The 72,089-nt window shown below is 37.4% G+C and overlaps 2 protein-coding genes across 15 annotated transcripts in view; one reads left to right on the top strand and one right to left on the bottom strand.

Moving 5' to 3' along the window:
- Positions 1-5,055: 5,055 nt before the first annotated feature.
- Positions 5,056-31,323, bottom strand: LOC136219096 (DNA mismatch repair protein MSH5). Of its 13 annotated transcripts, none has more exons than XM_066006331.1 (34): positions 31,014-31,317; positions 29,884-29,915; positions 28,979-29,073; positions 28,665-28,745; positions 28,522-28,594; positions 27,728-27,791; positions 26,867-27,021; positions 26,669-26,770; positions 26,577-26,604; positions 26,459-26,490; positions 26,317-26,374; positions 25,949-26,035; positions 25,387-25,443; positions 15,904-16,005; positions 15,754-15,798; positions 13,777-13,854; positions 13,257-13,307; positions 13,035-13,182; positions 12,364-12,437; positions 12,174-12,273; positions 11,825-11,921; positions 11,579-11,623; positions 11,406-11,470; positions 11,231-11,289; positions 10,240-10,316; positions 10,071-10,157; positions 9,721-9,782; positions 9,541-9,602; positions 8,913-8,966; positions 8,731-8,816; positions 6,080-6,111; positions 5,949-5,972; positions 5,446-5,561; positions 5,056-5,352 (listed from the first exon to the last, which is right to left on the bottom strand). In XM_066006331.1, the coding sequence occupies exons 1-34, from the start codon at positions 31,047-31,049 to the stop codon at positions 5,272-5,274; spliced, it is 2,445 nt and encodes an 814-aa protein (XP_065862403.1). In that variant the 5' UTR covers positions 31,050-31,317; the 3' UTR covers positions 5,056-5,271. The 13 variants fall into 13 exon arrangements, 12 of the variants coding, with proteins under 12 accessions (XP_065862403.1, XP_065862401.1, XP_065862406.1 ...); XM_066006329.1 differs by having other exon boundaries at positions 11,579-11,668; positions 31,014-31,315; XM_066006334.1 differs by having other exon boundaries at positions 11,579-11,668; positions 13,101-13,182; positions 31,014-31,313.
- Positions 31,324-63,766: 32,443 nt separating this feature from the next.
- LOC136219098 (2-dehydro-3-deoxyphosphooctonate aldolase 1) overlaps positions 63,767-72,089 on the top strand; it is a 14,768-nt gene continuing 6,445 nt past the window's right edge. For both annotated transcript variants that reach the window (XM_066006343.1, XM_066006341.1), the window contains exons 1-8: positions 63,767-63,919; positions 64,032-64,117; positions 64,215-64,312; positions 64,511-64,607; positions 65,052-65,117; positions 70,060-70,119; positions 70,277-70,351; positions 70,434-70,518. In XM_066006343.1, coding sequence (XP_065862415.1) covers positions 64,082-64,117; positions 64,215-64,312; positions 64,511-64,607; positions 65,052-65,117; positions 70,060-70,119; positions 70,277-70,351; positions 70,434-70,518 — 517 coding nt within the window. In that variant the 5' untranslated portion in view covers positions 63,767-63,919; positions 64,032-64,081. The remainder of the gene's footprint in view (positions 63,920-64,031; positions 64,118-64,214; positions 64,313-64,510; positions 64,608-65,051; positions 65,118-70,059; positions 70,120-70,276; positions 70,352-70,433; positions 70,519-72,089) is intronic.

Below are 72,089 nucleotides of genomic sequence, written 5' to 3' on the forward strand. Positions count from 1 at the left end.
GCCCTTGTGAAGAATCGGTAGAAATAGAACCAGTTGGCGGGCTTGAGGGATTCTGATGGGATGCTTCAGACGAAATGTCACGAGATGAGTAATATTATTCATTCCTATTTTACTAATTTGTTTGTGGCACCTACTCGTCAAGTTTTCGACGTTTTATCAAAAATGCCTCGGGTAGTGACTGAGCAAGCTAATTTGTCCTTAATTACTCTGTTCTATATTGAGGAGTTTCGAACTGCTATATTTTAGATGCAGGCTGATAAATCACTGGGATTTTTTCAACGATATTGGGATTTGATTGGGGAGGAGGTATTTTGTGCGTGTAAAAGGTGGTTGGATAGGAAAGAATTTCTGGCAGAGCTAGATGATACGATTATTGTATTAATCCCGAAATGTGATAACCCCAAATTGATGACAGAATTACGCCCTATTGCGTTGTGTAATGTGATTAGGGGTGCCAATATAGGTTCGCGGGTTATAAACATGTGGTGTCGACTTACTCAGGTGGCCCATTTATCCCAATCCTGACCCAACCCATTTAATAAATGGGTCGACTCGGCACGATTCGTTTAAGAAGCGAGTTGAACGTGTCAACCTGACTAACCCATTTAATTTTGCAACTCCATACTAAAAAAATATATTCAACTAAACAAAATGAAAAAAAAAACATGCATAATTGCATATGAAAAAATAAAATCCCAATACAAACTAACAAAACAAATTCAACAAGATAACATCAAAAGTCTAAAATCCAAAACTTACAAACAAAATAAAAAAATTTCAATTCCAAATAACAAATAAACTAAAACTAAAAGATTTAATTGAACTTAAACAACAACAGAATTAGTATCTTATTCATTAGTCTTTGATTCAATGCATTCCAACTGCAACTTCATGAATGTGTTGCGTAGCTATAGCCTACTACATTACACCATCATCAATCTAATTTTAATATAAAGAAAAGTTTAAAAACTTTTATAATAAGAAATAAAAATTTAGAGACCATAATTAACCTGGTTTAGATTGATAGCCTATTATTTATTATTTTATATACCAAAGGAATAAAGCATATTAAAAGCAACTACATGAGTTCTAGATTAAAGGAAAACATCACTATCCTAGAAAAAAGAACTACTAATAGTCTAGCAGAGTACAAAAGCCGTCGAATCTCATGGTCTCTCAAAATCAATACCTAATTTCCTAGAATTTCTTAGGCTCGCAGTTTCGGATAAATGAGTGTAACCGACTGAAGCTGAATCTCATGGACAAGAACAAGAGGCAAAGGACAATTTAAGTGGAAAATTAAATCAACAAAAGACTTACTTGTAGCTGGAAACTGAAGTGTTCACCGAATGTCAATGAAGAGAGACAGACAACACAAATTGTTAGGAAAAGAAAATTGGAAACCTAACGAGTTCTGTAATCTACTAATCTATATATATATATATATATATATATATATATATATATATATATATATATATGGATTAAAAACTAAAATTACTTTAATATCCATAAAACTTTTTTATATTTACATGATATATGGGTTAGATGGGTTATATGGGTTCGCGGGTTGGGTTGACACGACCCATAGACTCGTCTAAATTATACGGGTTACAACGAATTCGCGAGTCAACCCGCGACCCAACCCATTTATTTTATGGGTTAGGCGTGTCGACCCATTTATGACCCAAACCCATTTATCTCAACCCTAATTCGTTTAATTTTCGTGTTATGCGAATCGTGTTATCGTGTTGTGACCCATATTGACAGCCCTAAATGTGATGTATGTAATTGCTAAGGTACTAGCAAATAGGTTAAAATTATTTCTTCCCGAGGTTATCTCTGAATCACAATCGGCTTTTGCGTCTAGTCGATCCTTGATTGATAATGTGCAAATTGCCTTTGAATCTATTCATCATATGAACAGTAACACTAGGGTCCTAATTAGGGAGGTGGATTTAAAGCTTGATGTTAAGGTTTCCTACGAGCTGTGATGATTCGGATGGGGTTTCATGACACATGGATCGACTGGATTATGTTGTGTGTTACAACTATTTCATATCAGGTGACAAGCAGTGGTATAAGGCTTTATTTGATAACTCACTTAATCACTTAAATTAAAAGGCTAAACACTTATTTAATTTAAGTGCGTTTGATAACAGTTATTTCTCCACCACTTAAATTAGTAAATTAAGTTAAAAATCATTTATTTTGATAAGTAAAAATATTTAACTTAACATTTTAAGTTAAACAATACCAGCTAATATTTTTATAACAATTATCTCATTTAATATTTTCAGCACTTATAATATTCAACACTTAAAATTCAGTACTTATTTTTTCAGCACTGAATTTTTAGTTTTATCAAACATCACCTAAGTGTTGCGCCTATTAAGTCTGCCTGGGGCCTGCATCAGGGAAATCCTTTATCTCCATATTCATTCATTCTATGCTCGGAGATCTTATCCCGACTGATACTGCAAGCGGAGATGGGAAGGCTTTTGCACGACTGCCAAGTTAAGAGGGGTGCCCCGAGTGTGACTCATCTATTATTCGATGATGACAATTTTCTATTTTTCCGCGCCACGATTAACGAGTGCCAGGCTATTAGGGATATCCTTGCAAGATATGAGACTGCTTCGAGTCGAGCTATCAATCACAACAAATCGGATATTTTTTCAGTCAAAACGTCTCTGCTGAATTGAAATAGGAAATCTCCTCTTTGTTACAGGTCCATACTCCACTTGATATAGGACACTACTTAGGTCTACCATCATTAATTGGTAAATCCAAGAGAACGGTGTTTAGTTTCCTAAAAGAAAAACTAAGAAAGCAGCTTTACAGTTGGAGTTTCCGATTTTATCAACGGCTGAGAGAGATGTATAGATAAAATCAGTGTTTCATGTTATCCCGACTTTTTGTATGAGCATTTTCTTGATTCTGCGGTCTATTTGTGAAGAGCTTCAGAAGATGATGGACTCATTCTGTTGGGGTATAAAGGAGAATGGGAAATAGGATATCCATTGGGAGAGTTGGAAACGAATGAGTGTGAATAAAAATCAGGGATGTCTGGGTATCAGGAACTGCCCGAGTACAATTTTTCGCTCTTGGGAAAACAAGGATGGAACCTGATTTATAATCCTCATAGTTTGGTGAGAAGAATCTTCGAAGCTAAATATCATGCCAATGATGCTTTCCTTTCTTCTGAATTGGGCAATAACCTCAGCGTAATGTTTTCCTCTGGGAAGGTAAGCTTGAGACACTAATGTTTGCTGTTAGGCGGGCACAAGGTCTAATTGCGGAATGGATGAATGCACAACAAGCTGAGTCACGTATAGGTAAGCGCTGCCTCCTAGATTTCGCCAACAAACAGCTCATGGAAATGCAACATAGACGTTGCGCTTTTTCCGACTGCCGATAAATGTGGAATTGGAGCTGTCTTAAGAGATTCAACAAGTCGTTTCGTGGCCATCCACAGTTCCTTCGATGATGGGCATATTGAGGTGAAGATAGCAGAAGCTCTTGCTCTCCGACAAAGCCTATAGTGGGTAAACGCCTTAAATTATCACAACGTCTATTTCAAAACGAACACCAAAACAGTGTCTGACAATATCCATTCTTCGAGACCCTATATTTTTGATTTCGAGCATATCATTCAGGACTGTAAACTTATTTTGCTTTCTAGACCAGACTTCTTTGTGTCTCATGTGTTAAGGCTAGCGAATGGAGTTGCACACATAATTAGTCGTAACGCCCTTTCCTATTCTAGTTCTTATATGTCTTTTTTGCTTCCTACTTGGTTAGAGGATTTGATTTGTAAAAAAATTTGAACCTTTCTTGATTAATAGATGGTTTTTTCTCTAAAAAGACATGTTATCTCCGTTGCACATGTGTGTCATATTACCATTCATTAATAACAACGGATCACAAACATATATGTATATACGTGAAAAAAATAAAATAAAATTTATAACGTGTCTTGCATGTGTTGAATAAAAAAAATAAAATATAAATATTTTGTCGAAAGGTTAAAAATATTGATCTCCAAATCTATTATGAAATTACAAAATTTAAAAAAAAAACAAATAATCAACTGGTATACAACTAGTGTAGAATGAATGAACAAAATATGTTTTAATGATGTCTGAACTTATCCAACTTGATAATATTAGGAGTAAAATTATACTCGTTCAGTTTCATATTACATGTCTTTTTATAAAGTTGTACAGAAATTAAGGATATTGGAAAAAAGATATTGTTCCCCTTTATTTATTGATTCTAATTTTTGTTTATTCTATAATAAGTCTATTATTTTAATTAATTTTCGTAAACCCGCATTTTATAGCATAAAAAAAGATGACTTAACGTGTACTTATCATATAGAATGACATGTAATATGAAATAAAAAAGAAGGCTTAATACATCATTAGCTCCCTGAACTTGTCCAAAATAGTAGATTGGCCCCCTGAACTTTACAAGTGTCTTACCAGCTCCCTAAACTTGATTGTTTCGTATTACCAGCTCCCTAAACTTGTCCATAAAAATAGATTAGCTCCCTGAACTTTGCAAGTGTCTCACCAACTCCCCAAACTTGCTTATTCTGTAACAACTAAATATAAAAATCATAATACTAACTCTCAATCCCCATTCATTCAATCTCTCAAACCTGCAACACTTACTCTTATAATAGGTTGGAAGGTAGGAGAAGCGAAAAAATTACCTCTCGAATAGATGTTACGTATTTTTAGAATTTAGGTTTAATAAATTTTTGTATTTAGTTGTTACAGAATAAACAAGTTTATGGAGTTGGTGAAACACTTGCAAAGTTTAGGGAGTTAATCTACTTTTATGGACAAGTTTAGGGAGCTGGTGATACGAAATAAGCAAGTTTAGGGAGCTGGTGAGACATTTGCAAAATTCAGGGAGCCAATCTACTATTTTGGACAAGTTCAGGGAGCTGGTGATGTATTAGGCTAAAAAAGAATCTTTAAAAAGACATGTAATATGAAACGGAGGTAATACAATATTTGACGTTGGGATAAAATTATTCTTAGCTGTCAGCAAAAGATCTATTGCTTAATCAACAAAAACCAGAAAGATCAGCGATCTCAAAATGTTTTTTCCTTACAGAAAATGTTAGAAACTTTCAAGAGAATGATGAAGTTCAAAATAAAAGATACCTGTAGCGTGTAGAATACATATTACTTTTTAGAAGCACTGCACAAACGTACATATATAGGCAGGGGAACAAGAGCTTTAATGCACCGCAGATCAAGAAAGAAAGATATCTTGGAAGAAGAGGCTGAGATCGCCCTTATGAGCATCAAAGGCCAACATCTTGTCAACCGCATCCTGCAACCAAGTCCGTACATAATATATCTCAGAGCAAAATTATATTTTCGTCAATGTGAGTGAGTGTTAAAATTTGGGTTCTGAAACAAAAACCTTGAATTTCTCATCTTGGCCTGATATGTTCTCATTACATAGTCGCTCAACATTTTTGTTATTTCCAACAGTATCCAGTACATCTGCAGCTCTCTTAATAACTTCTTCAGGTACTCCTACATTATCATTAATTTGGTTTGTCAATCAGAAAATTGGAATTAAAACCAAAACCAGTCTCAAATGTCATATACAGTTACAAGCCTGTATAAATAAGGAAAACTATACGGGCTGACCGTCCATGTACAGCCACAACAAAAGAAGGTAGACAGTCCTGCCACCAAACTGAAGATTTTAATGTTTAAATTGTACTATATTTCCATTAATTATCTTCATGGAACAAAATTCATATATCAATTAGATAAATGCATCTAGATTTTAATTAATGTTTAAATTGTATTATTATTTCCACTAATTACATTCATGGAACAAAAATCAGATATCAGTACAGATAAATGCATCTAAACTCCATAATCCCCAAATAAAATAATGAGTCGATAATTTACCAGCAAGAAGTGCACAATTAAGTCCTGCAAGCCAAAAAAAATAACACGTGACTTGGCTAGGGAAAATTCCAAAGATATAACCCTGATATTATTCAGTATGTCAATATGTATATAGAAATGCACAGACTCACCATAACTGAGGAGAGTGTGTCCAGGAACTAACCTGCCAAGAAAACGCATATTTATTAGTAGCATAACCATTCAACAAAAGCAAAGTACTATCAGAATCAAAGTCAAGGCAGGTTAACCATCAACATTATTTGGATAATCAAAGGACCCACGATCTCCAATAATACAGTGCAAGTCAGCGACTAGAATTGATTTAGATTTTATCTGTCTACTAGAAATGTTAACATTAAAAACCACATGTTGCTGTCTACTGACACACTTAAATGTGGACAAAAAAAAAAATTGTATTTGAGTGTCCAGCATGCCAATTATAATATATGGCCTTCAACATCCAAGATTATGGAAAAGTCCGAATCGGAAATGGAATCAAAATATGATTTAGAATCGGATCAGATTGATTATAAGATATTTTAATTTCATAATCAAGAATAAATTTTAGGTGTCTTCTATGCTTACTTTGTTTTTGATAAAGTAAGTCTTACTTTGTGTATTTTCACCATTGGATTTGTTTTTTTTACCATTGGATGATGGAAATCATCCAATGTAAAAAAAAACAAAGTAAGGCTTACTTTGTCAAAAACAAAGTAAGCATAGCCTCTACCTAAATTTTATATTAGAATTTCATAATGAATAATACAAAAACAATAATAACATACAACAATAATAAAGCCTTCGTCCCGAAATGATTCGGGATCGGCTAACATGAACTATCGTACGAAACCGTGAAATCAAGTCGTGTCAGCGATATAAATTTTCTCCCTTCACTTCGTCCTATCCACTACCATATTTTCCTCAATCCTCAATAAACTCATATCACTCTCAATCACCCTCTTCTAAGTTTGCTTAAGTCTTCCCCTACCCCTCACCATTGCATCCATTTTCCACTCTCCAGTCCTCCTAACCGGCGCATCAAGCGCTCTTCGTCTTACATGGCCAAACCACCTTAGTCGGATTTCCCTCATTTTATTCTCAATAGATGTAACCCCTACTTTTGTTCTAATTATTTCATTACTCACCTGATCCTTTCTCGTATGACCACACATCCATCTCAACGCATCATCCGTCGCCGACATCTTATGAATGTGCCAATGTTTCACTGCCCAACACTCTGTACCATATAACAATGGAGGTTTAATTGCCGTGCAGTAGAATTTTCCCTTCAATATATTAGGCATGCGGAGGTCACAAAGGAAACCCATAGCATTCTTCCACTTCGACCAACCAGATTTAATCCTATGAGCAACATCTCCATCCACTTCTCCATCCGTTTGAATATTAAACCCTAAATAACGGAAACAATCCGAGCCCTGGATAACCCTCCCATCCAGGGTGATTGTCCCTGCCTCCCTACTCCTATCGCAGCTAAACTATTCCGTCTTACTTCGGCTCAACTTAAAGCCTCTAGATTCCAAAGTTTGTCTCCATAGTTCCAACTTCCACTCCACGCCTTCTTTCGTCTCATCAACCAACACAATATCATCTGCAAACAACATGCACCATGATATACTATCTTGAAGTGAACTCGTTAATTCATCCATAACGATGGCAAAAAGAAATGGGCTAAGTGCGGAACCTTGATGCACTTCAATCGTAACAGGGATCTCTTCAGTCTTCTCAACACTACTACGTACACTCATGCACCCTCCCTCATACATGTCCTTTATGATGTCAATATATTTCCACGAAATGTCTTTCCTTATTAAGGCCCACCAAACTACTTCCCTTGATCAATTATTTTTCCACGTTGAACCCTTGATCATTGATTCTGTTATAAATTTGGCCCTTATTTAAGATTTCCATCGAGTTTGGGCAACACGAGACGAGCCTTTGAGGGATTCGGCCTGTTGACATGGACATTTTCACTTCCGTGTGACAAATAAAAAAATAACTTTCTTGACTAATGGAGAGAACGTAAAAAGTAAAAAGAAATTACAGAAATTGATTCCACTAGGTTCTTTTAAGCCGAAAATCGATCTTGGAAGAACCTGCTAGAAATTGATTCTCGTATTAGGGGAGAAGATTGATTTGGTGATTCTAATGCTGAAAATCGCGAAATGGAAGAGGAGAAGATCGAGTTTGGAAGAACCTACTCAGAATTGATTTCTGTAATTTCTTTTTACTTTTTACTCTCTATCTATCCTAGTCAATAAACTCTTCATTTTATTTATCCACATCAATAGGCCGAATCGCCCTAACGATGCATGCCGTCCAAACTCAACGGAAAAGTTAAATAAGGACCGAATCCATAATAGAATCAATGACCAATGGCTCAATGTGGAAAAATAATTGATCAGGGACTTGATCCTTAAAACATGTAAAGTTCAGGGGCTTAATCATGTTTTTTGCCAAATTTAAATAAATAAATAATATATGAATAAAATGATAAAAAAATATATATATTATATAAATAATTAGATACTTTAAAAAATAATTGTAAGATATAAATTTAAATTAATTGACAAAATATAAAAATCTAGTAAAATAAGAGGGAAGGGAATGGGATGATTGATAATCAATGGGGAATATGATTCTCATTCCGTACTGCCATCAATCATTGTGATTCCGATTCTTGGTCACAATCACAAATAATGTAACCAAATGCCTATTATAACTGAATTTAAATCAATATGAATACAGGCTTGAGAAAATATACCGATATAGAAATACAATGTCCTCAAGATTGGTAGTGTCTTCATCAGGCCTCAACACACTCATGGAGTAAAATTTTACGCTCTCTGACTGAAATTGGTTCAGAACTTGACATATCAACTTTAAAAGTATTGAAATCTGTGGAAGCTAGACCAAATTGGATTGCATCTCTACAAGAAGGCATACCTTTGGCAAGCAACTCTCACTAAATAACTCGGTCAAATGAGTGCACACCAAAACCTGCATGCATAATCAAGAATGTTAAGCAGAAAGGTCACTGGACTCATCTATGCCTGTATTCCTAATATTATTCTCTGTTCTCCAATTTGCATTTGCAGAGATGACATTACACCATTGTTGATCAAAGTATGATCACACTTGGGTGCATTACTTCGTGAATGAACTCCAACATAAGTGGAGAACCAGAAGGATGGAACTGAGAGAAAAAAAAATCAGCCACTAGAAATAGAAATATTTAGCACAATGATACAGTGTTGTAATCACAAAGAAGCCTGGGAAACACTAGCATACAATAGAGAGGAAAAATACACAACCGACAAAGCAAGAGGAACATGGTCAGTTGAAATTCAGTCTTAGAAACTAATGCAATTAATTTCACAAACACCATGATATACTCTTATTAATGTGGCTGGAAGTCCTTCATATTATATAAAGGCAATGACCAACAAAAGAGAAGATAACAACGTAGCCATCATGTTTATCTATCATGTGCATTGATAAAATATAGGCTCATAAGAAAGCCTCACAAGTGTATGTGTGCTGTTACCGTATCAGTTAGAGAAGAATATCAAACCTTTGGAGGATCATCACATTCAACAAAGTGATTTACTGCACCACCAAGCAGGCCAACACCATCTGGATTCAAAAATTGTGATTAATAATTTATAATAGAATTAAAGCAAAAGGAAGAAACAGAGTAAATGCATGGATTTAGAATAACCAAGATGTGTGAAGCTATGTGGAAGAAACTAACCTTCTGTAAGTGTTCCTTTACCAAATTCATCTAGTAAACATAAAGATCGTGGAGTTGCCTGCCTGAAAATTTGTCAACCAAATCATACAGAAACATGAACTAGGGGATTCAAAGATGCTTTACGCACATTTAGTTTTTTTTTTTTTTTTGAAATATTACGCACATTTAGTTATTAAAGAATTTCACACAAATTTTTCAATGAAATTAAATGGATTTAGCAAGTAAAAGAGAAGATTCTCTATGATAGATTAAAAAAGGTCAATGTACATCTTGAGATATTTCTCATAAGCAAAAACCTCTTTAACTCAGGACTAGCAGGACCTTTTTAACACAGCTCTTTCAAAATATACCTTAGCATCATTCCTACTTGATGCAGATCAATCATAAATGTAGATTGTTCTGCAGTCATAAGTTTGCTTCCCATTGCACAGAATATTCTGTTACAACAGAACAAGAGTCAGCAACTATATATAAAAGTCCATCTTTGAAAGGTACGGGAAAAATGAAGGTATGGACAACCTATCAGTCAATCCCACAGTGGCAGCATCTGCTGGTACAAAACTTCCTATGTGGGAAAGGAAAACAATCAAAGCCACCTGGAAAACCAAAATTGAGAAAAAAAATTATAATGAAATGATACACCACAAGAACAGTATAAAACATCCATTTCTAGTTGAACCGATTTAAGAGAACTAGCAAAAGTATTGACAACACAGCCACAGGTTGAGTTCAACGTGCAGACAGAACTATTATATATTTTCATCTATTACTCCCTCCATCAGCGATTGATAGACCATTAACCATGTAGTGCATCCCAACTTATAGACATATTAAAATTTGCTATTCTTTTCTAATCTCCCTAATGTAACCCTTATTTATTATGTATTAGTAATAAAAAAAGGTACATCAAATTAGCATGAAATAATAAATATTCTACCAATCCAATACAAATTTCATCGGAAATTGTAATAATTTAATGCTCATCCACCCATATTAGCAAGTTCAATAAGGGTAATAGGAAAATTATGTGTAAACATCTGTCTTTCAACTATCTTAGCTATACTTTCTTAAACCACGTAAAGACTGAAAATTGCCTACCTTTTCAGAAAGGAGGGGGGTATTACAATGCAACGAAATTGAAATGGTAAACAGACATGTTCTTGGTTACATAACTTGGAACTGATTTATCTATGCTTACACTTTTAAGATATAGTAACATATTTAGCAGACAGATAGACACACCATATAACTATTAGGAGAGAGTTTGGTTTAATCATATGTTTCTGCATAATGAATAGAAGCCAGAATCTATCTTCTGCTTGTAACAGAATTTCTGAGATTAATATGTATCATTTAAAACATATTACAGCAACGAATTCAAAGGATTGGTTATCCACGTATGTCACCAATTTTTATATAGCATGACGCAAGCATGGCATACAACTGCCATTGTTTGCATAAGCATTACAACAAGCAAGCAGACTCAAACTAAATGGATATAATTACTTGCCTGTTTTATGTATATACTCTTCCCTGAATAATTAGGACCAGTGATGATGTGGATCCTTCCTGATGCAACACAACCTCAGAAGTTCAGCAAGATGGCCCACATGCCAAAGATAGCTATAGGCTTGATAACATGTTGTAAAGTGAGATTTGGTGAGCTTCAACCAGAATCAACTTACCATCATCAACAATCTTTGTATCATTAGGAATAAACGTGTCAACCGTCAGTTCCTGCAAAATGTGTCTGCAAAATGTTGAGACTATATATCAATAAAATCATTTGCCATACGCAACTCTGTCAAGGCATTCTTCCAACAAAAATTATAGCCCAAAATAAAATACACATATTCACCTTCCATTCTGTATGTTAAGCAATGTTTCTTCAGTCAAAATGGGCCTGACATAATTGTTCTGATGAGCAACTAGCGCCAATGACAAAAGGCTAAATAACAACATCCACATATTAATAGTCAATAATGTAAAAACAAATAACCAATAAGGAAAAGAAAGGAAGTCCGATAATCAATTCCATCATGCAAACTGCAAAGTAAGGGAGATGTGAGGGTGAGAAGATACAACTCGGTTAAAATCGTCTTACCAATCAAGTTCAGCCACAAATTTCACAGCTGTAAGCATAAATGCTGAAAATAGAAGAATATGTGACACCAAGTCTCGAATAATTGCCCTCTCCATATCTTCAAAAACAACATTCAAATTTACATTATTCTGAAACCAAACTCGCGTTTATTGTTCTTAGTTATCAGAAGAAAGTCTACCACAGGCTAGAGAGTTTACTACTCACTATGGATTTATAACTATAATAGTATCTAAACTTTCATATAATATCAGACACCATACCATTCACATTTCTTAGTCATACAACATTTCAAGCAATTAAGCTCTTTACTTGAGAAAGATTTAATAGAAGATTGTTTCAGATTAGATACCTAGAATCTTATGATAAATGTCTCCAAGAAGGTCATCCAATTCTCTTGTCTTTTCGTTACGATAAAAGAATCTTTTGGTATCTCCATCAGCATCAGAGAACTACAATTGAGATGATCTCTTCAATAATAGATGCAAAATTCACATTTACTGTAGAATTTCCAACAAAATTACAGGCAAGCATCAAATTACCACAAACTCAAATCCCTGAAGCTCATCCAACAAGGTTTCATCAAGGTTTTCTTCAAAAATGCATAGCAAATATCCTGCATAGGAACAAATAAAGAAACATGGATATTGGGAAAAGGAGAAAAAGAAACTATAGTAAAGATGGTGACATCATAAAACATACACTTATAGAGAAAAAGAAGAAAGTTAAATTGGACAAAGGGAACAACGCATTAACAAGAAAAGTACATCCTTGTTTTGAAATCAAAATTCTACCCATTTCTAGGGAGAAAAAAAAATAGAGATAGAGATGTATGTTTCTATTCATAGACGCACTATAGTAAGAGGCACATGGAACATATAAGTCATAACTCATCTTGACTCAGCAACACCACCTTCTAACCAAAATAGAAAAATAGAATTCACAAGTCACATTGCACGAAAAGCATTTTAAATACTAATACGTTAATACTAAATTAAAACAAAAATACATCTAATAAAAAAATGACCAAAACCTCTACTTGTATTTCTTTCACTTTTAGTATCCATTATGTTTGTAAGTTTGTTACATTGTCTTTCATATAAAGGAAAATCTCTTAAAGACTTGCAGTGGTAGTTTTGCTAATATTAAAAAACTGAGTCTGATAATCTGATTTAAAGAAAAAAAAAGTCCGCACAGAAGGGAAAAAAAAAACCTTCCAGGTAAGATCCTAAATTTACTGTCCCAAGTTCTTGAATTATATTAGCAGCATCACACAGACCTATTTGATGTATATATATGATACAAGGGGCAAGCTTTGCGTTACTCAATTGTGGAAGTTGTACAAGCTCCGCTGAGGAAACCTGCAAACAAAGGTCTTTCAGAACAGAGTTTCAGTTACAATATTTGGTGTATAATTAATTTACAAAGCAAGTACCTCTTGCAGAAAGTGTGGCAGACCCTCATAGATTTGCCGCAGTTCATCCAACTATATTGGATGGCAAGAAATGAAACATCACCCCCAAACTCAGATCTATGGTTTGAGAAAGTACCAGTAATAAATGAAAATCTAATGCAATGTGTCAGATAGTAATATGAATTGGGCTTTTTAACTATCAGACATGGTATCAGAGCCTCTTTGACCAAGTGATCAAGGGTTCGATTCTGGGAACCCCATTTGTTGAACTAATTGCAGGACATGGTAATACGGGCCTGTGTTGTACACGCTTCAAGCCCAGTGGCCATTCACGTGCGGGGTGCGTCAGATATTAATATGAATTGGGCCTTTAACTATCAGCTTAACCTTTTAGTTCAATTGGTTCCATAACACAATGAAATGAAATATGACGGTTTCAGGAAAAGTGAGATGAGGAGACCCCAAATCCTTACAGAAATGAAACCCAAAAATGAGAATAGAAACCCTGCATTTATGTTGAAAGAAAAAAATGACTTGCAACCTCATCACAGAAACCCTCTTTCACGATCGTTCCATAACCCTTATCTTTACTTCTATTCACATCAATAACACCGATCACCTACAAAAAAATAAAACATCAATTGTAAGGATATGAACTACAAGAAAAAACATGATTTAGATGGATTAAAATCATTAAAGATGAAATGGAATAAATCTGAATCGATGTGAGATCAAGACGAGAAAACAAAAGCTCTCACTATACTTTTTCCAATGTATTCTAAACAAAAATCGTTATTAAATCCCCCTCCATTATTCAATTCTATTTAACTAAGCCCTCAGAACTTTTAACTTAAGTTACACAGACCATTGAATTTCTATTTTATGACGCATTTTACGACTTCTCGGACAGGAAATTATCAGTGTTAGAAAGGTTTTTGAAGTTTCTTACGACTTGCATATGGTTTTCATTGACTTGGAGAAGGCATATGATAAGGTACCAAAGGAAGTACTTTGGTGAACCTTAATAAGGAAAGGCATTTCGCGGAAATATATTGACATCATAAAGGACATGTATGAAGGAACGTGCACGAGTATACGTACTAGTGTTGGGAAGACTGAAGAGTTCCCTATTACGATTGGAGTGCATCAAAGTTCCGCACGTAGCCCATTTCTTTTTGCCATCGTTATGGATGAACTAACGAGTTCACTTCAAGATGGTATATCATGGTGCATGTTGTTTGCAGATGATATTGTGTTGGTTGATGAGACGAAAGAAGGCGTGGAGAGGAAGTTGGAACTATGGAGACAAACTTTGGAATCTAGAGGCTTTAAGTTGAGCCGAAGTAAGACAGAATATTTGGAGTGTAAGCTTAGCGGCGATAGGAGTAGGGAGGCAGGGACAATCACCCTGGATGGGAGAGTTGTCCAGGCCTCGGATTGTTTCCGGTATTTAGGGTCTATTATCCAAACGAATGGAGAAGTAGATGGATATGTTCCTCATAGGATTAAATCTGGTTGGACGAAGTGGAAGAGTGCTACGGGTTTCCTTTGTGACCCCGGCATGCCTAATAGATTGAAGGGAAAATTCTACCGCACGACAATTAGACCAGCATTGTTGTATGGTACGAAGTGTTGGGCAGTGAAACACTGTCACATTCATAAGATGTCGGTGGCGGAATGCGTATGTTGAGATGGATATGTGGTCATACGAGAAAGGATCGGGTGAGTAATTAAATAATTAGGACAAAAGTAGGAGTTACATCTATTGAGAATAAAATGAGGGAAAACCGACTAAGGTGGTTTGGCCATGTAACACGAAGAGCGCTTGATGCGCCGGTTAGGAGAACTGAAGAGTGGCAAAGGGATGTAATGGTGAGGGGTAGGGGAAGACCTAAGCAAACTTGGAAAAAGGCTGATCGAGAGTGAAATGAGCTTATTGGGGATTGAGGAAAATATGGTAGTGGATAGGAGGGAGTGGAGGGAGAGAATTTATGTCGCCGACACGACTTGATTTCACGGTTTTATATGATGGTTCATGTTAGCCGACCTCGAATCATTTCGGGACCAAGGCTTTGTTGTTGTTGTTGTAGGCTCAATGTGCCCAAGTAAAAGTCTGACAGATAACTGTGAATTGGTAGAAATTTAAGGGTTCAATGTAACTTAGTATAACAATTCAAGGACTCAATAGAACACAATAGAGACTCAAGATCCTAATCAAACAAAATCAAATAGTTCAGGGGCTTAAAAATGGGTTTTCCATTTGTTTTATAAAAACGAAAAAGTAGAAATCAAAAGAATCAGAAGCACTAGAATTTTACTGCACGTTTGAACATCAATAGTCAAACAGCACTTTTTGTACCATGTACACTCAAGAACTCGTCAGACACTATTTTCTTCCAAAAATCAAGAGAATATAACTTTTATATAAAAAAAGGTGCAATTTTTGAAGTATTTTTATCCATTACACTCACTTAGGCATCGTTAAGTCTGGCATTATATTCAAGTAACAAAGACTAACCAATTCATAGACATAAGCCAGCTCTGTTGTAATGCATGAAGAAGCCTGATAAGAAAAATGAAGAATACTGTATTCCGAGAACACCAATGATAGATAAAAAAAAAATGCAAAGCTTTCAAAGAACAGCCAGGTTGAGAAACTACCCAGTACCAGCTCAATAATGTAGAGATTCAAGCACTTCGCCTGCTCCCGCATAGTTTCAGAAATGCCTACTTCAAATATTTTTTCCACATGCAAAAGTGAAGAAATGCTCTACAAAAGAAAAAAAAAGGACATGAATGCCACACCATGGTTAGAAAGCTAATAAATTTCCTTTTATGCCTGTTGCCTGAACATATTGGTAAATACCCTGTACCTTTGATGTGAAGAAGAAACCCCATGACCTAATAAATTCCGCACAACAATAGACCATATGATGTATGTGGGTATAATATTCATCAAGTATGCCTTTGGTCAACACTCAGGTTCAATTTTCTAATGCTTTTAGCTTTTGGAGGGGAAAGAACAGTTGTGCTTTCAGGAAGGGTTCTGGCATTATTGGTTATAGTTGTCAATCAAACTAGTATTAATATGCGATGTCATGGAACCGTCTCACCATGTGTTCTTAATTCCACCAATTAATGAGGTGGCCAGATTCGAACTCTCGACCACTTGGTCCAAAAGGATCTGATACCATGTCATAAAACCGTTTGAACTAAAAGCTTAAGCTAATAGTTAAGGCCCAATAATAGTTTTATATTGATGACATTGACAAATTTAGAGAGAGAATCTAGATACAGTTCTTAGAGAGAAGAAATTGTCATCTCATTGAAAGGTTTAACCTATTTATACAAAATGATTGCTAGCAAATTTGAACTGGATTGCTACTTTCTAGGAGCTAATTAAGAGGGCTAATTAAGGAGATCCCAACTACCACCTAATTACAGAAATAATTAATTTACAATAGTGATTACAGTTGTATCATTAATATTCAACTGTACACACTGATATCCCCCTCAAATTGATGCTAGCCGGTCCAAAAGCATCAATTTGTGAAGAAGAAATTGATGTCGTCTACTAGAAAGAGCCTTAGTAAATATATCCGCAGTTTGGTGCTCAGTAGAGATGTGCGGAAGAGAAATAACATATGAATTGTATGCCTCGCGAATAGAATGACAATTGACTTCAATATGCTTTGTGCGCTCATGAAAGACTGGGTTAGCTGTAATGTGAATATCACTTGTCTTATCGGCATGGAGAGGTGTAGAATCAGTTTGACAGAAGCCAATCTCAGCCAATAGTCCGCGAAGCCAAAGAATTTCCGAACAAGCAGATGACATAGCTCTATACTCAGACTCAGTGGAGGACTTAGATACACGATCTTGCTTTTTGCTCTTCCAAGAAATTAATGAAGGACTAAGAAACATGCACCAACCAGTAATGGATCGGCGAGTATTAGGACACCCGGCCCAATCAGCATCACTATAAGCAACAAGGCGAATTGGAGAGTTGGTTGGAAAGAACAAGCCTCGTGCAGAATTGCCAAGCAAATAACGAATGATTCGACGGACAGCAGCCAAATGAAGATGTCTAGGAGCTTAAATGAATTGGCTAACCTGTTGAAAAGCAAATGAAATATCTGGACGAGTAATAGTTAGATAGTTAAGGCTTCCTACAAGTCGTCGATACAAAGAAGGATCGGAAAGAAAATCACCCTCAGCACGACCATATTTAACATTCACAGGCGTATTAGAAAAACGACCATCCTGAACACACTTCAAGTCCTAAAAACTAGTGTACAGGGCCCAAGTCTTTCATATGAAATGCACCGTGAAGCCGCTCTTGAAGTTGAGAAATCAATTTGGAATCGCTCCCAGTAATACAACATAAACAATAAGCAAGACAATTCCCCGAGAAGTTCGGCACATAAACAAGGAGGAATCATATTGATTTTGAACAAAAGTGAAACTAAGAAGAGCATCACGAAATTTAGTGAACCAAGCTCGAGGGGCCTGTTTCAAACGATATAGAGACTTTTTCAACTTAAGAGGGAGTAGAAAATAACCCAGGTTGGTGGAGTCATGTAGACATCTTCTTGAAGATCTCCATGTAAAAAGGCATTTTTAACATCCATTTGTCGTAAAGGCCATCCTTTTGAAGCAGCAAGAGCAAGAACAAGTCGGACAGTTGTCATCTTTGCGACCGGAGCAAACGTCTCTTCATAATCTACTCCATATTTTTGCTTATTACCGAGAGCAACCAATCGTGCTTTATATTTGTCAAGTGAGCCATCAGAGTGGAGCTTAACAGAAAACACCCATCTAGAACCAATGGGCTTAATACCAGTAGGACAAGGAACTAGATCCCATGTATGATTCTCTTGAAGAGCCAGAAGTTCTTCTTGCATTGCATTAGCCCAACATGGTTGTGTAGCTGCCTGAGAATAAGAAGTTGGAACTGTAGTATGAGATAAAGTGGCAGAGTAACCATACCTAGTAGGAGGATGTCGGACACGAGTGCTTCGTCAAGGAACCATTGGGGTTGAAGGTGGATCAGGCTCGGGAAGGACATGTGAGGATGGAGGGGACTGTCTTCGCTGATAGACCATACCTGGTTTAAAACGATCAATGGACCGAGAGATGTCATCAAAGTGAGGAATAAGAACAAAGGGTGAAGGAGAAACATATTATTGAAAATAGTACTCATGTTCGAAGAAAATTACATTTCTAGAAACACGCATGCGATTGGCAGCAACATCATAGCATAGAAACCCTTTATGAGCAGTACTATCACCCATAAAAGCACACCGAACCGATTGAGCGGTAAGCTTGTGGCGCTCATGAGAAGGCAAGTGAACAAAACACACACAACCAAATGTACAAAGTGTAGGATAATTAGGTTGCATACCAAATAAGCGATAATAAGGAGAATCAAAATTCAACTGTGGAGAAGGAAGGCGATTAATTAAATAAACTGCAACAGACAAAGCTTCCACCCAAAATTTAGATGGAACTGAAGATTGCAAAAGCAATGTGCGAACCATATCTAACAAGTGACGGTTCTTTCGCTCGGCCACTCCATTTTGTTGAGGAGTGTTAGGACATGCCCGCTGAGATACAATACCTTTTTGTTGCAAAAAAACCTTGAAACTCATGTGACATATATTCCCCACCATTGTCATAGCGTAAAACTTTGATACATGTTGAAAATTGTGCCTCAACAAAGGCCACAAAAGCACGAAAGGAAGTTAGAACCTCAGCTTTGGAATGTAAAAAGTATATCCAAGTAAAGCGGCTATAATCATCGATGAATGTTACGAAGTAGTTATACTGCCCATATGAAAGTATATGAGTAATACCCCAAACATCACTATGTATAATGACTTTAGACTGATAACTGGTACAGGTTTATATGGGGTGACTTTATTCCTCCATCGCAATCGCTCATTTATTGGAAAGCGTTACACGGTAAGTTAGCGGCTGAGGATATGTTATGCCAACGCGGAATGATACTAGCGTTGAGATGCAGTCTATGCGGAGCTGCTGTAGAGACACAGGATCATCTGCTGATACAGTGTATTTCTGCGCGCCAAATTTGGAAATCACTGGAGGAGGCTTTTTTAACTTACCTGAGCACACCGCAAACAGTTGCTCAATTATTTCAATGGGCTAATGATTTACATTTCAGTTCGCAAGTCAAGCCATTATGGCAAAGTGCAGTGATTCATGCTATTTGGGCAATCTGGAAGGTAAGAAATAACTATATATTCAATGATGTATCGGTTGATATCTCATTCACTCTACGACTTATATGGAAAGGAGTGTGGGATGCAGATTTTTTCAAACATGGGGTAACGGGCTCAGCCAGGGATACACAGATTTTGTTACGGTTTGGCATTCAGGGAAGGGCTGCTCCTCCCTTAAGTTGTCAGATCGTAACTTGGGCATCTCCGCCACAGGGCTGGACAAAAGTAAATACAGACGGTTCCTAATCAACTACAGCATCTGGCGCAGGGGGGATTTTTAGGAAATCGAGAGGTTTTCCGAGAGGTTGCTGTGCACTGAAATTAGAGACATGTGATGCTATTTTTGCTGAAATAAAAGCAGTCATATACGCAATTAAAATGGCAGTGAGTCGATAGTGGTTTCCACTTTGGATAGAGTCGGATTCGTTGGTAACAGTGAATCTGCTAAAGAGTCGCAGCAAAGAGGTTCCATGGCAGCTTATGACTGATTGGCTTCATTGTTTAACTATAATTAATAACCAACTGGTGTGTGTATCTCACATTTTTAGAGAGGGTCACTCAATTGCTGACTGTCTTGCACGTAAAGAGGCTAGTTATACGGGGGAACAGTGGTGGGACAGCTATCCACCGTTTTGTTCAGAATATGTTTTTAATGACTTCAATAGAACTTGATATAGGCGATATTGCTAAGTTTGGTTTTGGACCTATAGTCCAATTTTTCATTTTTTATTTTTGCAATTTGTAATTCTTTTCACTTCATTTAATAAAATTTAGGGGTTTGGGGGTAGAGGCTGGTGCCAACCTAGTTGGGATGAGTCTTGCCTCTCAACCTTCTTGCTCTATGCCTTTACTTAAAAAAGTTGTAGCACGACTACCACAAACAGGAAAAGACAATGTCTTACTTTTTCCCAATTTACAAATAGAACAATCAAAAGACAATATATGACTAGAAGACTGAGTTGTATTTCCAAGAAACCCACGTTGCATCAAATTATTCAGTATCACATTATTCAGGTGGCCTAACCGTTTATGCCAAAATTCAGCCTTACTTTCAACAACATGAGAAACTAAAGATAAAGTGCTAGGAATAGAAAATTGCAATGGAAATAATCTGCCCACTTTAGGTCCCCTCGCGATTACCTTACCCGACACCTGATCTTGCACAAGACAACCATCATGAGAGAAATGCACGTTACAATTATTATCCACCATTTGACCGATTGAAATTAAATTAGTAGATAATTCAGGAGAAACAAACGCATTGCGAAAAGAAGGTCCAATATCACCAACAGCGGTAATGGGAAGATCATTGCCATTAGCAACTTGTATATTTTGTGTCCGAGTATATTTCCGAAGATTTTGTAAAAAATGGGAAGAGCTTGTCATGTGATTAGATGCGCCAAAATCAACAAGCCAACAAGAAAGAACATTTTTACCTTGCCCTTGAAAATTTAGAGCAGAAAATGCTGATAAAATCATTTGTTGGACCATCTCTGGAGTGACAGTAGATTGGTTAGCAGTGATGGAGGTATAGCTCCACGATCACCCGGAACAACAACTTGTAAACCTCTAATTCGACGGTTTTCTGGACGAGTGGAACAATCCTTTATAATATGCCCGGTCTGTTTACAATAATTGCAAAATTTCTTACTGCAATTACGAGCAATATGCTCATACTCCTTGCAACTGTAGCACTGCAGCTGTCCCTTTCCTCGATTCTTTCCTTGGGCAGCATAAGCACCAATAATAGCTTGTGTAGCCAATCTCTGTCCCTCACGTAATAATTCGCCAACACACAGATATAATGAGGGAACTAGGTTTCTATTTAGCAATCCAACCCGAGCAACTTCAAATTCAGGTCTCAATTTCATCAAGAACTGATCACGCATGAATGGATTGAAGACTAGCTAGAACCTCACTAGGAACCTTTGCATAAATAATTCCAGAATATTCGCTCCATAGGTTAAGAAATCCAGAATAATACTGCTCAATAGAAAGATTACCTTGACTGAAATTGTTAATCTCAAGTTCCAATTGAAAACGACGAACTGTGTTATCTTGATGATATATACAAGAAGATGGCCAACCAAAACAAATAACCCAAAAAATCGCAAAGAACCAGATTTCTGAATAACCCAAGAAAGAAAAACACGGTAAAGAAACCAAAAATTCAAAATAGCCTAAATGGCTCTGATACCATGACAAATTTAGAGAGAGAGAATCTAGATACAGTTCTTAGAGAGAAGAAATCTGTCATCTCATTGAAAGGTTTAACCTATTTATACAAAATGATTGCGAGCAAATTTGAACTCGATTGCTACTTTCTAGGAGCTAATTAAGAGGGCTAATTAAGGAGAGCCCAACTACCACCTAATTACAGAGATAATAAATTTACAACAGTAATTACAATTGTCTATCATTAATATACAGTTGTATCATTAATATTCAACTGTACATACCGGTAGACATGCTATACAGTGAGATCTGAAAACAGAGAGTCCATCAGTCTGTGGAAAAACCGGAAAAAAAAGCCTAAAAAGTGCAATGCTCATTTTTATTTAGTTTCTATTCTCCTTGAATAGAACTTGATTTAGCTAAAAAGAGGGTACAGTAAGACCATTATTAACTTGGATGAAGATTGTTGAAAATGACTTCGGAATTTGGATTATTTAATCTTAAGAGGATCTTGCAAGGTGCAGGAATGAACGAAAACGAATTCTCCACACAGCCAATACCAACTAGTAGGAACTAACGTTTGATTGTTGTTATTGGTATGTCTTCCTTCTCTTTCATGAGATAAGGAGTATCTCTTCTGAATGAAACTCATTTTCGTGGGAGTATGCTTTGACCCTCAAATAGGTTCTCGTAACAGGTCTATTCACAATAAAACCCACTTGATTCTTCTTGTTTTACCTGTTATTTGAGGGACCTATCTTTGAGACTCATGGTGATTTGTACAGGATCACCCTGACTCCCCTAATTCTGAATTTTGACTGAAAAATCATGATTGCTTTTTATTGAAAACGTTGTTGCCTCTTATAGGAGAAAAAAAAGACATTACAATAGGAAAAAGTCCTATTTAGGAAAGTAACTAATGAGGGTAACTGAAATAGAACACTACTTCTTTATCAAAAAAAAAAAAAAGAAACAGAACACTACTTCCTAAACAAACACATGTAAAAAAAACATTGAACACCATCGCCTTAAATAGTATTTAAAATAATGAAAAAAAAAAAAATTTACTTCCTCATAAGCTAACTCCTAAATATTAACAAGCTACTTCCATAAATAATAATAAAAAACAATGCTCCTAGCCTTATTTCCTTTTTTCCACAGCATTACCCTCCCCTTAGATAAGAGCCTGTCCGCACGATTGAACTCAGGCAGGAAATTCATCTCTGTCATCGTCCACTTTGTCCATCAAAAGGCAAAAGAGTTCATCACAATTAAAACATAGTCAATTATGTCCTTGTTCAAATATCTCATCCTTGGACGACTGCCCCATATATTGTTTCCGGCTCTTGGTGCCTGTCATGGAATCGTTTGAATTGAACTAAAAGCTTAAGCTGATAGTTAAAGATCCACACGTGAATGCGCACTGAACTTGAAGTCTGCACAACACAGACCTATATTACTATGTCCTGCAATTAAATCAACAAATGGAGCTGCCAGGAATCGAACCATAGACCACTTGGTCAACCTGGTTCTGATACCATGTCGTGGAACCTTTTGAACTAAAAGTTTAAGCTGATAGTTAAAGGTCCACTTCATATTAATATGTAACGGTGCCCATTTTGAGTTGTTTTCCGTGTGTTTTTTGTTCTTGGTTGGTTGGCAGCTGAAATTGGAGTAGTTAAGGGTGGTTCCAAAGCTACCCACATGCTACTAGAGGCCGCGCTATAACAACACTCCCCCTTTTTAGTTGCATTTTCCTTTCAAAAGCTTGAGCCAAATTCATAGCAGTAACTAAATTAGGAGGATGTGAAACTCCACATCCATCCTTAGAATCTCCATCAATCCTGTTGTGAACATATCAATTTGTTGGTCTATCCGAACAGAAGTAGCCTTAGCTAAAAGAGTCTGAAATCAGCATTAGTACTCTGTAACACCTGTTTGCTTTGAATTAATTCACAAAGGATCGTTAGTTAGTGGAGGGCCAAATAGTAGGATGCAGTAATTTTTGAATTGGCTCCAAGTGAGCCAAGTTCTTCTTGCTCCAATCGGTAAAACCCAAGTTGTGCCTCTTGTGCCATATGGGATTTGGCCAGCACCACCTTCTCTTTCTCTTCAGTTTGTTGGTTGATAGAGAATTGCTCACATCTGTATAACCCAGAAGATCCCTGTCCTATTATAGGAAGGAAAATCCAACCTGCTGAATTTCGGGATGAGTGTTGAGCCTTGCACAGGAGTTGATTGCCCTCTAGAGGATTTCATCAAAACAGGAGGCGACCATCATTATTCGACCTTCCTTCGTTTTTGTATCCTTCCTAGAGGAAGTGAATCATATGAGACTTCGGAATTCCTTGATTTCATCATTAATCTCTTTGTTGGATGCACCAAGATTGTGTGCTATATATCATTGTAATAAAACCAATTGAACTAAAAGCTCAAGTTAATAGTTAAAGGTCCACTTTATATTAATATCTAACACACACCCACATGCGAATACCCATTGGGCTTGAAGCGTGCACAATGCAGGCCCATATTACCATGTCCTCCAATTTAATCAACAAGTGGAGTTGCCAGGAATCAAACCTTTGACCACTTGATCAAAGAGACTCTGATACCATGTCATGAAACCAATTGAACTAAAAGCTCAAGCTAATAGTTAAAGGTCTATCTGACAATCATAAACCGTAGCCATCAACTGATCAATATCACCTATGACAAATGTATCTAATACCAATTTGTCATCGGCCGCGAATAGGATCTGATCTCGACACAGGTCTATTCATAGGAAAATCCTCTTGATTCTCTTGTTTTTACTGTTTTCAAGGGACCTATCTTTAAGACTCAATGATGATTTGTAAGAGATCACCCTATCTCTCCCTAATTCTGTTTTTAAATAAAAATTCACAATTGCTTTTTATTGAAAATGTTGTTGCCTCTTATAGGAGACATAAAGGCATTATAATAGGAAAAAGTCCTATTAGGAAAAGTAACTAATGAGGATTAATTGAAATAAAAACACTACTTCCTAAGTTGTATACGTTATTACCCCAAGTAGTTAAGACAAAGAAACTGGTACTTACTAAATAATAAAAAGCTACTTCCCCTACTATATAAAAAAAAACAAACAAAAAAAAACGATGCTTGCTGCCTTATTTCCTTTTTTCCAACTGATATTCCCTTAGGCACCGCTATGCATAGATAGAAATCACACTTGGAAAGGGTGGAGAGCTTTTACCTTCTCTTCTTTCCACGCAACACAACAGAGTATTTCTTCTCTAATTCTTCATTTTATGTTCAAAACATGCACTTCTCTTTTCTAATCTGCATATGGTCTTTTATAGGTCGTTTTTGCTTATATTTGAACCAATTTAAAGAAAATTTTCTGGGAAATGATGTATTGTTCTATCCTTTTTGTAAAACCATGTCAAGCTTGAAATATAAATTAAACAATGTGCAGCCAGGATAGTTATACTATATAATATGTGGATTACATCATATGAAAACTTGACCTTACCAATAACAAAAAACACCATTAATTAAAGAAAAATAACTGGAAACCATAAATTTCTGTAATTTAAGAAAGCCATTAATTAAAGAACAGAAACGTTGTTAGTGATGGATATCATCCTGTGACCATTAATATTCATAACATTAGGTTGCCAAATAAGGAACTATGATGCACCCGTCAACTAGGAAATATATTGAAAAATGAGATTAGCTTCAGTCAGTAAGATTACCTTCAAAAAGGATGTCCAATCGCCAGTTATACTCATGGAACTAGGTGAGTTGAATTTCTTCAAATAAAGAGAACTAATTAAAATTGCAGAAGATAAAATGGTGCAAGAAAATAGTTCACTAATGCAACCAATCTAATTATACAAAAAGGAGGGCCAACGAGAGCAATTATATATATCAATATGTGAGGTAAGCATCAGAATCAAGAACCGACTCATATTTCTCACCCAGAATAGACTGAATGGCAAAAAGATCCAAGGGGCTGAAACTTAAATGAACTAAAAATAAAGCTGATACACAGCGACTGGAGGAGAAAAGGGGAAAAGGCCAAGATAAAATCTATCAGATCGATCATTTTTAGCATGAAAGTAGGTTCCATACAGCTATTTCCAAATCGAATTGAGGAGAAGAAAGAAGTTTGTGAATGCGAGATTTTGTTTTCTATAAATCATTCATTTTTCCTGCAGAATTATAGCTTAGATCTAATCTAGAAATTGCAAAATTGGAAGAGAAAATCCATCCAAGCATAAGAATAGAAGGATGAAAAATTCGAAGTGATAGTACCTTGAGAAGACGCGGAATGTCTTTGATAGACTTCAGTGTTTCATGCAGAGAAACCATTAATTCTTCAGAACACAAAAAGAATGATATCTTACTGTCAATAAGGAATTTGAACTTTTTGTTCTAGTAGATTCACGATTCTTTGAAATAAAATAATATATTCCCCTGATGCTATCACTTCATCCAAAATATTCACAAGTAGGTACCATAATGTTGTGCATCTTATTTGTTCAACCAAACCAAGCATGATATATCATTTTATGCCGGGGTTAGCTTATTTTCCATTTCTTCGTTTGGTTTCTGTAGTCATATCAAGTTCTAATACAGGTAAAGAAGATGCATTCAGCTAAATATTAATAACTGAAGGATACAGCATTGAGACGGTCATTCAACCTTTCAAGATCCAGAATGGGCCTCAGGAACCAAGTTCTGAAGTGAGGAAAACCTGTTGGTCAAGCCCCAGTGATAAGAGGTAACGCCAAAATATATCAACACGTCCCAAAATTCATCTACCTCAAGAGGCGTTGACCCATTGGTGTCACACACTGTTAATGATGTTAAGTTAGTCCACTGCACAAAAGATAATAAAATACACTATAAAGTATGAACCAAAAAGTATACTTCCACAAACCTTATTCATCATGCCAAACACAGAGAACCTGCCATCAAGAAATCAGTAGAGTTCTTTTCTGGGTAAACCATGGAGAATACACTAAAATTTACCCTTCTTTTGATCTACCAATGCCCATGTGACTTGGATGTTTATCTATTTGGAAAATCTGCAATGCCTCGTGAGCTGCTGCATCAAGTTTAAGAAATTTGTTTCTGCTTCCAATGTAAGGGGACATTGTTTCCAAGGTTTTTATCCAAGAATCAATATGAAAATTATTGAAGAATTAAATTCCTTCGAGAAGATGATACAATGAAATTTCCATGATGGAGTCAATTGTTATTGATGCATTCCCACATTCTTTTTGCTCAAGCGTGTCAACAATCCTTTCATTCTCTAATATGGCAAGAAGACCTCCACTTGCTCGGACCTGAATTTCGCTTCCTATTTCCATCATGGAACTCAGCTGCCACAAGAAAAATAATCAATTAAGAGTGATGACGAACGACTTCAAACGACTGACTCCAAAACAGGACAGAGAAACATCCATATAATTAAAAGAACTCGAGTTGTACAGAACATCAACAAAAACTCCAGAGGCTTGAACAGAGCATCTAAACATGAAAGGGAAGAGCCATGTCGAATAAGTCTTCCAACCGAGGACAAAAAACTCTCTACTCAGGGGAAAAATTAAAAATATACAATCCTCAACGAGAAGACCCTACCTATTGTGGAAAAGAAATATTTTCCCCTCTAGAAGGCAGAAGGTCCAGTTGGTAGAAAAGATTGAGAAAGTCAAAGGGGGAAAATATTGATAAATTTTCCCCATAATTCTAGTAACGTCAATCAACTATGCAAACTACTCTCTCCATTCATTAGTATCAAAATCCAGTGTCCAAAGTGGATTTTTTACTACCATGTAAATAAATTACTTAAGATTTCACAACAAAAGGGGCAAAATCACCATATAAGTTGTGTATTGATATTGGAGAAAACTATGATGATAAAATACAATAGAAAAACTCTACAATATGGTATAGGCAAGACAAATAAATTATTGACTTATTGAGAATGCTTGGCGAACCTAACTTCGATTAGAAGGGAATATCTATCCTCCAAAATAATTTTAATTAAATACACAAAAACTGAAATATAACTAAATTTGCACTCACATAACAAACCCTCTCCTTAATGTTTAGCCCATCGTCCATTCCTGTTACTCGAAGGTATATCAGTCTGCAAATCCCAAATCAAAAGCTGGATGTGAGAAAGGATGGATTGAGAACTTGAGGGATAAATATAGTCAAATAGGAAATGCATCAAATGGGTAATATATTCACATTATACTGTCACCTAAAAAAATGAAATATGCAAACATTAAAAGTGTCAACCATTATAGTGCAGATTCAAGTAGCTGATTTTTAAAATGCATTGGAAGGGCCTTGTGGGGAGCTTTGATTTATTTTTCTTCCATGAGGTTTTGAAAGTTCAAAAGGATAAGAGCCCCGCGAGCAAAAGCTATTAACAGAACTGAATGGCAAAGGTGGACAACCAATATAGCAGTTGTAAAAACTTTACAGAATCATTTCTATGTGCAACAAAGAATTAGAACATAAAATTACTCTTGCACAAATTACTCTTACGACTTTGCGCAATGGGTCCCAAAAGACGATACTATGATGACAATTTGTTGTATAACCTCCCTCCAGACACACAAACATTGTAACTTGCAGCTGATGGAGATACATGGTGGAGTTTCTATCAAAACTGAAATATTTAACATGAGTGATTAAGCTAACACTGTGCCACTTAGATTGCTGGGTAGTGGGGCCTGAAATCACTCTTGTTATTATCAAAGTCGTTCTTGCTTCAATTTGGACTATTTTTGTGATCTTTTCCCCAAGTACTGGATGTTTTACACAGAAAGAAAATAAGTGCCCTGATCTATTAAACAGATCTTTCATACCTGTGCCATGCTTGTTCATAGCTGAATATTGAACTCTTCACCAGTTTGACTGTAGGAGCCTCAGTAATAGCGTCTGCATTACTTTAAGGAGTGAGCACAGATCAGAAATATGTCACATAAGTGGGAAACTGTGAGCAATATACCACTCCGTTGTAAAGCAGATATGAAAGATTCTTCACTTTTACTGCTTGTGTAGATGATCAGGGGCTTAGCTTGGTATTTTACTGTGTGACGCAGAAAAGATAAGAGAAGCTATGATCAAAATAATGACCAAACCCAGACGAAACTAAGAAACTAGAACATAACAGAGAATCAATAATGCAAAATGTAATTCTAGATGAAATTACTAAATCAAAAATTCATCCAGTCATCAAGAAACGCGATTCCAAACCAGAGAACTGCAGGAAGCTAGAAATGCACCCCTCCTAACAAAGAGACATGGAGATGGAGCACAGACCTAGATCAATCATGGGAAAATCCAAGCTGTCGTCTTCCCAAACTTCAAGCACATGAAGTTGGCGAATGCTGGAATCATAATAAGAAATTCCAATCCTGCAATTGAGTGTAGCTATTAGTTCCATCAATTTTTAGGGATGAAAAGAGAACATAAAATACCAAGAGCAACACCCAAGGGTACTTTTTCCTTTCCTCACTTATTCTATTTGTAACAGACCATGTAATACACTAGAATACATGGGATACCATGTAGATTAAGAGCCTACATGAATATATTTTACTTAAGAACAATACACACATATATAGAAGGTTCTCCTTCAATCAAGGAGACATAGTAAGCCCACAGCCGCCTCTAACAATGCTTTAGTTGACTTAGGCATGCTTTAGTTGACTTATTCTATAACACTATTCAATTGAAATATGTCTGTTCCTCCATTGTTTGTTAGATCAAACTATTTATCTGTTAGTTGTTCATGTTTTACTGCTCAGTAGTAAGAACTGTTTGTAAACCTTTGTTTATGTTGGGATTTATGTTGGGATCTTGTTTTTCCACCCTTAACAATATATCTCGCCATACTACAAGTTATAGATTTCTAAATATATGGACATCCCATACATGTATTGAATGTGAAAAATTTCAGGGACCCACAATGCAATAAGATCAATCATCCATGCAATAAATTATAAAATCATATTTTAGAACATCAATGAAATAGTATACAATTTTCTAGAAATTGAAACATTCACGCAACTTTATTAATACACTCATAGCTGACCATCAAGGTTACAAATTAAATACCTTGTTAGAACATTTGTAAAACCTTTATAATTCAAAGGCACTTAGTTAGAACATAAGTCTATTAACTTTAGAAGAAAGCAAGAGGTGTCTTGCAGGAAGATGCTTACCGATGGCCATGAAGAATGCATGCCATATAAACCTGCATTCACATCCAAACTAATGATTAACTACTAAACTTCTAAGAGATAGTAATGGAGTGTGCATTGTTAGAAATAGCTAACAATCTTAGTAAAAGCATACCAACGGACATGTAACCATACATAACTGAATATGATAAAGGCAACCACAACATTTCAAGAAATTAAAGCTGTGCCCATCAGTCCTCTACAAGAATCAGTTCAGTAGTAAAATAAATTGCAAGTACAGGCAGTATGAAAGAACATCTTTATTAGCTACCAAAAAATGAATAACACATATTTACAGTGAGTTAACAACAAAAAACAGCAACCACTACTGAATAGAAATTAGTTAAACGCACTATATACATTGCACAAAAAAAAAATGAGAGACTAAATTCAAATTATATTATTCATATATTGTCTTTTTTACTATTGATAACAAAAAAAAAGGGCGGCCCGGTCGCACTACGCGTCCCCGCTGAGCGAGGGTGGGGAGGGGTCCCACCACAATGGTGTACTGGGGGCAAGCCTTCCCCTGCCAATTTATTTGGCAAGAGGCCGCTCCTAAGACTCGAACCCGTGACCTCTTGGTCACACGACAACAACGTTTACCGTTGCGCCAAGGCTCGCCCTCTTACTATTGATAACAATCATAGCAAAATAGAAGGCAGAATAACCAATTATATTTCAAATAGATTAATATTCGCAATGATCGTGTTTTGGATTATCAAATTTAAGAAAATCTTGAACTCCTAACTTTTTTTAGATACTAGTAGCATTTATAAACCTTTATCAGTACATTGTTAACATAATTGAAGTAACTAAACAATTAAATTTCAGAAACAGTTTATTGTCCATAATGATCTTGCTTCTGAATCCATAGTTTCTCCTTTTTGCAATTTTTTTTTAGACGTGAAAACAGTAGAACGTGCAAAGAACTCCAAGAATTCATCAACAAACAGAAAACCAACCGAGAGATACTATTAAACTACTGCGAGCAGTTCCAATCTTATTTGTACTTTCTCCTCCCCCGGGAGCTCGGTTATAATTTCTTCGCAATATGACGGAAAATAAGAAACAAAAAAATGTGAAAGAAGAAGAAATCATCGTTAATCGACCTGAGTTTCGGCTTCAGTTTCGTCCATTTCCTCCATTTTTTGACTTCCACACGCCTGAGTTCTTACTTTGTGTACGGATGATGAAGGAGACCAGTAGGAGGAGGGAGGATCAACGCCTGAGTTCGTACTTAGTGTATCGATGATGAAGGTGCCCAGAGAGAGGAGGGAGGAATCAGCTGTCACCTTCGAGGACTGATTAAAAAATGGGCTTTATAAGAATATGATCCTTCTCTTTAAGCGGGAAGTCCACATAAAAAACAATGGCGTGGTTATGGATTTATAATGTTTAGCGATAAAATTTGAGTGTTGCTACATGTTACTTATTACCTCCGGCATTTTGACAATTTTTCCATTGATATGTGTTGTTAAACTTAGACACCTTTTCATGCCTTTAGCCACCAAAAAGGATAAAAATGCCTTTTAGATATTAGGGGCGGGAAAGAGCGCTCAATCATGTGGTGAGGCGTATGGTAGCATTCCTCCCCTTGTGATGAGGCGTACTAGCCATACGCTTCACCATGTGGTAGAGTTTTATTATATTATGAAATTATTATGTGGAAATTAAGGTGCATTCAGAGGTATTGTAGCCTAGCCTCTCGCGGCAAAAAAATAGACATCGATGAGACTATATATCGGTGGGAAAGTTCCAACAAACATTTCAATAGCCAAAGAAGTCCTTATGCAAATAAATTATAAATGATTCATTTTATTAAAGAAGGTCGTGGGATGAAGTTGTGGAAATTAAGTAGGTCGAGGGCCAATGAGAATTATAATGCTGAAACTATTATGACCCGGGGTCCAATTCGGTCCAGTTGAGTGGTCGGTGTGATGAGTGATTGGGAAAAAAGTTTAGGCTTGTGATCAGTTGAGAAATTTATTGGCAGATGTCATTCTAAAATAATGATACTTGGATCGAGGGAGTGCCATTTTATGCTTATTATGAATTTATCGAGGGGAAGCTTGAAATAATTTATAGGTGTTTTGTTCTTGTTTGTAATGAGCTATATGGAGGGGACGCCAAAACAACTAATGTACAAAAAGAATGCCTTTTGTGTGTGTGCATGTACTTGAGTTTCAAGCAAACTTGAGCGAAGTGGTGAATCTCAAGATAAATTAAATAATTGTGCTGTAGTGAATCAGTGGAAACAAACCGAGGATTAAAGAGCAATCAAGATGTGATCGAACTAAGAGGGCAAAGAGGCAACAAATATTCATTCAAACTCGTAGACAAACAACTTAAAGGAACATATATAGATTGTTTAGACATAAACCATGGCGAATTCAAGTGCAATCAAGTTGTCGAGTCAAATGAGAGTTGTGAACAAACAAAAGAGGCTTGTAGCAAGTTGGCAAGCAACGTTTGGCTAATTGGTGGACATGTTCAATCAAATGAATGGCATTCTACTAGTGTGCTGAAGTTTGTGGCAACAAAAATGATCCTATTAGAATACATTAAGTCGAGATCGATGGTCAGAGCATGATCCAAAGTGATCAAAGCGGAAGATATAGTGAGTTGAGGGAAGCAAGAGCTTGGAAAGGCAACTATATCTAAACGTTGGTTTAGACTCAAAGTAGGGACAACAATGATAGGTGCGGTGAGGTGAACATAAAATTGAAGAGATCTAATATAGTGAGATAATGCATACAAACACAACAAAATTTGTATGAGTAACAACATGATGCATAAAAAATTATAGCTAGAGGAATTTCATCAACATTTGTATTTTGACAAAATCAAAGTTCTTTAATATTTGAGCATTCGTGTAAATGATTGTACCTTTTCTCGTGAATATGGGTGGTGGTTCTTTATTATCTTCTTGATAATTTGTTTTGGTTGTGAAGATTAGTACGTTTACGTTTAAATTTATTAGGGCCTCAATATTCACATTTTATATTGTGGATACCATGATATTCCTTTGTTTTCTTTTGTGAGGTACAAACTTGAAAAGAAATGATGCGTCTAGGATGCAAGCTTGGAGATGGCGATCAAAGCATTGAAAATGTGATCAAGCAGAGTCACGAGAGTTATCAAGCAAAAAGAGGTTGTGGATTATTCAGTGGTAAGTTGATGTCATAGTTCTTCTTCAGTGGCCAAAACCTTTTAACCCCAATTATCGTGGATGGCAATTACCCTAGTGGGGAGGGGAAAATGGACTCGTATTGTATGCTGGATATATAGAAAGGCGAGCTAGATTATGATGTATAATAAATGAAGAATAAATAAAAGGCCATTAATAGACGAAGAAGACCTGTATGGAGATCCTTAATAATAGAAATTATTTTTTCACAAGTACAAAAAGTTTAACTTTGAAAATTTTCTTTTGGTATATAAGGAAGTGGATGTGAGATATTGAGTTAGAAGAAATTCTTTAAGGAAATTCAAGTTTAGAAGAGTTGTGATTAGAAGATCTGATTCAAAAGTATTTCAAGTTGTAGAGTGATGAGGCAACCTTAAGACGTTCCAAGTGGATGAAATCAGAATCAGATGAGTATTGTTGAAGCTGTAGCCATTTTTTGAGACGAGTAATATCGTGGAAACTGAGCGGGGTTCAAGAGCAAGCAGAGACCAGTTTGGGTGACAACAAGTAGAGTCACAAGTGCATAATCTCAATAGCGTCCAAGTTTTACATAAAGCTCTCTCTGAAGAAGGAAAATCTTGATCAACGAGTTCGCTGATCCTCTAAATATGGGAGAGTGTAAGGGGAGTTGGCATGTACGAAGACTCAACCACAAATATAGGCAAGGCTACTAAGAGGCATGGACAACTAGTCTTGTATTGAACATATCAACGGTTGTTGGGGGTGGATCCCAAGTTGGTATAAAAAAACATTATATTGATAAGGACATATAGGCGTCGAATCTCCGTCATCCCCTAGATCAGTGTGTTGAAACACCTTTCCACAAGATTTTGATTTGACAAAATCATTTAAGTTTAACCCATGATTAAGAGACAATTAAAGTTAAGTGCTTTGATTTAATTGTACTAATCAGTTTGTTCAATGTTGAGTTTAAATATATATATCAAAAAGAAAGACAGGATAAAAGACAGCATGATACTGCACAAGCTGAAGTAAAACACAACTCAGCATGACAGAAGGAAAATAATCTTCAAGAGAAACGTACGAAGATAAAACTGAGTGAAGACTGGAACTCAGCATCAAAGAAGAGAACTCTACTTCAGAACAAAGTCTTGTAGAACGAAGCTGACCTAGGAAGCTGAGTGAAAGAAGACTCAGCATGAACTTTGGTAAGCAAACAATGACAGTTTCTATCAGAGTAAAGCTGAGTGATAAAAAAGACAGCATGAATGATCCGTTAGCTAAAAGACAAATTCGACAACTGTCTGGACCAATAATAGTGGCTTTGAATTACGCAAAAGCCAAATTCCAAGATTCATGGGTCAACTGTTCGTTGCTAAAAGACAACTGCCGCAAGAAAACAAAGTCTGCAGGAAAAAGACAAATCTGACGTCAGAAGAATTCAGAGACAGGAGTGGCCTGCACATCTGAAGCTGACTAGAAGTTTGTCCCCTCAAAAGAGCCGTTTTGGACTCAACGGACAAATCAAAATTCAAATGATTTGTCCCTCACATTTTAACTATAAAAGGGACAGGGATTTCATTTGGAAGATTGCCGATTTTACAGAAAATTACAAGTGAGAAAGATACAAATTCAAAGCACTCAAAACAAAAGAGAAAGCTTACACCAAATCTTCCATTCTCTGTGTAAATGCTAGATTGATTGTTTGTAATCATTTAAAGTGTTATTTATCTTAAAAGGAACAAGTGTGTGATCAATTGTAATATTGAGAGTGTGCGTGCTGAGTACTTGGCATTTAGTACTTAGCAGTAGAGAAATCTAAGTGTTGGGTTGTAGCACTTAGTAGGAGTTGAGTAGACGAATAGAGGAAGGTACTCTTGCATATTCAACTACCTATAATCGGTTTGTGCTCTACCCTTAAAGAGCTCAGTATTGGATTCTAAAAGCCCGGAGGACTCTGGGGACTGGACGTAGGCAGAGAGGCCGAACCAGGATAAGTGATACTGAGTAATTTCTAACTTCTCAAATATATATATATATATATGTGCTTGTGTTGATTGTTATATTTACTCAGCATATAAACTGTTAGAAGCTGACACTGAGTAAATTGGAGTGCTGAGTTGGAAACTGGCCACGCAAGTGTCAATTCCCAACTCTCGAGTAAAACAGTCTTAGTCAGCATCTGACTAAAGCTGTCTTATGCTAAGTTCGGCCAAGCTGACCAAATCTGAGTTAATCAACTTATCGAAATAATTAAGTCAGCAAGATTAATTAGCGAAAAAGTTATATTAGTTCCTAACCCCCCCCCTTTGGAACTAATCACACGGGACCAACAAGTGGTATTCGAGCCTAAGCTCACTACTCTAAGATATAACTATCTTGAGCGGATCCCCATAAATGGCTGAGAACAACACTCGTTTCCTTCCAGGAAACCAAACAACACAGATACTCCCTGGGGGATTATTTATTAGTCGGCCTCCCCTATTCTTTGGATCCAACTATACATTCTGGAAGAATAGGATGAAAAACTTTATTCAAGCCACAAACATGAGTGCATGGCTTGCAATAGTTCAAGGCTTATACGTGCCATATAAAACTGTTAACAATGAGAAAGTTGTTAAGAGTGAAACTGAGTGGTCAGAAGATGACCTTAGAAAACTTCAAAATAATGCTTCGGCTATCAATATGCTTCACTGTGCTTTAGATGCTGCAAAATACAATAAAATATCAGGTTGTGAGTCAGCACAGGAGATATGGAAAAAGCTCGAGGTGACCTATGAAGGCACAAGCAAAGTCAAAGAGTCAAAGGTCAATTAACACATGAGATTGTATGAGCTGTTCGAAATGAACGACACCGAGGACATCTCCAGCATGAATGCTAGATTCACTAATATTATAAATGAGCTAAAAAGACTCGGCAAGAACTTCACCGAAGAAGAACAAGTGAAGAAAATCTTGAGAAGCTTACCAAAGAGCTGGCAAGCTAAGAAAACTGCAGTAGAAGAAGCTCAGGACCTGACTACATACAAGTATGACGAGCTAATCGGATCTCTGCTGACTCATGAGATCTCAATAAAAAACTTTGAAGCTAAAGAGAAAGAAAAGTCAGAAGACAAGAAACAAAAATCACTTGTCATGAAAGCTGACTCGACCGAAGCTGACTCATCAGACGATGAGGAAATGGCCATGTTTACACGAAAAATGAAGAAGCTGTTTAGGAAGAATGAAAAGAACAGCAGAAGGCCATTCAGAAAAATGACAGATACAAAGCCGAGTCCAGTGACAAATACAAGAAGGACAGCTCCAAGTCTGTCACATGTTTTGAGTGCCACCAAACTGGGCACATCAAGTCAAGCTGCCCAAACCTCAAAAGAGATAAGAAGGGAAACAAGAAAGCAATGGTAGCAACATGGAGTGACAGTGATGAGTCAACATCATCCGAAGCTGATGCAAATGAAACAGCAAACATATGCTTCATGGCCGATGATGCTGACCACTCTCAATCTGAGCAAGCTGACCTCTCTGATGAAACTGACCAGGAGGTACATAACAATGAGGTAACATCCTTACTTTTGCTTAGAAATAAGATGGTAAATGCCTTGAGTGATTTATATGCATTAACTAAAAAGTGCAATAAGAAAGTAAAGGCACTCAGCAGGCGGTGTGATGAGATTGAAGAGGTCAAGCTGAGTGACCTCCGATATCTTCTCCAAGACAACTCAATGTTGCATAGCAACATGGAAATTATGCAAAAGTTTATCTCGGAGGTCCAATCAGATTCAAAGAAACTGAGAAAGGACGTCACTACCTTACAGAGCCAAATAAGAGGCTCAAATAAAACTAAACCCCATGCTGAGTACTCAAGTACTAGTCAGCATAAACAGTTCACACAGTGTGACTGTTGCGGGAGAAAGGGACACACAAGAGAAGTGTGTTGGTACAATAAGCGGACTGTCCAATGTGACTTCTGCGGAAAGAGAGGACATACCACAAAGGTATGTTGGCATGCCCAGCACAATAATGCTGACCACCCTCAAAGGGTAATTCATTGTGACTTCTGTGGCAAAAGTGGCCACACTATCAAAGTATGCCATTACAAATTAAAATATGACTTTGCACCTGTTTATGCTAACAAACGAGGACCCAAAAAGAATTGGGTACCTAAAGATGAATAGTCTAAAATGCAGGTGAGCCTGAGATGCGTGGAGAAATCAAAATTGTGGTATATAGACAGCGCATGCTCGAGGCACATGACTGGTGATGAAACTCAGTTCATCACACTAGAGCTTAAACGAGGTGGAAGTGTAAGCTTTGGACACAATAAGAAGGGTAAGATAGTCGGGTCAGGTACTATTGGAGGTAACCCAACTATTGAGTCAGTCTCCTTAGTTAAAGGTCTCAAATACAATCTGCTGAGTGTAGCTCAGCTTTGCAAGAGCGGCAGAAAGGTTGTATTTGATGATACTAAGTGTCAAATACTCGAGGGAAAAACAAATGAATTGATTTTAACTGCCCCTCGTGTAGACAATGTATACATGCTGAGTTTAGAAAAACAGTTTTCTAAAAATATATGCTTAGTGTCTAAATAGGATAACTTCTGGCTATGGCATATAAGACTTGGTCATGTAAGCATGGATCTTCTTGCCAAATTAGCTAGAAAGCAACTAATTGAGGGATTACCCAAACTCAAATTTGAAAAAGATCAATTATGTAAAGCTTGTCAGCAAGGCAAACAAACTAAGAAGTCATTTCAAAGTAAAAATATTGTCTCAACCAATAGACTATTGGAATTACTACACTTGGATCTTTTCGGACCTATCCAGCCACTCAGCTTGGGGGGTAAGAAATTTTCCTTAGTTATTGTAGATGATTTCTCTCGGTACACTTGGATCATTTTGCTGAGTAGCAAGGATGAAACATTTGAGATGTTTACCACATTGATTAAACAGCTTGAAAATGACAAAGACCTAAGAGTAGATCATATTAGAAGCGACAATGGTGGAGAATTAAAAAACCAACAGTTTGATGAATTATGTGAAACTAGTGGTATTGACCACAATTTCTCTGCTCCTAGAACACCTCAACAAAATGGGGTCGTTGAAAGGAAGAACAGAACAATTGTCGAAATAGCTAGGACAATGCTGAGTGAAAATAGGCTTCCAAAGTACTTCTGGGGTGAAGCTGTCCACACAGCATGCTACATTCTAAATAGGGCTTTAGTTAGACCTATTCTTAAGAAAACCCCATATGAACTTTGGAAAGGACGAAAGCCCAACATTGGCTACTTTTGTGCCTTTGGGTGTAAATGTTATATACTCAACACAAAATATAATCTTGCAAAATTTGATGCCAAAGCTGACGAAGCAATCTTCTTAGGGTACTCAACTAACAGCAAAGCATATAGGATATATAATAAACGAACTCAGGTTGTAGAAGAGTTTGTCCATGTTGAGTTCGATGAAGCTGACCCTGCAGGAAAGTCAACTCAGCTCACTGAAGATGAACCAAGCTCAGCTTCCGCTGATCGAAATGGAGCCCCTGAGTCATCAATACAAGGGCTGACCAAATGTAAGCAAGAAATTGAAATAACCTTTGCTGACCATTCTACTCCTGCAGAGATTGTAGAAACACCTGTTCCTAACAACTCATCATTACCCAAAGAAATAAAAATTCCAAGAGGACATTCGGAGAAGTCCATTCTTGATGCTGCTGACAACAAACTGATGACAAGAGATCAGCTTAGGAAATATCTTAGCAATGTTGCCTTCGTCTCAGTGCATGAACCAAAGAATTTTGCCGATGCTGAGCACGATGAGTATTGGATCAATGCTATGCAAGAAGAGCTTGATCAATTCACAAGAAATGAGGTATGGGATTTAGTACCTAAACCTAGGAATCAAAAGACTATAGGAACTAAGTGGGTCTTTAGAAATAAATTAGATGAGCAAGGCAACGTAGTTAGAAATAAAGCCCGACTTGTAGCCCAAGGCTATAGTCAGCAAGAGGGCATCGACTATGGTGAAACCTTTGCACCTGTTGCCAGGTTAGAAGCTATATGAATACTGTGTGCCTATGCTAGTTTTATGAACTTTAAATTATATCAAATGGATGTTAAAAGTGCATTTCTTAATGGGTTTATAAACGAAGAAGTATATGTTAGTCAGCCTCCAGGGTTTGAAGATCCAAAATTTCCAAACCACGTCTATAAACTCAAAAAGGCCCTATACGGCCTAAAGCAAGCTCCAAGAGTTTGGTATGAGAGGTTGACCAACTTCCTGCTGACCAGGAATTATGTCAGAGGCAAAGCTGATATAATCTTGTTCATTGAGACCAACCTTATCACAGTCGAGGTATGAAAGGGAAGAAATAAATAAGTAAAGCGTACTTTTGGCCACGATTGCGACCACCCTTATCACAATCGAGGTATGGAAGGAACATTTAAATAAGAAAAATTAAGCGTGTTTAAAGTTTAAAGTAACGATTGCGTCCACCCATGGCATGGTCGGTACCTCTTAAGCGAACACAAATAAAATGCATATAAAGTTACGATCGAGACCACCCTTATCACGGGCGTAACTAAGCAAATAAATTAAACTTTATACTCATATATAATAATTCAAGTTTGGGAAAGGAAATTTGGTGCTTTGAAATGCCTTGAGATGAAAGACTCAATAACATGCGTGCTTACATCGTCCCGAATACTTCAATTTAAACATTGAAATACAAGACGAATGATATATCGTATTTATAATAAGTTAGTTTGATATTTTGCGTATAAATTTGCCATGCGAAGTTAGTCTTTTCGGCTTAACTAATTTAAAAAGTAAACATAAAGATATATGTTTTATTTTCATAAAGAGATTAGTTAAGGAATAAATTCAGTGAAATTTTGCTCGGGACTAGCAAAAGATTAAGTGTGGAGATTTGTTAAGCCCAAAATATACCTAAAATATCATTAATATTTACATCATTATTTTTACAAATTTATGTTGTTTATATCTGTTTAGATTACTTTTACTCTCAAATATCTTTCTTTCTTGCAAGGTACCTAAATATTTGGTAAAATCCAAATATGAACGAAAAAGGATCAAAAACAGAAGAAAAACCCTACAAAAGGAGTCAAAGACGACGTAAATCAAAAGCGCCAAGTCAAGGACACGAACGAGAGCAAAGAAGTGAAAAACACAGCATGCCGCGACAGCGAATCCCCCACCCGCGGCCGCGACACGCGTGGTTCAGCTACTTCCTCCCTTCGTCCAAAGCTCAACTTAATGCTCCCCCATTCACGGCCGAGGATTCCCATTCTCGGTAAGTGCAGAAATTCTGCCAAAGTGCATTTAACACATGTTGAAATCCAAGAAACGCGTTCGTTCAAGTGGATAAAGACGTCCTTTCACAACGGACACGACTCTTAACCAACGGATACAATTTTTCACAAAAGACACATCACTTCAATCTCAACCCTTTAACATCTATAAATAAAGAGTTGGTGTTGAGAAAAAGCGATGTAATGTTATGTAATATAGATATAGAATCAGAGCGTAGAACTAATGTCTAAGTTCTAAGCAAAAATAGTTCGAGAGTTAGAAATTAGATTCTGTACAAAACAAGATGAGGTACACATATTGTTTATAGTTTAATTACAACTCAGTAGCGTTTAGACATTATTCCAGTTTTAGTTTGCATTTTGGTAGTGGCCGATCGAATCCCTATTACGAAGTTACAGCGAGAAGATTGAGTAGAGTGTTCGCCCCTGAGCCTGACAACCTCTAAGGAAACCCAAGGAAAGGACTGATCAGCCGTTCACTTGCACGCCCTCGAAGAACTCGATGCTCCATGTTCTCTGTAAACTTGTATCAATTTATATTTCATCTAATAAAGTCCGTTCTATTCGATAAATCGTTATGCAGCACTTATGGTAACCAATCCACTAAAGTGATTGCTGGTGTTTTCATTAAAACGTAGTTAAATTCAAAATCATTACAAGGAAACTTTGTTGAACACTTAGGCAAATTATCATCTCGAAAGAGTTTTAATTTGATTAAGGGCAACTATCCCGAAAGGGTTTTGTCGCGTTCAAAGCCAATTAATTAGAGGTTCCGTCATTTATTTCATTATCATAATTGATACAAAGTTTAAGTTGTTTTCTTTGCTTAATGCAAATGAATACATTCATTAGTTTTTCTAAAAGTTCTAAATGTTCCTGTTTTGTAAAATTCATCCCTAAATCAGAAGATCTTTCTAACAATCGATATATTCTAATATAAAATCTTAATACAGCATTTTCAAATACTCAAAGTCCACAAACTCAATTAAACAATTTCCTAAATTCAATTAGACAAATTTCACTTTTCATTTACATTCAATAGTAAATCTAACAAGTTCGAAATTAACAGATTCAAAAATAAGTTTTTTGTTAAAAAACGTATCCATGTGGGATCGATATTTTTATTACTACAAGCGAAACCATGCACTTGCGGAAATCGCTTAACAACTAACTTCCTGCTGACCAGGAACTATGTCAGGGGAAAAGCTGACACAGCCTTGTTCATTAAGAAAAAGGGTAAACATACCCTACTTGCACAGATATATGTTGATGATATAATCTTTGGTGCTACTGACGAATCTTTGTGCAAAGAATTTAGCCAACAGATGCAAACTGAGTTCGAAATGTCCATGATGGGTGAACTCAACTTCTTTCTTGGACTCCAAATCAAGCAAGGTAAGAATGGCATATTTATAAGTCAGTCTAAGTACACCAAGGAAATGTTAAAGAAATTCAGCATGGAAGAGTGCAAACCAATATCAACCCCCATGGGTGCTGATACTGTCCTATGCAAGGATGAAAAGAGTAAGTCAGTTGATAGTAAACTCTATCGAGGTATGATAGGTTCATTACTCTATCTCACTGCTAGTAGACCAGATATTCAATACTCAGTATGCTATTGTGCTAGATATCAAGCTGACCCCAGGGAATCTCATCTAACTGCTGTAAAAAGAATTTTTAGATACTTGCAGAGCTCAGTTGATGCAGGTCTATGGTATCCAACCTCAAATGACTTCACACTCATTGGATATACTGATGCTGACTATGGACGAGATAAGCTAGAATGAAAAAGTACTTCAGGGGGATGTCATTTCCTCGGAAGCTGTCTAGTGTCTTGGTTTAGCAAGAAGCAATCATCCGTAGCTTTGTCTACAACTGAAGCTGAGTACGTGGCTGTAGGAAGCTGTGTTGCACAAGTCCTATGGATAAAACAATAGCTTGAGGATTACGGAGTCAAAACAAAGACGATAGAGATCAAATGCGACAACAAAAGTGCCATTGATCTATCTAAAAATCCTGTCCAACACAGCAGGATGAAGCATGTTAGCATAATGCATCACTTCATCAGAGATCACGTACTAAAAGATGAGATCAAGCTGACCTACGTGCCAACAAACGATCAGCTTGCAGATATCTTCACAAAACCCTTGGCACGAGAGCAATTCAACACACTAAGGGAAGAAATTGGTATGTCAAATCCACTCTAACTAAATTTTGCATTGAATAATTATGAGTGGAACTTTGAATGATTGTACGAATACCATGTTGAGTGAAATATTTATTCCCTACTAAGCTTAAAATGAAAAAGCCACCCTGCGTACGCATAGTAAGTATCGATACTAAGTAGGCGTAAAAGTTAAGTAAACATCCCATGCTGAGTAGATAAACAAATCACTCCATGCTGAGTAAAGACACACGCTGAGTACGTAACCTATGCTGAGTTAATAGGAGATAGAAAAATTGTCTTAACAAACGATAGGCACTCAATATCATTGACGCTTCGAATTTCAGGAAAAACCCATTCGCGTAAAGTAAATCTACACGTGTAAATTCTGACACATTGGGAAGACGCACATTAATGGCAAAAACCCATGCGCCGAAGATGTCATAATTGACAGAGTCGATTGAACGTCCCTAGGAGAAAAACGGCAAGATAATGATTTAGGGTCCTCATTAATTTATATAAAGTAGAAGAACCCCCACTCGTCTTTCTTCATTCTTGCAATCCCTGAAACTCAAACTTCTTCCTCTTTAAAAATTTCAAAATCGTCAAAAATATCTCCCAGCAAAAAGAAAACCCCAGAAGCGCAAAACACACCCACTAACCACGCTGGTCCTTCAATGGAAAAGGAGAGGATAATGCTCAAGGTACACTCTAAGGTTAACAATATGGAGGTGTTAAAATGCCGGTGGTTCTCTCCAAGCTTCGTATCGACTGAAACACCATTCTGTGAATGGATTGCGAAAAATAACTGGACATGTCTCTTTTCTCTTCCAGGAAAAGCCTACCCAAGGTTAGTACGAGAGTTCTACTCAAATTTACGGGTTGATGCAGATGACTCAGATTACTTGGAGACCACTGTGAAAGGTCAGAAAATCGTTATAACCCCTGCCTATCTAGCCACACTATTAGAGATACCGAACGAAGGAATCCAATTTCGAACAACAAAGGAGAAGATACCTAAAGCCACATCTGAGAAGCTAAAGGGGTTCTGTAAACCCAAAGATCATAAAGGGGAAATACCCAGTACCTGTATGGGTAAAGATCAAAAGATGGTTCATTTCATGCTGACTAACTTTATCTTTCCCAAACTCAGCTCGGCCTCCTCCGCATCTAACTTCGAACAGTGCTTTATATGGCACATATTGACTTCAACTCCATTCAATCTCCCCGTGTTTCTAGTTGGAGCCCTTCAACAAAGCGGTAGGAAACTACGTTTGGGTTCACTTATTACGAAAATTATACAGGACAAGCAAATAGAGACCGTGAATGAGACAAGTTCGTTGGGAAATGAAATCACTGCTGTCCTCCTGAATGGACTATTGTATAATCAACCCTTGAAGGGGTATGAAGGAACTGGAGATGCTGAGGAGGATGAGGAAGAAGAGCAAGCAGAAATGGAATCTGAAGCTTAGCCTGCACAAGAAGTTGAGGCTCATACTGAGTCACCTAAGACAGTTCAGCCTGAAAAAGGGAAGAAGAGGAAGGCTGTAGAAGTTAGCTCCAAGGATATTCATTCTATTCCAAAGAAAATAAGGCTTTCATCAAGACAGAAAGCTAAAACTGACAAGGTTGATGAGCACGTTGAGAAAAGAAAGAGGCCAGAAGTGCCTGAGGATGAGAACGAAGAAACTCCTGAAACCCCGTTAAAGAAAAAGAAAAGAGGTCACTCTTTGAAGATAGTGGAAGCCGTACCACTAACCTCTCCTCAACCTGAAGGTCATGGGATTGACCAAGAAAAGGAAGATGTGGAACAAGTTGAGCACCAAAAAGGTAATACTGAAGAGGAAGAATACCCCCATGATGATGCTGAGCAGACAAGGAAAGAAGGTAACGTTGAGCAACCTGTAAATGAAGGGACAGTTGCTGCTGAGTCAAGTGAAGGTCTTCAAATTGACCATTCTCCGCCACAAACTGAGACCCGGCAAAGATTAAACAAGAAAGCGCACAAGCATCTTGATCTCATGGACGACTTTCCCCTTGACGAGCCAGAAACTGACCTGTCTACAATTCAGTTCAAGTATTTCTCAACTGCAACTGAATCTCCACCAGAAGATCTAGTGGAAAAGCAAGCCACTGTTACTCAAGATGAGGAACATGCCAAGAACCCTACAAATCCAAGTCAAGCTGCACCAATTGAGCCAACTCATACCTCAACTCCACCTCCAACACAAAATGTTGATAACTCAGCTCAACAACTTCATCAAAGTCCAGGTACTCAATCTGGCAAGGAACCAACACCTCCACCATCGGAAAATCCTGCACCAGCCTCTGAGTCCAATGCTGCTAAGTTTGCATACTTGAATGCAACTGAGTCTGGCCGTAGGGTCATTGCTTCAGCTCAGTCTCTACTTCAAGACTTTCATTCTACTCAAGCTGAAGGTTGCCAATCCACTCAAGAGCCCTCTCACCTAACAGGTATCACTCAACTTCTACAAGAACTCCGGAGCCTGAAAGATTTGGTTAATATTATCACTGCAGTGCAAACTCAGCAACCAAACCAAGAGCAAATGGCCAAACTGACTGAATTAGTGCTTACCATGGCCACTCATCTGAACTCTCTTGAAGGAAAAATTCAATAGCTATTTGAAGTCAATCCTGGGTACGTCACTTCCTCTGAGCTTCAAAACTATTTTGTTAAGCTAGCAGCGGAACTGACCCCCTCCAGAGCAACTGCCCACACTGAGTCTGCAACATCTGCTGAGTTGCAAGATTGCTTCACCAAGCTATATGCTGAGCTAACTAAATCCAGTCCACCAAGCAATACAGAATCTGTCACCTCCACCGAGCTCCAACAATGCTTCATTAAGATTCAAGCAGAGCTGACAAGTACCCGTGACCCTGTATCCTCTTCCTCTCAATGTACTATTGATCAACTGAGTGAGGCCGTGAGACTCTTGAACATTGATTGAGCCCAGATGGATGTTGATCCAGTATCCAACACAGAGCTCATGAGCTTCTCGCAAGCTATCATGAAAGCCATGAGGATCAACAATGCACAGCGCATGTTCTATGACTCTGCTTTGCTAAAACTATTCCATCAATCCTACAGTCAGGTCACCAGCTCCATTTCCTGCCTGAGCAAGGCACATGAATGTCTCCTTAGCATGATCAGCAGTTCTCTTAGGGTCCCCAGGCATGTCCAGGATGATAGCATTCCTGTAATTGACTGTTTGGGTGAAAGCACAAAAAGGCTTCAGCGCTATTCCAACTACCTCTCCTCTGCCGCCAGGAATAAGACCTTCCTTTATCAACCCGATGATGGCAAAACGGGGGAGACTAGTAAGAGAGGAACTCAGCCTCTGACTTTAGGAACTGCGTCTGCCTCTGGAAGCAAAGGAAAAGGCATAGCTCATGTTGACCCCTCAGCTCAAAGAAAGAAGAAGTGAATCTAGCAAGTTCGTGTCCAGAAACTTGGCACCTTATCCTGTTATCTGTTTGTTTTGTCATCTACTGTTTAGGTTGATACACCTTGTTTGTTGCTGTTGTCCAAAATTGTTTTTGTTTGTTGTTGATTGCTGTTTAAATCCAATATCAGGTTTTTTTTCCCTCTTCCTGATCTATCCAGTCAAACAAACCAAAAAGACACTAAAACTAAACTAAGAGACAACATTTCTCCAAAAGTAAAGCCAATATACACAAATATAACAAACCTAATAAAATTAGACCTTGGAAGGCTTAGAATAAAATTAAGACAAAATGAATGCAACCCTTACGGGGGAGTGACTTCAAATATATCAATCATGGGGCAACTTATAACTGAGTTCCGTAATTATGTATTTTACCAACATCAAAATGGGGGAGTTTGTTGAAACACCTTTCCACAAGATTTTGATTTGACAAAATCATCCATGATTAAGAGGCAATTAAATTTAGATGCTTTGATTTAATTATACTAATATGTTTGTTAAATCTTGAGTGCAAAAACATATAAAGTAAAAGACAGGACAAAAGTCAGCACAAACGAAGCTGAGTAGAAAAGAACTCAGCATGACAGAATAGAAGCTGAGTGGAGTTAAAGTTCAGAAACAAAACGAAGCTGACTAAAGCTGAAGACCTCTTCAGGAGCGGTTAAACAACACGGAGCTGACCTTGAAGGAACTCAGCATGAACCATGAACAATCGAAGCTGAGTATTTGTCAGGACAGCATAAAGGATCCATTTTACTAAAAGACAAAGTCTGCTAATCTTCTGCACCAATAAATTGGAACCTCGAAGACACCTAAGTAGACTGATTCCGAGAGTCATGAGACGTTGGATTATTGGAAACAGACAACTGGCACAAACAAACAAAACAGACGCTAAAAGACAACCTAACGCCTGAAGAAAAACAGAAGCAGGGAATGGCGTACAGTCTGAAGCTTTCCAGAAAATGTTCCCCAAAAGAGCCGTTTTGGTAGCAACGGTCAAGACATTTTAAACGATCAAGTCCACAGGTTTTTGTCTATAAAAAGGACAATCGAAGAACCAAAACAAATAGTGAACTCAAGCATCAAAAGAAAAATACAAGAGAGAAAGTTTCAAAAGCACTCAAATACAAAAAGAATCTTACACCGACGTTTCTATTCTATGTGTAAATGCTAGATTGAGTTGTAATCATCTAAAGTGTTCTTTAGTTCACAAAGGAACAAGTCTGTGATCAATAGAAATATTGAAAGAGTAAAGCTGAGTGCTTGGTTGTAAGCATTTCAGTAGTAGAGAAATCTAGGTGCTGGGTTGTAGCACTTAGTAGGAGTTGAGTAGACGAATAGAGGAAGGTACTCTTGCATATTCAACTGTCTTGTAATTGGTTTGTGCTCTACCATTAAAGAGCTCAGTATTGGATTCAAAAAGCCCGGAGGACTCTGGGGAGTGGACGTAGGCAGAGAGGCCGAACCAGGATAAGTGATACTGAGTAATCTCTGAACTCTCTCTTATATTGTATGTGTTGTTTGCTAAATTTACTCAGCATATAAATTGCCTAAGCTGACCTTGAGTAAATAAGTGGTGCTGAGTTAGAAGCTGACCTTCAAGAGTGTCAATTCTCAACTCACAAAAAAGCAACTTTAGTCAACATCTAACTAAAGCTGTCTTCAAACATTTCTCACCAAGCTGACCAAAAGCAGAGTTGATAAACTCTCAAAATTACTTCCAGTCAGCTTAATTAAAACGGGAAAAAGTTATATTAGTTCCTAACCCCCCCTTGGAACTAATTATCAGGGACCAACAAGTGGTATCAGAGCTAAAGCTCACTACTCAAAGATTTGACAATCTTGAGCTGATCCCTAAAAATGGGTGAGAATAGCACTCGGTTCCTTCCTGGAAACCAAACAACATAGATACTCCCTGAGGGATTATCAATCACTAGACCACCCCTATTCTTTGGATCAAATTATACATTCTGGAAGAATAGGATGAAGAACTTTATTCAAGCCACAAACATGAGTGCATGGCTTGCAATTGTTCAAGGTCCACATGTGCCATACAAAACTATTAACAATGAGAAAATTGTTAAGAGTGAGGCTAAGTGGACAGAGGATGACCTCAGAAAACTATAAAATAATGCTTCGGCTATAAACATGCTTCACTGTGCGTTAGATGCTGCAGAATACAATAAGATTTCAGGTTGTGAGTCAGCACAGGAGATTTGGAAGAAGCTTGAAGTAACCTATGAAGGCACAAGCAAGGTTAAGGAGTCTAAAGTCAATCAACATATGAGACTCTACGAGCTGTTTGAGATGAAGGAGAATGAAGACATCTCAGAAATGAACGCAAGGTTCACAAACATTATAAATGAGCTAAAAAGGCTTGGAAAGAACTTCACTGAAGAAGAACAAGTGAAGAAAATTCTGAGAAGTCTGCCCAAGAGCTGGCAGGCAAAAAAAACATCCGTAGAAGAAGCCCAAGACTTGACTACCTACAAATATGATGAGCTGATAGGATCCTTGCTGACCCATGAAATCTCTATGAAAAACTTTGAAGCTAAAGAAAAAGAAAAATCAGAGGATAAGAAACAAAAATCCCTTGTCATGAAAGCAGACTCAACTGAAGCAGAGTCAACCGATGATGAGGAATTAGCCATGTTCACCAGAAAGATGAAAAAGATGTTGAGAAGAAATGATAGAAATGGCAAAAGATCATTTAGAAGAAATGATAAGTACAAAGCTGAGTCAAGCGACAAGTACAAGAAGGACAGCTCGAAATCTGTCACATGTTTTGAGTGTCATCAAACCGGGCACATCAAGTCAAGCTGTCCCAATCTCAAGAAAGAGAAGAAGGGAAGCAAAAAGGATATGGTAGCCACATGGAGTGACAGTGATGAGTCAACATCATCTGAAGCTGAGCAAAATGAAACAGCCAACATATGTTTTATGGCAGATGATGGAGCTGACCAATCCCAGTCTGAGCATGCTGACCTTTCTGATGAAATTGACCAAGAGAATCACAACAATGAGGTAACATCTTTACTTTTGCTTAGAAATGAAATGGTGAATGCCCTGAGTGACTTATATACACTAACTAAGAAGTGTAACAGAAAGATTAAGGCACTCAGCAGGCGCTGTGATGAGATTGAAGAGGTCAAGCTAAGTGATCTCCGATATCTTCTCCAGGACAACTCTGACTTGCATACCAATATGCAAATCTTACATAAGTTTGTCACGGAGGTCCAATCTGAGTCAAAGAAACTTAGGAAGGATATCACACAATTACAAAGTCAAGGGAAGGGCTTAAACAGAAATAAAGTCCATGCTGAGTACACAAATAACAGTCAGCATAAGCAAATCACTCAATGTGATTGTTGTGGAAAACGGGGACACACAAAGGACGTGTGTTGGCATAACAAGCAGACTGTCCAATGTGACTTCTGCGGAAGAAAAGGGCATACCACAAAAATATGTTGGCATGCCCAACACAATAATGCTGACTATACTCAGTTCAACCCACAAAGGGTACTTTTTTGTGACTTCTATGGTAAACCAGGCCACACCATAAAAGTATGCCGTCATAAGTTAAAACATGACTTTGCTCCTGTCTATACTAACAAGAAAGGACCCAAAAGAAATTGGGTACCTAAAAATGAATAGTCTAAATCGCAGGTCAGCTTGACATGCGTGGAGAAGTCAAAACTATGGTATATAGACAGCGCATGCTCAAGGCATATGACAGGTGATGAGACACACTAGAGCTTAAACGAGGTGGAAGTGTAAGCTTTGGAGACAACAAGAAGGGTAAGATAGTCGGCTCAGGTACTATCGGAGGTAACCCAACCATTGAGTTTGTCTCCTTAGTTAAAGGTCTCAAATACAATCTGCTGAGTGTAGCTCAGCTTTGCAAGAGCGGCAGAAGGATTGTATTTGATGATACTAAGTGTCAAATACTCGAGGGAAATACAAATGAATTGATTTTAACTGCCCCTCGTGTAGAAAATGTGTATATGTTGAACTTGGAAAAACAGTTTTCTAAAAATATATGCTTAGTATCTAAAGAGGACAACTCCTGGCTATGGCATAGAAGACTTGGGCATGTCAGCATGGATCTTCTTGCCAAATTAGCTAGAAAGCAATTAGTTGAGGGATTACCCAAATTAAAGTTTGAAAAAGATCAACTATGTAAAGCCTGTCAGCAAGGCAAACAAACAAAAAAGTCATTTCATAGTAAAAATATCGTCTCAACCAAAAGGCCATTGGAATTACTACACTTAGATCTTTTCGGACCTATCCAGCCACTCAGCTTGGGAGGTAAGAAATTTTCTTTGGTTATTGTAGATGATTTCTCTCGGTACACTTGGATCATCTTGCTTAGTAGCAAGGATGAAACCTTTGAGATGTTCACCACATTGATCAGAAAGCTTGAAAATGACAAAGACCTAAAAGTAGCTCACATTAGAAGCGACAATGGTGGAGAATTCAAAAACCAACAGTTTGATGAATTCTGTGAAACCTGTGGTATTGACCACAACTTCTCTGCTCCAAGAACACCTCAACAAAATGGGGTTGTTGAAAGGAAAAATAGAACTATTGTTGAAATAGCTAGGACAATGCTGAGTGAAAATAGGCTTCCAAAGTACTTCTGGGGAGAAGCTGTTCACACAGCATGTTATATACTGAATAGGGCTCTAGTCAGACCTATACTCAAGAAAACCCCATATGAACTTTGGAAAGGTCGAAAGCCCAACATTGGATACTTTTGTGCCTTTGGGTGTAAGTGTTTTATACTCAATACAAAAGACAACCTTGCTAAATTTGATGCTAAAGCTGATGAGGCGATCTTTTTAGGGTACTCAACAAACAGTAAAGCATATAGAGTATTTAATAAAAGAACTCAAGTTGTAGAAGAGTCTGTACATGTTGAGTTCGATGAAACTGACCCTACAGGTAAGTCAGCTCAGCCTGAAGAAGATGAACCAGGCTCAGCTTCCGCTGATCAACCAGAAGCCACGATGACAAGCATACGGGAGCTGACTCAAGGTAAGCAAGAAATTGAAATAACATTTGCTGACCAACCTATTCCTGTAGAGATTGTAGAAACACCTCTTCCAGACGACTCAGCACTGCCAAAGGAAATAAAGATCCCAAGAGGCCATACAGAACAAGCCATTCTTGATGCCGCTAACAACAAATTGATGACCAGGGATCAACTTAGAAAATACCTCAGCAATGTTGCATTCGTATCAATACATGAGCCAAAGAATTTTGCTGATGCTGAGCAAGATGAGTATTGGATCAATGCTATGCAAGAAGAGCTTGATCAATTCACCAGAAATGAGGTATGAGATTTAGTACCTAAACCTAGGAATCAGAAGTCCATAGGAACTAAGTGGGTCTTTAAAAATAAGCTGGATGAACATGGAAATGTGATTAGAAACAAAGCCCGACTTGTAGCTCAAGGCTATAGTCAGCAAGAGGGTATAGACTATGGAGAAACATTTGCTCCTGTTGCTAGATTAGAAGCTATACGTATATTGTGTGCCTATGCCAGTTACATGAATTTTAAACTATACCAAATGGATGTAAAAAGTGCATTTTTTAATGGCTTTATAAATGAAGAGGTATACGTTAATCAACCTCCTGGATTTGAAGACTCAAAATTTCCAAATCACGTTTATAAACTCAAAAAGGCCCTGTACGGCCTAAAGCAAGCTCCAAGAGCTTGGTATGAGAGGTTGACCAACTTCCTGCTGACCAGGAACTATGTCAGGGGAAAAGCTGACACAACCTTGTTCATTAAGAAAAAGGGTAAACATACCCTACTTGCACAGATATATGTTGATGATATAATCTTTGGTGCTACTGACGAATCTTTGTGCAAAGAATTTAGCCAACAGATGCAAACTGAGTTCGAAATGTCCATGATGGGTGAACTCAACTTCTTTCTTGGACTCCAAATCAAGCAAGGTAAGAATGGCATATTTATAAGTCAGTCTAAGTACACCAAGGAAATGTTAAAGAAATTCAGCATGGAAGAGTGCAAACCTATATCAACCCCCATGGGTGCTGATATTGTCCTATGCAAGGATGAAAAGAGTAAGTCAGTTGATAGTAAACTCTATCGAGGTATGATAGGTTCATTACTCTATCTCACTGCTAGTAGACCAGATATTCAATACTCAGTATGCTATTGTGCTAGATATCAAGCTGACCCCAGGGAATCTCATCTAACTGTTGTAAAAAGAATTTTTAGATACTTGCAAAGCTCAGTTGATGCAGGTCTATGGTATCCAACCTCAAATGACTTCACACTCATTGGATATACTGATGCTGACTATGGACAAGATAAGCTAGAACGAAAAAGTACTTCAGGGGGATGTCATTTCCTCGGAAGCTGTCTAGTGTCTTGGTTTAGCAAGAAGCAATCATCCGTAGCTTTATCTACAACTGAAGCTGAGTACGTGGCTGCAGGAAGCTGTGTTGCACAAGTCCTATGGATAAAACAACAGCTTGAGGATTACGGAGTCAAAACAAAGACGATAGAGATCAAATGCAACAACAAAAGTGCCATTGATCTATCTAAAAATCCTGTCCAACACAGCAGGATGAAGCATGTTAGCATAAGGCATCACTTCATCAGAGATCACGTACTAAAAGATGAGATCAAGCTGACCTACGTGCCAACAAATGATCAGCTTGCAGATATCTTCACAAAACCCTTGGCACGAGAGCAATTCAACACACTAAGGGAAGAAATTGGTATGTCAAATCCACTCTAACTAAATTTTGCATTGAATAATTATGAGTGGAACTTTGAATTATTATACGAATACCATGTTGAGTGAAATATTTATTCCCTACTAAGCTTAAAATGAAAAAGCCACCCTGCGTGCGCATAGTAAGTATCGATACTAAGTAGGCATAAAAGTTAAGTAAACATCCCATGCTGAGTAGATAAACAAATCACTCCATGCTGAGTAAAGACACACGCTGAGTACGTAACCTATGCTGAGTTAATAGGAGATAGAAAAATTGTCTTAACAAACGATAGGCACTCAATATCATTGACGCTTCGAATTTCAGGAAAAACCCATTCGCGTAAAGTAAATCTACACGTGTAAATTCTGACACATTGGGAAGACGCACATTAATGGCAAAAACCCATGCGCCGAAGATGTCATAATTGACAGAGTCGATTGAACGTCCCTAGGAGAAAAACGGCAAGATAATGATTTAGGGTCCTCATTAATTTATATAAAGTAGAAGAACCCCCACTCGTCTTTCTTCATTCTTGCAATCCCTGAAACTCAAACTTCTTCCTCTTTAAAAATTTCAAAATCGTAAAAAATGTCTCCCAGCAAAAAGAAAACCCCAGAAGCGCAAAACACACCCACTAACCACGCTGGTCCTTCAATGGAAAAGGAGAGGATAATGCTCAAGGTACACTCTAAGGTTAACAATATGGAGGTGTTAAAATGCCGGTGGTTCTCTCCAAGCTTCGTATCGACTGAAACACCATTATGTGAATGGATTGCGAAAAATAACTGGACATGTCTCTTTTCTCTTCCAGGAAAAGCCTACCCAAGGTTAGTATGAGAGTTCTACTCAAATTTACGGGTTGATGCAGATGACTCAGATTACTTGGAGACCACTGTGAAAGGTCAGAAAATCGTTATAACCCCTGCCTATCTAGCCACACTATTAGAGATACCGAACGAAGGAATCCAATTTCGAACAACAAAGGAGGAGATACCTAAAGCCACATCTGAGAAGCTAAAGGGGTTCTGTAAACCCAAAGATCATAAAGGGGAAATACCCAGTACCTGTATGGGTAAAGATCAAAAGATGGTTCATTTCATGCTGACTAACTTTATCTTTCCCAAACTCAGCTCGGCCTCCTCCGCATCTAACTTCGAACAGTGCTTTATATGGCACATGTTGACTTCAACTCCATTCAATCTCCCTGTGTTTCTAGTTGGAGCCATTCAACGAAGCGGTAGGAAACTATGTTTGGGTTCACTTATTACGAAAATTATACAGGACAAGCAAATAGAGACCGTGAATGAGACAAGTTCGTTGGGAAATGAAATCACTGCTGTCCTCCTGAATGGACTATTGTATAATCAACCCTTGAAGGGGTATGAAGGAACTGGAGATGCTGAGGAGGATGAGGAAGAAGAGCAAGCAGAAATGGAATCTGAAGCTGAGCCTGCACAAGAAGTTGAGGCTCATACTGAGTCACCTAAGACAGTTCAGCCTGAAAAAGGGAAGAAGAGGAAGGCTGTAGAAGTTAGCTCCAAGGATATTCATTCTGTTCCAAAGAAAATAAGGCTTTTATCAAGACAGAAAGCTAAAACTGACAAGGTTGATAAGCACGTTGAGAAAAGAAAGAGGCCAGAAGTGCCTGAGGATGAGAACGAAGAAACTCCTGAAACCCCGTTAAAGAAAAAGAAAAGAGGTCACTCTTTGAAGATAGTGGAAGCCGTACCACTAACCTCTCCTCAACCTGAAGGTCATGGGATTGACCAAGAAAAGGAAGATGTGGAACAAGTTGAGCACCAAAAAGGTAATACTGAAGAGGAAGAATACCCTCATGATGATGCTGAGCAGACAAGGAAAGAAGGTAATGTTGAGCAACCTGTAAATGAAGGGACAGTTGCTGCTGAGTCAAGTGAAGGTCTTCAAATTGACCATTCTCCGCCACAAACTGAGACCCGGCGAAGATTAAAGAAGAAAGCGCACAAGCATCTTGATCTCATGGACGACTTTCCCCTTGACGAGCCAGAAACTGACCTGTCTACAATTCAGTTCAAGTATTTCTCAACTGCAACTGAATCTCCACTAGAAGATCTAGCGAAAAAGCAAGCCACTGTTACTCAAGATGAAGAACATGCCAAGAACCCTACAAATCCAAGTCAAGCTGCACCAATTGAGCCAACTCATACCTCAACTCCACCTCCAACACAAAATGTTGATAACTCAGCTCAACAACTTCATCAAAGTCCAGGTACTCAATCTGGCAATGAACCGACACCTCCACCATCGGAAAATCCTGCACCAGCCTCTGAGTCCAATGCTGCTAAGTTTGCATACTTGAATGCAACTGAGTCTGGCCGTAGGGTCATTACTTCAGCTCAGTCTCTACTTTAAGACTTTCATTCTACTCAAGCTGAAGGTTGCCAATCCACTCAAGAGCCCTCTCACCTAACAGGTATCACTCAACTTCTACAAGAACTCCGGAGCCTGAAAGATTTGGTTAATATTATCACTGCAGTGCAAACTCAGCAACCAAACCAAGAGCAAATGGCCAAACTGACTGAATTAGTGCTTACCATGGCCACTCATCTGAACTCTCTTGAAGGAAAAATTCAATAGCTATTTGAAGTCAATCCTGGGTACGTCACTTCCTCTGAGCTTCAAAACTATTTTGTTAAGCTAGCAGCGGAACTGACCCCCTCCAGAGCAACTGCCCACACTGAGTCTGCAACATCTGCTGAGTTGCAAGATTGCTTCACCAAGCTATATGCTGAGCTAACTAAATCCAGTCCACCAAGCAATACAGAATCTGTCACCTCCACCGAGCTCCAACAATGCTTCATTAAGATTCAAGCAGAGCTGACAAGTACCCGTGACCCTGTATCCTCTTCCTCTCAATGTACTATTGATCAACTGAGTGAGGCCGTGAGACTCTTGAACATTGATTGAGCCCAGATGGATGTTGATCCAGTATCCAACACAGAGCTCATGAGCTTCTCGCAAGCTATCATGAAAGCCATGAGGATCAACAATGCACAGCGCATGTTCTATGACTCTGCTTTGCTAAAACTATTCCATCAATCCTACAGTCAGGTCACCAGCTCCATTTCCTGCCTGAGCAAGGCACATGAATGTCTCCTTAGCATGATCAGCAGTTCTCTTAGGGTCCCCAGGCATGTCCAGGACGATAGCATTCCTGTAATTGACTGTTTGGGTGAAAGCACAAAAAGGCTTCAGCGCTATTCCAACTACCTCTCCTCTGCCGCCAGGAATAAGACCTTCCTTTATCAACCCGATGATGGCAAAACGGGGGAGACTAGTAAGAGAGGAACTCAGCCTCTGACTTTAGGAACTGCGTCTGCCTCTAGAAGCAAAGGAAAAGGCATAGCTCATGTTGACCCCTCAGCTCAAAGAAAGAAGAAGTGAATCTAGCAAGTTCGTGTCTAGAAACTTGGCACCTTATCCTGTTATCTGTTTGTTTTGTCATCTACTGTTTAGGTTGATACACCTTGTTTGTTGCTGTTGTCCAAAATTGTTTTTGTTTGTTGTTGATTGCTGTTTAAATCCAATATCAGGTTTTTTTTCCCTCTTCCTGATCTATCCAGTCAAACAAACCAAAAAGACACTAAAACTAAACTAAGAGACAACATCTTTCCAAAAGTAAAGCCAGTATACACAAATATAACAAACCTAATAAAATTAGACCTTGGAAGGCTTGGAATAAAATTAAGACAAAATGAATGCAACCCTTACAGGGGAGTCACTTCAAATATATCAATCATGGGGCAACTTATAACTGAGTTCCGTAATTATGTATTTTGCCAACATCAAAATGGGGGAGTTTGTTGAAACACCTTTCCACAAGATTTTGATTTGATAAAATCATCCATGATTAAGAGGCAATTAAATTTAGATGCTTTGATTTAATTGTACTAATATGTTTGTTAAATCTTGAGTGCAAAAACATATAAAGTAAAAGACAGGACAAAAGTCAGCACAAACGAAGCTGAGTAGAAAAGAACTCAGCATGACAGAATAGAAGCTGAGTGGAGTTAAAGTTCAGAAACAAAACGAAGCTGACTAAAGCTGAAGACCTCTTCAGGAGCGGTTAAACAACACGGAGCTGACCTTGAAGGAACTCAGCATGAACCATGAACAATCAAAGCCGAGTATTCGTCAGGACATCATAAAGGATCCGTTTTACTAAAAGACAAAGTCTGCCAATCTTCTGCACCAATAATTGGAACCTCGAAGACACCTAAGTAGACTGATTCCGAGAGTCATGGGACGTTGGATTATTGGAAACAGACAACTGGCACAAACAAATAAAACAGACGCTAAAAGACAACCTGACGCCTGAAGAAAAACAGAAGCAGGGAATGGCGTACAGTCTGAAGCTTTCCAGAAAATGTTCCCCAAAAGAGCCGTTTTGGTAGCAACGGTCAAGACATTTTAAACGATCAAGTCCACAGGTTTTTGTCTATAAAAAGGACAATCGAAGAACCAAAACAAATAGTGAACTCAAGCATCAAAAGAAAAATACAAGAGAGAAAGTTTCAAAAGCACTCAAATACAAAAAGAATCTTACACCGATGTTTCTATTTTATGTGTAAATGCTAGATTGAGTTGTAATCATCTAAAGTGTTCTTTAGTTCACAAAGGAACAAGTCTGTGATCAATAGAAATATTGAAAGAGTAAAGCTGAGTGCTTGGTTGTAAGCATTTCAGTAGTAGAGAAATCTAGGTGCTGGGTTGTAGCACTTAGTAGGAGTTGAGTAGACGAATAGAGGAAGGTACTCTTGCATATTCAACTGTCTTGTAATTGGTTTGTGCTCTACTGTTAAAGAGCTCAGTATTGGATTCAAAAAGCCCGGAGGACTCTGGGGAGTGGACGTAGGCAGAGAGGCCGAACCAGGATAAGTGATACTGAGTAATCTCTGAACTCTCTCTTATATTGTATGTGTTGTTTGCTAAATTTACTCAGCATATAAATTGCCTAAGCTGACCTTGAGTAAATAAGTGGTGCTGAGTTAGAAGCTGACCTTCAAGAGTGTCAATTCTCAACTCACAAGAAAGCAACTTTAGTCAACATCTAACTAAAGCTGTCTTCAAACATTTCTCACCAAGCTGACCAAAAGCAGAGTTAATAAACTCTCAAAATTACTTCCAGTCAGCTTAATTAAAACGGGAAAAAGTTATATTAGTTCCTAACCCCCCCCTTGGAACTAATTATCAGGGACCAACAGGTGGTTCTCCCCAAATTTCATAACCCATGAGCAACCCTTTTGTGAATGGATTACGAAAAACGGATGGGCTGGACTCTTTTCGCTTCTTGGAAAAACCTACCCTAGGTTAGTACGTGAATTCTACTCCAACCTCTGTGTTGATGGAAGTGATGCTGACCATCTAGTCACTCACGTTAAAGGTAAAAAGCTCACCATTACTCCTTCCTATCTCGCAACCTTGCTCAATCTTCCAAACACCGGAAAGGAATTTAGGACCACCAAAGAAAAACTTGACCACACAGTTACCTTCTGTAAACCCGCAGGACACAAAGGGGAAATACCCAGCACGTGCATGGGGCAAAACCAAAAGATGGCGCACTATATACTGACCAACTTCATCTTCCCGAAGTTCAACTCAGCATCATCCGCTTCAAACTTTGAGCAGTGCTTCATTTGGCACATGCTGACCTACAGCCACCTCAACATGCCAGTATTTCTAGTAGGTGCACTCCAACGAAGCACTATCAAGCTCAGGCTGGGTTCCCTTATTTCACGAATTCTCGAAGACCATCAAATCGACGTGACAACTGAAGTAGAAACCATGGGAACTGAAATTACTGCTGCATTATTATTTGGGTTGGTATACAACCAACCTATCAAACCCAAGAAGGGAGAAGGGGTAGTCGAGGGAGCTCAAGGGGAAGCCGATGAGGAAGGTCAGGAGGAAGGAGATGCTGAGCTACCTCAGGATGAGGATATGGCTGCAGTCGAAGCTGCTGTCCAAACTAAGCAAGAAAAGAAACGCAAGGCAATCCAGACCAGCTCAAAGGATGTTGATGCTGTCCCTAAGAAGATTCGGGTTGTCTCTAAAGGGAAGAAAATTGATGCTGACCAAGGTAAGTCAGCAGAGAAAAGAAAAAGGGAAGATAAGCCTGAGGAGCTAGAAAGTGAAGAAACTCCTCTGAAGAAGAAAAGGAAAAATGCTGAGCTGAGTCTAGTTGAAGCTGTTCCTCTTGGATTTGCTGTTCCTGATGATGCTCACTTCATCACAAGTCAAGAGATTGACCTTGAGCAAACTCCAGCTGATCAAGAAGAAAAAGAAGAAGCACAAAGTGACAATGAAGGTCAGCATGATCATAATGAGGATGTTGAGCAACATCAAGAAACTTATACTGAGCAAGAACAAACAGAGCATGCTGAGGAAGTTGAAAGTCCAGCTGAACAAAATGTGACAAGTGATGCTGAGCTCCCAGAGCAAGAAATAGTCAGGGAAGGACTCAATACTGATCTTGGAGTTGAATCATCACTCGATTCCATTCCTGCTGACTCACTTCCTCCACAGGCAAGAAAGTTAAGAAGGCTTGAGAAGAAGGCCTACAAATCTCCAACTATTAACCTCCTGGATGACTCACCTCCCAGGGATGACATCACGGATCTCACAACCACTCATTTTAGGTTCTTCTCCTCACATCCTGAGCCTTCCATACAGGAAAACCAAGCCTCTGTTACTCATACCGAGCAACACGCTAAGACTCCAGAAAATCCAAACCACGCCGAGCAAACACTCGAAGTCCTAACTACTCAGGGAGAAAAGAAAGCTAAGGAAAATCCTACTCAGCCTGAGGTGCCTCTCCCTGCACCAACTCAAGACCATGTTGAGCAGGTAATTCTCTCTGCCGATCCACCTCCTTCCCATCCTATTGTGCAGAACATTGAGCAGTCAGCTCCTGCTGCTCATCCATATCAAAGTCCAGTTGCTGACCAAGCTGGAACTTCAACTCATGGACAGCACCAAACCCCTCCATCAGGTGGTACCAAAATTCCGGCAGCTGAGCCAAGTTCTGAAACACAGTATGCCTATCTTTCTGCCACTGAGTCTGGACGTCGCATCATAGACTCCGCTCAACATCTTCTTCAGGACTTAAACAAATCCAATTCTGATGCTGTTAGGACGGCCAATGCTGAGACCCAAGAACTCCCATCTGTCACTCAGCTTCTCAATGAGATAAAAAATCTCAAAGACTTGGTTAGCGTCATGACCACCATGCAAGCCCAGCAGTCCAAACAAGAATCGATTGATAAACTGGCCGAGCTGCACCTTTTGATGGTAAATCACATTGACTCTCTCCAAGGTCAGATCCATGCTCTCCAAAGTCAGCTCAATGCTCTCCCCATAATCAACACGGGCTATGCTACCTCTGCTGAGTTAGATCATTGCTTCACCAAACTGACTTCTGAGTTGATTGGAGCTCATGATCTTCTTTCTTCATCTTCCCAATGCACGATGGATGAAATAAGTGAAGCTGTCCGTCTTCTGAATCTGAGCAAAGAGGAGATGGAAACTGACATGGTCAAGACCAATACCATTCTCCAAACCACTCAAAGCCTGTTTTCGCCATGTCCGTCACACAAACGCTTAGCGTGACATCTATGACAAGGCTATCCTTAGAATGTACCATCAATCCTATGCCCAACTCGCGGAAGCCATGTCCTGGTTCGCTAAGTCACAAGAATACATGCTCAGCATGATCAGCTCCTCCATCCGCGTCCCAAGTTCAGTTCTGGATGATGGCGTTCCCGTGCTTGATGGGTTGTTTGAAAGCACAAAATGTCTCAAGGCATACTCCGTCAAACTGACTCATGCTTCTCTCAATGACACCTTCATCGCTCCTCCGCCTGATGGTGGCAAAACGGGGGAGAAAAGCCAAGCTGCTGGAACTCAGCAAGACACAAGGGAAGCTTCCGGAAGTAAGCAGCGGAAAGACAAAGGCAAGGGAAAATTGTATCAGGCTGCTAGAAAACAATAGCTTAGTCAACTTAGGACTTAGCTTTTTCTGTATGTATGCTTGATGATTTGAATACATGTTAAGTATCTTCTCTTTCAAATTGACTTAACTATTTGAGATGCTTATTACATGCTGACCTATCTAATAATTGAACAAACAAAATTAATATACTCAGTACTTACTCTAATACCAAAACTAATCATGTATCAAACTGAGTGAACACTTAAACTCTTCTGAAAATTGAAATAAGTCAGGATAAACATGTCTTCTCTAAAAGTTTAAAGTCAATACATGCAACCCTTACGGGGGAGTACAGAAGAATAAAATGTAATTCAATCATGGGGAATTCCAAAACTGAGTTCCATGAATTAAATATTTTGCCAACATCAAAATGGGGGAGTTTGGTGAAACACCTTTCCACAAGATTTTGATTTGACAAAATCATTTAAGTTTAACCCATGATTAAGAGACAATTAAAGTTAAGTGCTTTGATTTAATTGTACTAATCAGTTTGTTCAATGTTGAGTTTAAATATATATATCAAAAAGAAAGACAGGATAAAAGACAGCATGATACTGCACAAGCTGAAGTAAAACACAACTCAGCATGACAGAAGGAAAATAATCTTCAAGAGAAACGTACGAAGATAAAGCTGAGTGAAGACTGGAACTCAGCATCAAAGAAGAGAACTCTGCTTCAGAACAAAGTCTTATAGAACGAAGCTGACCTAGGAAGCTGAGTGAAAGAAGACTCAGCATGAACTTTGGCAAGCAAACAATGACAGTTTCTATCAGAGTAAAGCTGAGTGATAAAAAAGACAGCATGAATGATCTGTTAGCTAAAAGACAAATTCGACAACTGTCTGGACCAATAATAGTGGCTTTGAATTACGCAAAAGCCAAATTTCAAGATGCATGGGTCAACTGTTCGTTGCTAAAAGACAACTGCCGCAAGAAAACAAAGTCTGCAGGAAAAAGACAAATCTGACGTCTGAAGAATTCAGAAGACAGGATTGGCCTACACATCTGAAGCTGACCAGAAGTTTGTCCCCCCAAAAGAGCGGTTTTGGACTCAACGGACAAATCAAAATTCAAATGATTTGTCCCTCATATTTTAACTATAAAAGGGACAGGGATTTCATTTGGAAGATTGCCGATTTTACAGAAAATTACAAGTGAGAAAGATACAAATTCAAAGCACTCAAAACAAAAGAGAAAGCTTACACCAAATCTTTCATTCTCTGTGTAAATGCTAGATTGATTGTTTGTAATCACCTAAAGTGTTCTTTATCTTAAAAGGAACAAGTGTGTGATCAATTGTAATATTGAGAGTGTGCGTGCTGAGTACTTGGCATTTAGTACTTAGCAGTAGAGAAATCTAAGTGTTGGGTTGTAGCACTTAGTAGGAGTTGAGTAGACGAATAGAGGAAGGTACTCTTGCATATTCAACTGCCTGTAATCGGTTTGTGCTCTACCCTTAAAGAGCTCAGTATTGGATTCTAAAAGCCCGGAGGACTCTAGGGACTAGACATAGGCAGAGAGGCCGAACCAGGATAAGTGATACAGAGTAATTTCTAACTCTTTCAAATATATATATATATATATATATATATATATATATATATATATGTGCTTGTGTTGATTGTTATATTTACTCAGCATATAAACTGTTAGAAGTTGACACTGAGTAAATTGGAGTGCTGAGTTGGAAACTGACCACGCAAGTGTCAATTCCCAACTCTCGAGTAAAACAGTCTTAGTCAGCATCTGACTAAAGCTGTCTTATGCTAAGTTCGGCCAAGCTGACCAAAGCTGAGTTAATCAACTTATCGAAATAATTAAGCCAGCAAGATTAATTAGCGAAAAAGTTATATTAGTTCCTAACCCCCCTTGGAACTAATCACACGGGACCAACACAGTGGTCGTCACTCGCTTAAGTGATTCACCCTAATCCATCGGGGCTAGGAGAGTCAGACATTCGACCCTAGGGAATGGAGGTGAACGTTTTTATGAAGTGGAATTCCACGCTTAAGCTTATCCCTCATCTGTCTCACTCTTCTATCTCCCAAACAAACACGGGATACCTTATCTCGTGTTTTTTTTAATCCCTATCCCACCTCCTATATCCCTTCTAACAAACACCCCGATAGTGCATATCCTTTCTAGACCGAGGTTCGATATACGTGGAATCTTTTGAAATAGTATGCCGACATATGCATTAACGAGATATTTATAGTGAAAAAAACCCTCTCGATACCGGTTGGATGGTCGAAGGTTTGAGAAGTCGTTGCGCTATATGAGGATTTGGCATAGTCTAGATCCATCCCCGAATGAAAACAATAAAAAATATATTTTTGACTACTACGTCTAAGTTGCAATTTCAATTAATTAGATTAAATAAATAAAAAGTATAATTTTCTTTTATTATGTTTGGCCAGTCAATTCTTTACAATATGACTGTATAGTAAAACCTCTATAAATTAATACTCGATAAATTAATAAACTCTTTAAAATAATAATTTTTTCTGGTCCCGACTTGGGCCAGTTCAAAAAATGATCAATTTTAATAAATTAATAGGATAATAATTTTCTGGAACAACTCTTTATAAATACATTGTATTATTACCTCTAAAAATTAATAATTTCATGCGAAATATATATAGATATACATACTTAGGATAATTTAGCAAAAATATGAATCTATAATATTTTGTTTTTTCTTGAAATTTAAATATAGTTCAATTAACTTATATAATGCACGTTTAATCTTATTTGTTTATTTAAATTAGTAATTTAAACTTAATTTAAAAAAAATTAAAATCACCCTACTGTATATTTTTTTGTTTATCTGACTTCATTTTACCCTTCATTATTATTATTATTTTAAATAATAACCAAATTTAACCAGTTTTAGAAAAAGTGCAAATTTAACTGTAAGTTACAAATCTTATAAATTTGGTCATCTTTCCCTGCTATTTTTGTATAGAAGAAAGAGTAATTTCTACTACATCTCCTTCATAAAAAAAAAAAAAAAAATTTCTACTATATCTCATTTCACTGTTTTTCAGTATTCAGTCCGTCATTTACACTGTTGCGCGGTTCTACGAGATCGGAAAACTCACTCCACAATAATACGGCGGTCACTGGTACTTAGTCTTCAACTATTTGTTTTGTATCATCACGGTGAACAATTTTTCACTTGTGAGATTTATTATTTAAAATGTGGTGGATTTTTTTTTCTCGATTTCTCATTCTCAGGATTCGAATCTGCTGTATATAAATAAGTTAAGCTTGGCTAACTGCAAATCATGGATTCCTCCACGCTGTTATTTAACAAGCTCAAGGTTTCAAATCTGGATTTACTCAACCTTTTTTCAGTTTCAGGTGTTGCTTTGATATTTTGTGTATGTGCTTAAACGTGATTTTGTATTTGGTTTACAGGCTGCAGAACCATTTTTCTTACTAGCAGGCCCCAATGTGATTGAATCAGAGGAGCACATTCTTAGCATGGCCAAGCATCTCAAGATTATTACAGAAAAGTACGGTTTTCTTTGATTCATTAGTCAATGTAGATGATAAAAGAAAATAGCAGGCATAGTGATAATTAAGCTCCTTGGTTCAGCTGTTCTACGGATTTTTGTTGTTTTTCTTATTTCCAGTTATTATCCTTCTACGATTCTTTTTGTTGGACCGTGCAAAACTCTAATGTCATTAATTTTTCTTTTCCAATCTCGTAGAGTTGGGATCCCGCTGGTTTTTAAGTCAAGCTTTGATAAAGCTAACAGGACATCCTCAAAGTCATTTCGAGGTCCTGGCATGAGTGAAGGATTAAAGGTGAGGATGGACATATCTTTGATGTCTTTTCCAAATTTCACGACATATTTTTGTCAACACACAGCTTAAACTTTCTAGGAATTAACAGCCAATCACTTAGAAAGCGTTGTTAGCAATTTTAAGGCTGATTGGAGCATTTAGTTATTTTATTTTTATCTTTTGACAAAATTCCTCAAATGAAGTGAGACAATTGCTGGAATGATGCAATTTGTGTACATCTTTTCGCATTCTTTCATGCACGCACTGGTGCTTTTAAAATTCAAATCAAATGTTTGTCAGGCACGAGCAGTAGTTCTGTAAAACTTTGTTATCATTAGTTTTTTCCCCTAATTCTGTGCTGTGGAATCTGTCATTCCTAGCATTTTTCATACTTGATGGTTCAAGACTCAAAACTTCGTACATGTAAGAGATAATTGATTGTATCTATTTGCCTTTTGGTGACAGATTCTTGAGAAGGTTAAAAGAGATTATGACATCCCTATTGTTACTGATGTACATGAAAGTATTCAGGTAAGAAAATTTTCCAGGTTAATATTGCTAGATTTCCTTTAATTTTTGCTGCCATTTTGTTGAATTTGTTTTATGTGATTCCTTTTTTTTGTTATGTGAAGGATGACTTTAATAATCGTGATCTTTATCTTTATACACATGTAGAGTGTACACAATATTACGGTTATGTATGGAATTAAGAAAGCAAAATGAATATAAATAAAATACCCAATTACCGAAAAAATGAGGATTGTTTAATTATACTAAAGTGAGATTACATGTTCTCAACATTTTGAAAATTTTATTTTCGTGTTAACTTATGCACAACATATTCAATGGAATGGCTTCCCACATTCCCTTACATCTTCAATGGATTGACATCCCATGCCACTTTAAAGTTGCACACATATACTATGACATCCCCTCAAACCATTAAGATCTATTTCCTCATACGTCTTCCTAAAATTTTCCAGTCATATTTATAACAAACTTCCAATGCCAACCACCCCTAACAACAATATTACTTGCATGATTTTTATCAATTGTTTTGTTGAAAAGGTGTAACTGTTTTCGCTAAGCTGTGTAAATTGATGATCATATATCCCTTATAGCATGGGGTTAATAATTGCATGGTGTTTTAATTGGAAAAAAACTCAATAATTTATCGTTGTGAACTTGTCGATCCACAAAAGCCTTTGATTATTTTTTCTCAGTAAGGAAGTTGCCGGTGGTACTGATTATATAAGAATCCTTCTTAAGCCAAATGACATGACATGTTTGTTATAAATAATGGGAAATAATTTCAGAACTGGATGTATATCAGGTTACCTAACTGCAATAACTTTTATCTGTTAATGTAAAATAATATCCAGTACTCAAGGTAGATAATCTCTTTGTTACAAGGATAAACAATTTTCACATCTCTTTGCTCTGTCACCCTTCTTGGATTTATGTAATTCTTCATTGTTTAAAATGAACAGTTCTATTCTTGTAAGTTTCTTTCCAGAGTTTGAATGTTAATTCTTATTGGCATCTATATTCTATGCCTATGTGATCCATGTGGTTAGTTGTGTATGTAGAGGAGAAGGATATTAATAAAACTTAATTGCATAGAACTTAGAAACTCAAAATGTCAGTTTTGATTGAACATATGGTCATAATTAGGAACTTTAGTTCATAGTCTGTATTTCTATGTTTACATTCCTTTATATAACTTAGCTGCTTATCTAGCATTTTGCAATCTAAGTACTAGTTCGACATACCATCTTTGGTTTGATATCTTAAGAACTTATTGTCTTATCTCTGATCCCTTGTTGGTCTAGGGAATATTAAATTTAATCTTAGTTTTCTTTTGGACTCTGAAATTCTTAAGAGGATCAACAAGCTTTAAGATTCTAATATTCCCTTAAGCTTGAATAATATTAAACTATAAAGCACCTTTACTTCTAATGCTTATATCAGTACTACATTCACTATAAATTTAAAAAATTATTGCTCCTAGTGATGTGATCAATTCAGTCTAGATATGATGCCTATGTTGGAACAAAGACAATGAAAATCTCTTTATGAAGCGTTTAGTCATTTGTTACTTTTCAAGGAAACTTACATGAAATTCGGCAGATAACTGCAGATTTATGCCACCCACAGTTACAATTAGTTCATTCTTCTGTGTCATCTCATGTGTAGTTTTAATCCAGTCAAACTAAGTACTTGAAAACTAGCAATTTCTTCTGCATTACTTTTCCAGACAAGGAAACTTCAGGGGGATATTTGTGGTAATAAGCCCAAGGTCATGAATTTTGAATAATCTGATGGAAAATGGCTTACCTCACACTCTTGATATAAATTTTCTCATCCTGTATGGTTCTTTTCAGTTTATGCTTTCTCTTTTATGGTTTTTCTAGTCTAAAAGTCAATCAATTATGTTCTTTAAATTAATATTTTTAAAGCAATTTGAGCGATGGGTGATAGAGAATGTGATATACAATTCTATATGTGAATTATGGGCAATATTGGAATAGAAACGTGACACATGAATAGGGTTAGCTGGAGTTTGTTATATTAGAGGCTATACTGTTGTTAGGATCGTACAATTCGCAATTCGACTCGTACGATTCAATTCCATGGGATTCCGAGGCGTATCTATGGTTATGACTCGAAATCATACGTGAATCGGACATGAATCGGCCGAGTCCACCGATTCATGTTAACATGCACAATTTTTTTTTTTAAATGGAGTCAAAATCGAATCGGGCCAAATTAAAAAGGACTTTAAGAAAACTAGGAGACTCTATTGGAATTTGGAACCAATAGGAAACAATAAAACCAATTTTGAAATTAAAAAGTAATAAAACAAATTCCTATTCTAAACTAATCTCTACAAATTCTATTCCTTTGCAAGCAAGTCAGTTTATTGTGATAAAAAAACCTAAATCATTATTAGGATTGCATTAGATTTGAATTTTAATGGTTGATAACTTGATGTAATTTCTATTTTGACATTAAAATTGCATTTTTAGACTAATATTTAAAGTTAAACATGGTTAATATTTTATTTTTTATAATATTTTGAATTTGATCCGAATCTTACGACTCGTTTCAATTCAGGAGTCATGATTCACAAAATGAGGATTTCGAGTCACGAGTCGAATCTCGATTTAACAACTATGGAGTACATAGATCAGTTAGGGGTAGTGAGGAGGGCCTTTTGGAATTCATTTTGGGAATCGGCCTTTGGCTTAAGAGGAGAGGTTCTCTCCTTAGGCTAGTGTAGGATAGAGTTGTTTTTGCATTAGATTACCTTTTTCTTTGTTATGTAGTCATCAATTTCTCTATTATCAGTAATATAAATTCTTTTTCTTCATATTAGAGTAGTGTTTGTTGATCTGTGTAAGGGTCTGCTTGGATTGAGGTTAATGAAGGTTAATGGAGATTAAGTAATAGAAGGTTAGATAGCTAACCTTGCTTTGGAAAATTTGTAGAGACTAAATGAAGGTTAGTTTAAGTTCCACCAAATTGGAGGTTTTTGGAGGTTTTTCTTTATAAATTTTATAAAACCTTCAAAGGCCACTACTAATAGAGCCATGGAGAAATTCTCTTTCAATAGTGGTGACCCAAAATGGCAAGGGAGATTGTTACTATCAGGTCACAAGGAACAATTGGGTTTGCAAAGGTTGGGGCCGCCCACTCATGTGTCTTCAAACTACAATGATAAGTGGATGGAAGGCAATGGGTTTAAAAAAATCAACCTAAAGAGAGCGTAGCAGTGAAATTTCATTCTACCAGAAACAATGTTGCCATTACTGATCCGACGAATCAAAGCATCACTTCAAATTGTGGAGCTCCTCAGTTAATTCAAGAAAATTGGGGCCAGCGGAGAAAGAGATTGTCCAGTTTTTGTAATGGGCAGTCTAAATTTGTTCCTGGTGTCCAATATTTGTTCAATTGTGGAGAAAGTGAATCAAATTTTGCATTTACCATTCTATTCAAAGCGAACGTAATTCTCGAGGTTAGTTATGGAGTGTTTGAAGTTTTTTCTACATGGGAAGAGGGACACTTAGAAAGTGGGGGCAGCGGAGAAAGAGATGGGCCAGTTTTGGTCATGGCAATCTAAATTTGTTCTAGGTGTCCAATATTTGTTCAACTGTGGAGAAAGTGAATCAAATTCTGCATCTACCATTCTATTCCAAGTGAACGTAATTCTCGGGGTTAGTTATGAAGTATTTGAAGTTTTTTCTACATGGGAAAGAGGGACACTTAGAAAGTGATGATTGTGATAAGAGCATTCCTAATATATTTTCTGAAAATGATTGGTTTAATTTGGGAAGTTGGGATAAAATCGTAGTCACTACTTGGCTAATGAATGTGAGTGAAATAAGAAACCTACAAAGGACTATTGACCACAATATGGTCAAAGAGTCTTTAAATGGTGGAATACGGTGAAATATGGTATTTGGATTGGAAGTGTGAAAGGATCCTCTGTTTTGTTGACGAGCGGATAACTCTTTTAATTTTAAATCATGCTGGTGAAAGCAAATGAGATGTTGGGGATGACAGTTTGGTGGGCGCCAGGTCAAGTGAAGCATACTTGGAATCTAGTCCAAAAATGATTTGAATATGAATTTGTCCAAGGGGTAACCAAAAAGAAAGGTTCATTTTGCATAACTTTCTATGCCTCTTAATAGCACTCAAGGTTCAATTAATTATTCTTGCAGTAAGGTTGAAGGTTGCTAAGTGGGAAGGAGAACCAATGTGCTCATATGCAATACTATCGAAAATCAACGAAAGTGAAAAGTTTCAGTTTGTGTTTGTTAATTGCTTCACTTGGGTTGTGCGTATTTGGAAACATGGAAGCGTTCCAAAGGTGTAGTGTGAGAACAAGTGTTTGGTGATGATCCTAGTGTTGGTAAGGCTTTTGGGAGCAAGGAGGCAGGACCAATGAGCTGGATTGCTTATGATTTGGAAGTTTCAGATTCTTTTCACTGGTTGATTCCATGGATAACTAGGGAACTGGACAGTTTTTGAAAGCTGAATTTTCACACAACAGTCTATCGTGAATTAAGGGAAATATTACTATATGTGAATTAAGGGCGGAGTAATGATAGATAATGTGATATATAATACTGTATGTGAACTAAGGGAAATATTAGAATTGAAAAGTGAGACATGAATAGGGCTAGCTGGAGTTTGTTATATTAGAGGCTATATATAGATCACTTAGTGGTAGTGGGGAGGGCATTCTGGAATTCAATTTGGGAATCGGCCTTTGGCTTGGGAGAATAAGTTCTCTTTTTAGGCTAGAGCAGGATAGAGTTGTTTCTGCATTAGATTATCCTTTTCTTTGTACTGTAGTCATCAATTTCTCTATTAGTGTTTGTTGATCTGTGTTTGAGTTTCAGTTTCCATCAGGGTTATACTTAGATTCAACATTTCATTAACCATTTGAACCCATTTTATTTGGCAGTGTGAGGCAGTCGGGAAAGTTGCAGATATAATACAGATTCCCGCATTTTTATGCCGTCAGGTAAAGTGTCTTGGAGCCCATTGCTTTTTTGATCAAGGATTGTGATTTTTTTCTGTTATTCGAAGGAATGTTTTCATGTTCTTTTACACTTCCAACTGATAAACGAAAGAATAAACAAAATCATATTTGTCTTTTTTTTTTTTTTTAATTACAACAGACAGATCTTCTAGTCGCAGCTGCCAAGACTGGGAAAATTATTAATATAAAAAAAGGACAATTTTGTGCTCCATCTGTGAGTACCTAGCCTTTTTTCGTGGGGAGTTGTTATGACATTCCGATTACAAGCTCTTGAAATAATCATAAAAAATTTGCAGGTTATGGTAAATTCTGCAGAGAAGGTTCAATTGGCTGGCAATTCAAATGTAATGGTTTGTGAGCGAGGAACTATGTTTGGATATAGTAAGTTTCTATTTATGTCTACAGTAGTATGAAGGGCTAATTTGCCTTGATTGGTGATATTTGGAAGGGCTTTTTACTGGTCTGGTTTTTTTGCCACTGGTGTTGAAGATTTTAATAAAGTCATTATAACCTACTGAATAAATTACTCCCTCTGTTCGATAATATTTGTCTTATAAGGTTAAGGCCTATGAAGCACAGACTCTTCCCCGGGGTCGCCGTGGCCGAGTCGGACTCGCCGGACTCGGGGACTCGGCGGGGACACGGCGGGACACGGCCGGACACAGCGGTGACATGGCGGGGACACGGCCGGAAAATAGGACACGGATGGGGACACGGCGGGACACGGGGGGACACGGCTGGGGTAAAAAAAAGTAAAAAATTAGGGTTTTTTTTTAATTTTTTTATAAAATTTAAGGATCAATAATGCAATTTGTCAAAAATCCTAAATTATAATCTCCATCGCACGAATTAGAATTAGGTCTTCTCTCCTTCCTGCGCAAATCGCGATTTCAACCCCTGTGCTGCGTACATCGTAGTTCTTCTAACATCACGATTTCGTTTTTGTTTCTTCTCCTAACATCACGATTCCGATTTGTGATTTAGCATGTTTTTATATATTTTTATATCTAATATATATATAATTAATTATATAAAATTTGCCGTGTCCCCGCCGCACCCGTGTCTCATATTTTCTAAAAATGCCGTTTGCCGTGTCCGCACCCGTGTCCGCACCCGTGTCCGTGCTTCATAGGTTAAGGTACAAGAATTAAGAAATGTAATTAATTTTAACTAAAAATAATTTGTTACCCTTGTATTAATTGCATCCATTAATTAATTTTTATGTATTCCCAAAATAAAGTGGCAACTTACATAGGGGTATATTTGGTAAAAGTCAATTAATATGTATGGATTGAATCAAAACATCATGTATTATGGAACAAAAAAAATCTCTACTACACAAATATTGTGAAACGAATGGAGTATTAGTTAATACTTCTCATTGATATGGCCAATGAAAGCTAGGTGTAGGGTTTATTTGGATTTAAATCTTGCTGATGAAATTCAGATTCCTCTAGTGAACTTTTATTAAAGGTTTAGCACCATTTTTCTAAATAGAAAGTTGGTTGCTTTTCATTCATTATTTACTATGTCGTTAGATTCTTCATAGTTAAGACTTCTAATAATTGTAAGAGTAGGATTAGTTATTAAGTCACCATAGTTATCAATATAACAAACTATATTCTTTGCTTTTGATGATGAGGAAAGTTTATGTGGCCTAACCTGTCTCTCTTTCTTGTAACTTTTTACAAAATGAGGTGGATTGTCTAAAATTGAGTCAAAATTTTAGCATTTGTAAAGGACTACATGTGTACAGAATCTTTAGAGATTTTGCTGCTTTGGAAGATATAGATGACTTGGTGGCAAGAAGACGACATTTGTTGTCAAAATATTTCCCCTCTTTGACAATTATTCTTTAGAAGGAATCAATTCAAACATTGAATAAACAATTATTCTTCAGAAGGAATCAAATTCAAACATTGAATAAATAATTATTCTTTAGAATGAATAAA

Source organism: Euphorbia lathyris, chromosome 2 (genome assembly GCF_963576675.1).
Source record: "Euphorbia lathyris chromosome 2, ddEupLath1.1, whole genome shotgun sequence".
NCBI lineage: Eukaryota > Viridiplantae > Streptophyta > Magnoliopsida > Malpighiales > Euphorbiaceae > Euphorbia > Euphorbia lathyris.

What these genes read in the sequence shown, in the direction of transcription:
- LOC136219096 (XM_066006329.1), bottom strand. Translation starts at nt 31,049, where the DNA reads ATGGAGGAAATGGACGAAACTGAAGCCGAAACTCAG. An exon ending in AAACTGAAGCCGAAACTCAG is followed by an intron (nt 29,916 to 31,013) that starts GTCGATTAACGA and finishes ATGTGAATGCAG; the next exon opens with GTTTATATGGCATGCATTCT. An exon ending in TATGAACAAGCATGGCACAG is followed by an intron (nt 27,792 to 28,521) that starts GTATGAAAGATC and finishes TGGGATTTGCAG; the next exon opens with ACTGATATACCTTCGAGTAA.